The 72,089-nt window shown below is 33.0% G+C and overlaps 1 protein-coding gene and 1 pseudogene across 1 annotated transcript; one reads left to right on the top strand and one right to left on the bottom strand.

Moving 5' to 3' along the window:
* The first annotated feature begins 29,767 nt into the window (after positions 1 to 29,767).
* On the top strand, positions 29,768 to 44,384 carry LOC120146499 (protein ATAF2-like). Its single transcript, XM_039160034.1, has 5 exons — positions 29,768 to 29,787; positions 33,306 to 33,313; positions 43,178 to 43,338; positions 43,428 to 43,705; positions 43,979 to 44,384. Exons 3-5 carry the CDS (start codon positions 43,179 to 43,181, stop codon positions 44,366 to 44,368), a joined length of 828 nt encoding a protein of 275 aa, XP_039015965.1. The 5' UTR covers positions 29,768 to 29,787; positions 33,306 to 33,313; position 43,178; the 3' UTR covers positions 44,369 to 44,384.
* A 985-nt stretch (positions 44,385 to 45,369) lies between these two features.
* Positions 45,370 to 49,449, bottom strand: LOC120146501 (annotated as a pseudogene).
* Positions 49,450 to 72,089: the final 22,640 nt, after the last annotated feature.

Raw genomic sequence — 72,089 nt, 5'->3', positions numbered from 1 at the left:
CACCTATTAAAGAGTTAAAGCTACTGAATCCAGTCATTTTGCTTAGGGCCAATTTTCTAACAAAAATACTTAAAGAGTTACCTATCTTAAGAGTTAAAGCTATATAAATCCAATCATTTTGCTTAGGCATGCAATTCTAACAAAAATACTTAAAGAGTTACACCTATCTTAAAGAGTTAAAGCTATATGAATCCATCATTTGCTTAGGCAGCCAATTATTCTAACAAAATACTTAAAGGTTACACCTATCTTAAAGAGTTAAAGCTATCTGAATCCATTTTGCTTAGGCATCAATTATTCTAACAAAAAATAAAGAGTTACACCTATCTTAAGAGTTAAGCTATCTGAATCCATTATTTTGCTTAGGCATGCAAATTATTCTAACAAAAATATTAAAGAGTTACATATTATGAGTTAAAGCTATCTGAATCCAGTCATTTTGCTTAGGCATGCCAATTATTTAACAAAAAATCTTAAAGAGTTACTCCTATCTTAAAGTTAAAGCTATCTGAATCCAATCATTTTGCTAGGCATGCCAATTATTCTAACAAAAAAACTTAAAGAGTTAAAGCTATTGAATCCAATCATTTTGCTTAGGCATGCAATTTTCTAACAAAAATACTTAAAGAGTTACACCTATCTTAAAGAGTTAAAGCTCTGAATCCAGTCATTTGCTTAGGCATGCCAATTATTCTAACAAAATATAAAGAGTTACACCTATCTTAAAGAGTTAAAGCTATCTGAATCCATCATTTGCTTAGGCATGCCAATTATTCTAAAAAAAACTTAAAGAGTTACACCTATTTAAGAGTTAAAGCTATCTGAATCAGTCATTTTGCTTAGGCATGCCAATTTTCTAACAAAAATACTTAAGTTACCTATCTTAAGAGTTAAAGCTATATGAATCCAATCATTTTGCTTAGGCATGCCAATTATTCTAAAAATACTTAAAGAGTTACACCTATCTTAAAGAGTTAAGCTATGAATCATCATTTTGCTTAGGCATGCCAATTATTCTAACAAAAATACTTAAAGAGTTACACCTATCTTAAAGAGTTAAAGCTATGAATCCAGTCATTTTGCTTAGGCCAATTTTTCTAACAAAAATACTTAAAGAGTTACACCTATTTAAAGAGTTAAATCTGAATCATTTGCTTAGGCATGCCAATTATTCTAACAAAAATACTTAAGAGTTACACCTATCTTAAAGAGTTAAAGCTATCTGAATCCAATCATTTTGCTTAGGCATGCCAATTATTCTAAAAAAATAAATAGTTACACCTATTTAAAGATAAAGCTATGAATCCAGTCATTTTGCTTAGGCATGCCATTTTCTAACAAAAATACTTAAAGAGTTAAAGCTATAAATAATTTGCTTAGGCATGCCAATTATTCTAACAAAAATACTTAAAGAGTTACACCTATCTTAAGAGTTAAAGCTATCTGAATCCAGTCATTTTGCTTGGCATGCCAATTATTCTAAAAAATCTTAAAGAGTTACACCTATTTAAAGAGTTAAAGCTATCTGAATCCAGTCATTTTTTTAGGCATGCCAATTTTCTACAAAAAACTTAAAGAGTACCTATCTTAAGAGTTAAGCTATATGAATCCAATCATTTTGCTTAGGCATGCCAATTATTCTAACAAAAATACTTAAAGAGTTACACTATCTTAAGAGTTAAAGCTATCTGAATCCACCATTTTCTTAGGCATGCCAATTATTCTAAAAAATACTTACAGAGTTACACCTATCTTAAATAGTTAAAGCTAATGAATCCAGTCATTTTGCTTAGGCATGCCAATTTTTCTAACAAAAATACTTAAAGAGTTACACCTATCTTAAGAGTTAAAGCTATATGAATCCATCATTTGCTTAGGCATGCCAATTATTCTAACAAAAATACTTAAAGAGTTACACCTATCTTAAAGAGTTAAAGCTATCTGAATCCAGTCATTTTGCTTAGCATGCCAATTTTCTAACAAAAATACTTAAAGAGTTACACTATCTTAAAGAGTTAAAGCTATATGAATCCAATTTTTAGGCATGCCAATTATTCTAACAAAAATACTTAAAGAGTTACACCTATCTTAAAGTTAAAGCTATCTGAATCCATCATTTTGCTTAGGCACCAATTATTCTAACAAAATACTTAAAGAGTTACCTATCTAAGAGTTAAAGCTATCTGAATCCAGTCATTTTGCTTAGGCATGCCAAATCTAACAAAAATACTTAAAGAGTTACACCTATCTTAAAGTTAAAGCTAATGAATCTCATTTTCTTAGGCTTGCCAATTATTCTAACAAAAATACTTAAAGAGTTACACCTATTTAAAGTTAAAGCTATGAATCCCATTTGTCTTAGGCATGCAATTATTCTAACAAAAATACTTAAAGAGTTACACCTATCTTAAAGAGTTAAAGCTATATGAATCCATCATTTTGTTAGGCATGCCAATTCTAACAAAAATACTTAAAGAGTTACACCTATCTTAAGAGTTAAAGCTATATGAATCCAATCATTTTGCTTAGGCATGCCAATTATTCTAACAAAAATACTTAAAGAGTTACACCTATCTTAAAGAGTTAAAGCTATCTGAATCCAGTAATTTTGCTTAGGCATGCAAATTATTCTAACAAAAATACTTAAAGAGTTACACCTATCTTAAAGAGTTAATGCTATCTGAATCCATTAATTTTGTTTAGGCATGCAAATTATTCTAACAAAAATAGTTAAAGAGTTACACCTATCTTAATGAGTTAAAGCTATCTGAATCCAGTCATTTTGCTTAGGCATGCAAATTATTCTAACAAAAAATCCTTAAAGAGTTACTCCTATCTTAAAGCGTTAAAGCTATCTGAATCCAGTCATTTTACTGAGGCATGACAATTATTCTAACAAAAAAAACTTAAAGAGTTAAAGCTATTTGAATCCAATCATTTTGCTTGGGCATGTCAATTTTTCTAACAAAAATACTTAAAGAGTTACACCTATCTTAAAGAGTTAAAGCTGTCTAAATCCTGTTAATTTGCTTAGGCATGCAATTATTCTAACAAAAATACTTAAAGAGTTACATTTATCTTAAAGAGTTAAAGCTATCTGAATCCAATCATATTGCTTAGGCATGCCAATTATTCTAACAAAAAAAACTTAAAGAGTTACACCTATATTTAAGAGTTAAAGCTATCTGAATATAGTCATTTTGCTTAGGCATGCCATTTTTTCTAACAAAAATACTTCAAGATTTACACCTATCTTAATGAGTTAATGCTATATGAATCTAATCATTTTGCTTAGGCATGCCAATTATTCTAAATAAATAGTTAAAGAGTTAAACCTATCTGAGTTAATATATGAATCTAATCATTTTGCTTAGGCATGCCAATTATTCTAACAAAAATACTTAAATTGTTACACCTATCTTAAAGATTTAAAGCTATCTGAATCCAACCATTTTGCTTAGGCATGCCAATTACTCTAACAAAAATACTTACAGAGTTACATTTATCTTATATAGTTAAAGCTATCTAAATCCAGCCATTTTGCTTAGGCATGCCAATTATTCTAATAAAAAATCTAAATGAGTTACACCTATCTTAAAGAGTTAAAGTTATCTGAATCTAGCCATTTTTCTTAGGCAAGCAAATTATTCTAACAAAAATACTTAAAGAGTTACACCTATCTTAAAGAGTTAAATCTATCTGAATCCAGTCATTTTGCTTTGGCATGCCAATTATTCTAACAAAAAATACTTAAGGAGATACTCCTATCTTAAAGCGTTAAAGCTATCTGAATCCAATCATTTTGCTTAGGCATGACAATTATTCTAAAAAAATAAAGAGTTACACCTATATTTAAGAGTTAAAGCTATCTGAATCCAATCATTTTGATTAGGCATGCCAGTTTTTCTAACAAAAATACTTAAAGAGTTACACCTATCTTAAAGAGTTAAAGCTATCTAAATCCAGTCAATTTGCTTAGGCATGCCAATTATTCTAACAAAAATACTTAAAGAGTTACACCTATCTTAAAGAGTTAAAGCTATCTGAATCCAGTCATTTTGCTTTGGCATGCCAATTATTCTAAAAAAAAACTTAAAGAGTTACACCTGTATTTAAGAGTTAAAGCTATCTGAATCCAGTCATTTTGCTTAGGCATGCCAATTTTTCTAACAAAAATAATTAAAGAGTTACCTATCTTAATGAGTTAAGCTATATGAATCCAATCATTTTGCTTAGCATGCCAATTATTCTAACAAAAATAGTTAAAGAGTTACACCTATCTTAAGAGTTAATGCTATGAATCAATCATTTTTTAGGCATGCCAAGTATTCTAACAAAAATACTTAAAGAGTTACACCTATCTTGAAGAGTTAAAGCTATCTGAATCCAACCATTTTCCTTAGGCATGCCAATTATTCTAACAAAAATACTTACAGAGTTACACTTATCTTAAATAGTTAAAGCTAACTGAATCCAGTCATTTTGCTTAGGCATGCCAATTTTCTAACAAAAATACTTAAAGAGTTACACCTATCTTAATGAGTTAAAGATATATGAATCCAATCATTTTGCTAAGGCATGCCAATTATTCTAACAAAAAATACTTAAAGAGTTACACCTATCTTAAATGAGTTAAAGCTATATGAATCCTATGATTTTGCTTAGGCATGCCAATTATTCTAACAAAAATACTTAAAGAGTTACACTTATCTTAAACTGTTAAATCTATCTGAATCCAATCATTTTGCTTAGGCATACCAATTATTCTAACAAAAATACTTAAAGAGTTGTGCCTATCTTAAAGAGTTAAAGCTATCTGAATCTAGTTATTTTTCTTAGGCATGCCAATTATTCTAACAAAAATACTTACAGAGTTACACCTATCTTAAATAGTTAAAGCTAACTGAATTCAGTCATTTTACTTAGGCTTGCCAATTTTTCTAACAAAAATACTTAAAGAGTTACACCTATTTTAATGAGTTAAAGCTATATGAGTCCTGTCATTTGTCTTACACATGTCAATTATTCTAACAAAAATACTTAAAGTGTTACACCTATTTTAAAGAGTTAAATCTATATAAATCCAATTATTTTTCTTAGGCATGCCAATCTAACAAAAATACTTAAAGAGTTACACCTATCTTAATGAGTTAAAGTTATATGAATCCAATCATTTTGCTTAGGCATTCAAATTATTCTAACAAAATATACTTAAAGTGTCACACCTATCTTAAAGAGTTAAAGCTATCTGAATCCAGTAATTTTGCTTAGGCATGCAAATTATTCTAACAAAAATACTTAAAGAGTTACACCTATCTTAAAGAGTTAATGCTATCTGAATCCATTAATTTTGCTTAGGCATGCAAATTATTCTAACAAAAATAGTTAAAGAGTTACACCTATCTTAATGAGTTAAAGCTATCTGAATCCAGTCAATTTGCTTAGGCATGCAAATTATTCTAACAAAAAATCCTTAAAGAGTTACTCCTATCTTAAAGTGTTAAAGCTATCTGAATCTAGTCATTTTACTGAGGCATGACAATTATTCTAACAAAAAAACTTAAAGAGTTAAAGCTATTTGAATCCAATCATATTGCTTGGGCATGTCAATTTTTCTAACAAAAATACTTAAAGAGTTACACCTATCTTAAAGAGTTAAAGCTGTCTAAATCCTGTTAATTTGCTTAGGCATGCCAATTATTCTAACAAAAATACTTAAAGAGTTACATCTATCTTAAATAGTTAAAGCTATCTGAATCCAATCATATTGCTTAGGCATGCCAATTATTCTAACAAAAAAAACTTAAAGAGTTACACCTATATTTAAGAGTTAAAGCTATCTGAATCTAGTCATTTTGCTTAGGCATGCCAATTTTTCTAACAAAAATACTTCAAGATTTACACTTATCTTAATGAGTTAATGCTATATGAATCTAATCATTTTGCTTAGGCATGCCAATTTTCTAAATAAATAGTTAAAGAGTTACACCTATCTTAACGAGTTAATGTTATATGAATCTAATCATTTTGCTTAGGCATGCCAATTATTCTAACAAAAATACTTAAATTGTTACACCTATCTTAAAGATTTAAAGCTATCTGAATCCAACCATTTTGCTTAGGCATGCCAATTATTCTAACAAAAATACTTAGAGAGTTACACCTATCTTATATAGTTAAAGCTATCTAAATCCAGCCATTTTGCTTAGGCATGCCAATTATTCTAAAAAAACTAAAGGAGTTACACCTATCTTAAAGAGTTAAAGCTATCTGAATCTAGTCATTTTTCTTAGGCAAGCAAATTATTCTAACAAAAATACTTAAAGAGTTACACCTATCTTAAAGAGTTAAATCTATCTGAATCCAGTCATTTTGCTTTGGCATGCCAATTATTCTAACAAAAAATACTTAAGGAGTTACTCATATCTTAAAGCGTTAAAGCTATATGAATCCAATCATTTTGCTTAGGCATGACAATTATTCTAAAAAAACATAAAGAGTTACACCTATATTTAAGAGTTAAAGCTATCTGAATCCAGTCATTTTGCTTAGGCATGCCAGTTTTTCTAACAAAATACTTAAAGAGTTACACCTATCTTAAAGAGTTAAAGCTATCTAAATCCAATCAATTTGCTTAGGCATGCCAATTATTCTAACAAAAATACTTAAAGAGTTACACCTATCTTAAAGTGTTAAAGCTATCTGAATCCAGTCATTTTGCTTTGGCATGCCAATTATTCTAAAAAAAAACTGAAAGAGTTACACCTATATTTAAGAGTTAAAGCTATCTGAATCCAGTCATTTTGCTTAGGCATGCCAATTTTTCTAACAAAAATAATTAAAGAGTTACACCTATCTTAATGAGTTAATGCTATATGAATCCAATCATTTTGCTTAGGCATGCCAATTATTCTAACAAAAATAGTTAAAGAGTTACACCTATCTTAACGAGTTATTGCTATATGAATCCAATCATTTTTCTTAGGCATGCCAAGTATTCTAACAAAAATACTTAAAGAGTTACACCTATCTTGAAGAGTTAAAGCTATCTGAATCCAACCATTTTTCTTAGGCATGCCAATTATTCTAACAAAAATACTTACAGAGTTACACTTATCTTAAATAGTTAAAGCTAACTGAATCCAGTCATTTTGCTTAGGCATGCCAATTTTTCTAACAAAAATACTTAAAGAGTTACACCTATCTTAATGAGTTAAAGATATATGAATCCAATCATTTTGCTAAGGCATGCCAATTATTCTAACAAAAAATACTTAAAGAGTTACACCTATCTTAAAGAGTTAAAGCTATCTGAATCCAGTCATTTTGCTTAAGAATGCCAATTTTTCTAACAAAAATACTTAAAGAGTTACACCTATCTTAAAAGAGTTAAAGCTATATGAATCCAATGATTTTGCTTAGGCATGCCAATTATTCTAACAAAAATACTTAAAGAGTTACACCTATCTTAAACTGTTAAATCTATCTAAATCCAATCATTTTGCATAGGCATACCAATTATTCTAACAAAAATACTTAAAGAGTTGTGCCTATCTTAAAGAGTTAAAGCTATCTGAATCTAGTTATTTTTCTTAGGCATGCCAATTATTCTAACAAAAATACTTACAAAGTTACACCTATCCTAAATAGTTAAAGCTAACTGAATTCAGTCATTTTACTTAGGCTTGCCAATTTTTCTAACAAAAATACTTAAAGAGTTACACCTATTTTAATGAGTTAAAGCTATATGAGTCCTGTCATTTGTCTTAGGCATGTCAATTATTCTAACAAAAATACTTAAAGAGTTACACCTATCTTAAAGAGTTAAAGCTATCCGAATCCAGTAATTTTGCTTAGGCATGCCAATTATTCTAACAAAAATACTTAAAGAGTTACATCTATCTTAAAGAGTTAAAGCTATATGAATCTAGTCATTTTGATTAGGCATGCCAATTATTCTAACAAAAATACTTAAAGAGTTACTCCTATCTTAAAGAGTTAAAGCTATCTGAATCTAGTCATTTTTCTTAGGCCTGACAATTATTCTAACAAAAAAACTTAAGGAGTTACACATATCTTAACGAGTTAATGCTATATGAATCTAATCATTTTGCTTAGGCATGCCAATTATTCTAACAAAAATACTTAAAGAGTTACACCTATCTTAAAGATTTAAAGCTATCTGAATCCAACCATTTTGCTTAGGCATGCCAATTATTCTAACAAAAATACTTACAAAGTTACTCCTATCTTAAAGCGTTAAAGCTATCTGAATCCAATCATTTTGCTTAGGCATGACAATTATTCTAAAAAAAACATAAAGACACCTATATTTAAGAGTTAAAGCTATCTGAATCCAATCATTTTGCTTAGGCATGCCAGTTTTTCTAACAAAAATACTTAAAGAGTTACACCTATCTTAAAGAGTTAAAGCTATCTAAATCCAGTCAATTTGCTTAGGCATGCCAATTATTCAAACAAAAAAACTTAAAGAGTTACACCTATCTTAAAGAGTTAAAGCTATCTGAATCCAGTCATTTTGCTTAGGCAAGCAAATTATTCTAACAAAAATACTTAAAGAGTTACACCTATCTTAAAGAGTTAAAGCTATCTGAATCCAGTCATTTTGCTTAGGCATGCCAATTATTCTAACAAAAAATACTTTAAGAGTTACTCCTATCTTAAAGCGTAAAGCTATCTGAATTCATTCATTTTGCTTAGGGATGACAATTATTCTAACAAAAAAACATAAAGAGTTACACCTATATATAAGAGTTAAAGATACCTGAATCCAGTCATTTTGCTTAGGCATGCCAGTTTTTCTAACAAAAATACTTAAAGAGTTACACCTATCTTAAAGAGTTAAAGCTATCTAAATTCAGTCAATTTGCTTAGGCATGCCAATTATTCTAACAAAAATACTTAAAGAGTTACACCTATCTTAAAGAGTTAAAGCTATCTGAATCCATCATTTTCTTAGGCATGCCAATTATTCTAACAAAAAAAACTTAAGGAGTTACACCTATATTTAAGAGTTAAAGCTATCTGAATCCAGTCATTTTGCTTAGGCATGCCAATTTTTCTAACAAAAATAGTTAAAGAGTTACACCTATCTTAATGAGTTAATGCTATATGAATCCAATCATTTTGCTTAGGCATGACAATTATTCTAACAAAAATAGTTAAAGAGTTACACCTATCTTAACGAGTTAATGCTATATGAATCTAATCATTTTGCTTAGGCATGCCAAGTATTCTAACAAAAATACTTAAAGAGTTACACCTAAAAGAGTTAAAGCTATCTGAATCGAACCATTTTTCTTAGGCATGCCAATTATTCTAACAAAAATACTTACAGTGTTACACTTATCTTAAATAGTTAAAGCTAACTGAATCCAGTCATTTTGCTTAGGCATGCCAATTATTCTAAAAAATACTTAAAGAGTTAAAGCTATCTGAATCCATTCATTTTTCATAAGCATGCCAATTTTTCTAAAAAAATACTTAAAGAGTTACACCTATCTTAATGAGTTACAGCTATATGAATCCAATGATTTTGCTTAGGCATGCCAATTATTCTAACAAAAATACTTAAAGAGTTACACCTATCTTAAAGAGTTAAATCTATCTGAATCCAATCATTTTGCTTAGGCATACCAATTATTCTAACAAAAATACTTAAAGAGTTGTGCCTATCTTAAAGAGCTAAAGCCCTCTGAATCTAGTTATTTTTCTTAGGCATGCCAATTATTCTAACAAAAATACTTACAGAGGTACACCTATCTTAAATAGTTAAAACTAACTGAATTCAGTCATTTTTCTTAGCATGCCAATTTTTCTAACAAAAATACTTAAAGAGTTACACCTATCTTAAATAGTTAAAGCTATATGAATCCAGTCATTTGTCTTAGGCATGTCAATTATTCTAAAAAAATACTTAAAGAGTTACACCTATCTTAAAGAGTTAAAGCTATCCGAATCAGTAATTTTGCTTAGGCATGCCAATTATTCTAACAAAAATACTTAAAGAGTTACACCTATCTTAAAGAGTTAAAGCTATATGAATCCAGTCATTTTGCTTAGGCATGCCAATTATTCTAACAAAAATACTTAAAGAGTTACTCCTATCTTAAAGAGTTAAAGCTATCTGAATCCAGTCATTTTTCTTAGGCCTGACAATTATTCTAACAAAAAAAACTTAAGGAGTTACACCTATCTTTAAGAGTTAAAGCTATCTGAATCCAGTCATTTTGCTTAGGCATGCCAGTTTTTCTAATGAAAATACTTAAAGAGTTACACCTATCTTAAAGAGTTAAACCTATCTAAATCTAGTCATTTTGCTTAGGCGTACCAATTATTCTAACAAAAATACTTAAAGAGTTACACCTATCTTAAAGAGTTAAAGTTATATGAATATAGTCATTTTGCTTAGGCATGCCAATTATTCTAACAAAAAAACTTAAAGAGTTACACCTATATTTAAGAGTTAAAGCTATCTGAATCCAGTCATTTTGCTTAGGCATGCCAATTATTCTAACAAAAAAACTTAAAGAGTTACACCTATCTTGTTCTAACAGGTTAGATTTATAGGCAAGATTATTGAAGTTTTTACTTTGACTACTTTGTCCTCTATTCCTCTAGATTTTATCAGGGAAATAATTAGTCGAACATGTTCATGTTTTGTCATCAACAAGATCGTATTGCAATGCAACACTCTTGCTCTTGGTGTTAATTTACATGTTAATGTGTATGTACATAACAAGTCTAATTTACAGGCCTTCACCCATTATCTTAAGTAACATGTCATGGTGATTAAATACACAAGTTCCATCCTTCCACTTACCAATTTAATTATAGAAGATACCACATGGAAAAAAATAAAAACAAATGGTTTTGAGATTGAGAGCCAATGTGATTACAAAATATTATTGTTCATAATTTTTTTAAGCATTGACAACGCATACACATCCTGCAAATGCAACCATGGATGGAGCTAAGATCTAACATTAGAATAGGCTATCTTTTTTACAATGAAAGAACAAGGTTCAACGGAGTATCTAAATATAAAAATTGGAAGATACAAAGGTCTTATTTAAACTAAAAATAAATAAAACGCTATTACATCAAAGAATTTGGAAGGGGCAACATCTCCACCAAACTCCTTAATAGCTCATCCCTAGATACAGCTGCTTGAATTTAAAACATTAAGAGAGAACAATATTTTTTAACCATTAAAATTACTAAATAAATTAATAATAAAAAATTCTCCGAGTTCAAAAAAAAATATAAAAAGTTATAAATATTCAATATTTAGTTTCCTTAAATCGTAGTGATAGTTTTTGTTCGCGAATAAACCACCTTTATGAATATTCAATATTTATTTTCATAAGTTGTGCAACTTAGGGAGATAAATTAAAGATCAATTTGGTAGGCTTTTGAAAAATGATTTTTAAAAGTGTGGTAAAAAAATAATTATTAAAAATGTTATTTAAAAGTATATTTAAAATTTAACTATATGAGATTGTTGTTAAAAAATTAGTTTGGAAAGATAAAATATCCATTATAGACATTATATTATAAACTAAAAATATAGAATTAAAATTATATTTACAATTATTAATACAATGATGCATAAAATATATCAACTTAAATTATTATAATAAAATATATATTTTAAATAAATTCAAATGAAATTATTATTATTATTATTATTATTATATAATAAATATATCAATTTAAATTATAATAAAATATAAAAATATGAATATAAATATATTTTATAATAACTCACTATTAATTTTTTAATATATAAATTACTGAATTTTATTTATTTTTAAGTAATTAAAATAAATTATTAATTAATAAAATATTTTTAAGGATATTAATACTAAATTATTAAAATAAAATATAAATATATAATTGAGTAGAGTTCATGCATTAGTAAGGACAAAATTATAATTTACTCTCAAACACAAAGTTGAGAATGAAAAAAATTACAAATCCTAGGTTTTATGGTTAGTTTGAAATCTCCATTTAAACCGTAACTTTATTTTTTATTCGTTTTATATTAATTTTATGGTTAAAATGGTTTATTAACTAAAAGTATTAATGGAACCTAAATAAAACAAATTAAGAAGCTTCCTATAAAATAAACGACACCACCTCCTATTATTGTTTTCCTATGGGCTCCAACAATGATGTTTTCCGGTAAAATTAATGTTTTTCTCTGTACCATGGGGGCATTTACAACCCTGCTTGACTCCCATGCTTATATTATATTTGACGAAACAACCTCTCACATTCTATTATAGTCTAAAATAAAAAAATTATATCTTTATATGATTACATAATGATAACTCAGTTTATTTATATTATTAAAAACTATTAACTTTTAAATCATAAATACTTAAAAAATTTATTAACGCTATTTTTTTTCAAATTTTTCATATCAATGAAAATTTTTATTAATGTTATTTTTCTCTTTAAAACTCAATGGAAGATAAAAATTAAGTGTAATTAGCATATTTCTTTTCTCTTTCATATTTCACAATTCCTCTAAAAATTATTACTCTCCCTTTTTAATATCTTATATTTCTCACAAACACAAAGTCACAATTGTTTATCATCAATTTTTTTTAATTTTTATATATTTTCAAATTCTAGATAAGATTGTTCTTTTATTTTAAAATAATATGTTATGTATTGAAAAATATGTTGGAAAGTATTGATGTTGCTACTATCATGAATGATTTTGTATCAAAAAATGTTCGAAGCTATTTTTTTTATAAATATTTACATGCTTAAATATATTTTTATCATTTTTATATTATAATGAATAACTATATATTTAATTTAATAAAAAATTAAAAAAATATTTTATATTACATATATTTTTTTAATTTTTTTAATTAGGAGCCAATTTTTCTAATTTCGTTCCGTCAAAAACTAGTAAGGGCAGGTCCTGTGACAAACTAAACTTGTAAATAATAGTTATTTAAATCAGTGTAAGTTATTTTTGGGTAAACTATACAGATAGTCTCGTTTGTTTTCGGTTTAATCAACTCTGGTCATCGATTCAAAAATTAATTAAATAAAATCTCTTATATTATCAGTCTATTCGGTTTAAATTACTCAGTCGTTAATTCATGGTAACCCCTTAACAGAAGTAGTGGCGGATGCAAAGTATACTTAGGGTGAGCACATGTCTATCATGGAATCCGAATTTCTCAACGTTAATTATCTATTTTACTATGGGTGCCCACCTTGAAATTTTTTTATGCCCACCCCATACAAAAAATTTCAAGAATTAATATGTATGTGTTTACCCTAAAAATATTTCTAAATCTATCACTAAAGAAGAGTGTTACGTTGTAATTAAAAAAATTACGTGTCTTCTATTCATAAACTCATTGATTATTTCTTTTTCTTTCATTATTATTCTTCTCTTGTTTCTCGTTCTAAAGATTCTTGCTTTGCCTTCTTTAAGCAAATTATAGTTTCAATTTTTTTTGCTTGATGCTAGTTCCAAGAGTGTTTTTTAGTTCTATTTTGTGTTTATAAGTGTAAAAGACTAATGCGTCCGGGTTTCTCACACTATCGGTTCTGAGGTTGAGGAGAAAGATTCAGCCCTTCAACTGATATTTCTCTATCTGGGTATTGTTTCTTCGGGAGAATAGTTTGCTCAAGTTCCATTAAAGGCGTAGAGAAGCATGTTTCCCCTAGAATCCCCAAGTAAAATTTGTTAGAAGTATAATAATCCGAAATGATAAAGTAAAAAAGAAAAAAAATCTTACTAAATAATAAAATGTTCAACTTGTTGAAAACAAAGAAAATGGAGAAGGAATGTTGAATATAGGTACATTGAGTAACAATTATAATTGTACACATGTCAAAAGCTGATTGCTCTAGGTGGCTAGGTTGGTGTGAAGCTATTAGGATTGTTAGACGGTTAAATAGTTGCTTAAGCAAGCTACATGGTTTTTTACGGTGATATATATAGAGCGCATTTGCTTCATTGTAAAGGCATCTTGTTTTGTCAACTTGAATAAAGAAATTCTTTAGCTTTCTTTCTTACTTATTTCTCAATATGGTATCATTCGCTAAAGGTTCTGGCTCCTAGTTTCCGTTTGCGGTGATGGTTCTTGACAGTCTGACTCTCTCCTCACCCTTTGGAGGTAGTTCAGTGGTGTGAGTCATGTTCACTAACAAGAAGGTGAACGTTGTCTTGGATGAGATGAATCTCTTGCTTTAGAAGCAACATGTGTTGCTCACTGTTCCCAGTCATTGCCTGGAGTGGTTGTTGAATGGTTCGATGCCAGCACCACTGGAAACCATTGTTGATCAAAATGGTGAGGTTATTTTTAATGAGGTGTTTGAGGATTTTGTGGCACCATCAGTCCTCAGTTGTTACCTCAATTTGTTAGAGCTGAGATGGCGACTGCAGTTTGGAGTAAGATGATTCAATTCTTTTCCAATTGTTCGACCACGGAGGTGATGAATCTGTTGTATAAGCTTTAATCTTTTAAAAAAAGGAGATGATAGCATGCATGTCTATCGCACTCGTCTTAAGGAAGTGTGCGATGTACTTGAGTCATGTGGCAGTCCAATTCCTCCAATTGAATAGATTGTGGTGTGTTAAAAGGTTTACCTCGAGAATATCAGTCGTTTATGGTCTTTATAACCACCATGCGTAAACTCTCACTTTTGATGATGTTAACAATATGCTGATTGATGCTGAAACTCAGTTGGTTGGCTTTGATTTTCCAGCAGACAATCTTCCGATGAGTGCTCATGTTGCACATGCAACAAATCGTCATATCTCTGATTCCATATATGCTAAGGATTTTAATTGCAAGTCGTATTCTGTTTCTTTAGGTGATCGATCTAGTGGTCGTAGTAGAGGTCGTCCACGAGTGTAGTGTTAGCTTTGTGGCAAGGTTGGTCATCTGATTCAACAGTGTTGCTATCGATTTTATTGTGACTTTCTTGGTGATGGTAGTGACACTCCACGTTATAAATCTAGTCTTGGCAATGCTAATTCGATTGAAAATGTTCAGTATGCCGGTTGTGCTAATGCTAGTGAAGAAACCTCCATTGAGTCTCCTCAAGTTAACATACTATCTACCTCTCACGCACACTGGGTGGTTGATTCCGGTGCCACACATAATGTGAATCCTGATGTTACCAATATTTCTCATCCTTCTGATTATAGGGGACCAAGTAACCTTTTAATTAGTAATGGTGTTCCTCTTGATGTAAAAACTGTTGGTAATACTTTCTTGTTTACTCGCTCACAAGCATTAATGTTGAATGATATTTTGTATGTGCCTAAGATAACTAAGAATCTACTCTCGGTGTCCAAGGTTGCTAGGGATAATAATGTCTTTTTTGAGTTTTGAGCTGATGAATGTTGTGTTCGTGATGAAGTTACTGGTCACGTTCTTCTTTGAGGCAAGCAGCGTGGTGACATTTACTCCTTTGCGTTGGATGACGACTCGATCTTCTGTGACCCTATTAGTGTTAATGTAGCTACTGCTTCTGATTTATGTGAGTTGTGGCATAGGCACTTGGGTCATCATTCATTTAATACTTTGAATATTGTTTGTAATCATTTGCATGTACATATTTCAAATGATTCTAATAAAATTTGTGTTGCTAGCTGTGTTGGGAAAAGTTGCCCTTTGATTCCTCTCAAATTGTACACTGAACCTTTCCAACTTGTTTTCTCTGATTTGTAGGGTCTAGCACCTACTCCTTCTAATGGGTTTAGGTATTATGTTTCCTTTATTGAAGCCTGCACTCATCATACTTGGTTGTACTTATTGTAGGACAAGTCTCAATTTGTGATTGCATTTAAGTTATTTAAGAGAATGGTTGCCAATAAATTTGCCTTACCCATTAAAGCCATTCAAAGTGACTGGGGTGGTTAATATAGACTATTGAGTAGTCTTCTGCCAAGGAGGGAATTATTCATCGTGTAACGTGTCTACACACGTCTGAATAAAAAGGGGTTGTAGAATGAAAACATCGCCACTTGATTGAGCTAGCTCTCATTTTGTTAGCTCAGGCTTCTCTACCCTTGAAGTTCTGGTCTTATGCAGTAATCACTGTTGTGTATCTTATCAATAGACTTCCTACATGAGTGTTACATGGTGTCTCTCTGATTGAAAAATTATTTCATAAGCAACCTGATTATAAGTTCATGAAAGTGTTTCATTGTCAATGTTTTCCTTATTTGCGATTGTTTCACTAGCACAAGCTTATGTTTCGATCCCAGGAGTGTACATTCTTAGGCTACAATCCTCAACACAAAGGATTTCAGTGTTTTGCTCCTGATGGGCAGTTCTATATATCTCGTCATGTGAAGTTTGATGAAATGGTATTTCCTTTTGCAACTTCATCCTCACAGTCCTCAAGTTCTACATCTGGCCAAAAGTGTATTGCGTTAGATGTGGTCATGCATTCACAAAGTTTACGTGTGCCTAGAGATTCTTCATGTGTGCATGATTATCATATGGTCTCATATGTTGATGCTAGTCCTCCTGATGTTCATATTGTTCCTTCTGATTTAGTTTTATGATCTGGTGAAGACACATCTTTTGTTCATTCTCAAGCATCTGTACATGTATATGTTGTTTCTACATCTGATATGGGGTCTTGTAATGAGTCTTGGGTACTTGAACAACTGATTTCTACTCCACTTTCCATTTCACAGTCATCTACTATGGCCAATGTTCACATTATGTGAACTCGTAGTAAGGCTTGTATTTTTAAGCCTAAAGTATTTCTTAGTAGTCTGAATGAGTTGGTACCTGACACTGTGTATGAGGTTTTTCGATATGATAAGTGGACTGCAGCTGTTCATGATGAGCTTGATGCTCTCCAGAAGAATGGCCAGAGGGGATGACTGTTGTAGGGTGTAAGTGGCTTTTCAAGCTTAAGAAGAATACATATGGCACTGTGCAAATGTATAAAGCTCGCCTAGTTGCTAAAGGCTATTCTTAGGTACCCGATCAAGATTTCCAAGAAAATTATAGTCCTTTGTTCGGTTTCCACAATCAATGTTGTGTTATCATTGGATCTCTCGAAGAAGTGGGCACTTTGACAGGTTGATGTGAATAACGCTTTTCTCAATGACGGGTTGTATGAAGATGTTTTTATGCAGCAGCCACCCGGATTTAAAGTATATACTTCTGATGGCACTCCACTAGTTTGTAAGCTTCAGAAAGCTCTTTATGACCTGAGACAAGTGCCACACAATTGGCATGCTTGGCTTCGTGCCAGTTTACTTGCGTTAGGGTTTTGAGAATCCAAAGCAGATTGCTCTCTTTTTGTTGCTACTCAGGCTGGTATTCGTACATTTATTATTGTGTATGTTGATGATATCATCTTGATAGGAGAGTCTTTGAGTCATATTGAGTATGTCATTTGTGAACTCAACAAGCAGTTCTCTCTTAAGGGTCATGGTGACTTGTCATATTTCTTGGACATCATGGTTAAACGTTGTGCAGACTCTCTTGTGTTGAGTCAGAAGAAGTTGTGTTGGATTTGCTAGCAAAAATGAAAATGGTTCAGGTCACACCAACTACCTCTCCTATGGTTGTGTCTACTAAGTTGTCTAAGGATGCAGCAATCCTTTAGTTGATGCACATAACTTTGATAGCATTGTTGGTTCACTACTGTATGTGTGTCATACTCGACATGATATAACTCTCAGTGTGAGCAAGGTTGCTCAATACATGCAAGCCCCTCGTGAGTCTCATCTTATGGAAGTTGAGAGAATTTTTCGATACTTAGCTGGCACGTTGAATTATGGATTGGCCTTCACTTCTGCTGGTTCTGACCTTCAAGTTACTGCATTTGTTGATGCAAACTAGGGTGGTGATATGGATGATAGACGATCGATGTCTGGTCATTGTGTTTTTATTGGAAATTGTTTAGTGTTCTGTTATCAAGTAAATTGAAGATTGTTTCACGATCAACAATGGAAGCTGAGTATAAAAGTCTTGCTGATGTTGTTGCAAAAGTAATGTGGATCAGTGCTTTGCTTGCAAATCTGGGTGAAGTTCAAGTCACACCGCCTACTAACTGGTGTGACAACTCTGGTGCTATAACAATGAGCGCCAATCCAGTCTATCATACACAATCCAAGCATGTTGATCTTGATGTGTATTTCGTTCGCGAGAAAGTTGCTACTAAACAATTGCAGGTTCGATATGTGCCAGCGTTTCATCATATTGAAGATGGTTTTACTAAACCCTTGGCCTGAGGTGCTTTTGAGATTTTTATCGAACGAGTGAATGTTCAACTTGTTGAAAACAAAGAAAAAGCATATGGAATGTTGAATATAGCTGCATTATAGCTGCATTGAGTGATAGTTATAATTGTAAACATGTCAAAAGTTGATTGCTATAGGTGGTTAGGCTAGTGTGAAGTTGTTAGGATTGTTAGACGGTTAAGTAACTGCTTAAGCAAGATACATGGTTTTTTACAGTGCTATATATAGAGCACATTTGCTTCATTGTAAAGGCATCTTGTTTTGTCAATTTGAATAAAGATTTTTTTAGCTTTCTTTCTTACTTATTTCTCAATACAAAACAATAGTATAGAAATAAATACACCTTTTGATGGAGCAACTCACTTGAAACGAGTTGAGGTCTGCAGCTACACAGTTTCCTTAAGACATATTTTCGGTCACTCTTATGGTGTTTGAGATCATTGGTCGTCTGTCTTCCAGGAAACAACAACTAGATAATCAGCTACAGTCGCACTTCTACAGAGATCACGAACTATTCTCTTACCTTCATCTATCACAAAAAACTAGAGAAAATAATTCTTTTGAATTATTTTTGAGTTGTTTAAATTGTGTTTAACCTAGTAGGTTTACACGGTATTTATAAAGATTTCACATTGCAAACAATTGAAAATTTTTGACATAATGTAGCATTAATGAAAATCAAGCAACCAAGCAATTTTCAAAATTATTGTTTTGATTAAAGGAACCTTTTAACATTTATCCTTTTAATTCCCAAACAAATTTTTAAAAAATATTCTCTATTTGAGGAAAATATTTCACATTTAGGTTAAAATATTCGCAAGCCCACAAAGAGTCTGATCGGTTCAGATATTCACGTTACTCACATCGTGCACGTCTGCACATGTACGAACCAACAATTGATTCCACATTTTCCTCAATTATCAATTTTGTACCAGTTGTTGGGTTAAATTGCATATGTTTGTTCAAAAATAAATAAATCATTGATTTCTTATTGGGGATTTCACGGTTTGCTTGTTGTAGTTACTGTAAAGTTGTAGGCTGAAGTATTATTGATGAAAGGAGTTAGCTTCAAAGGAAAGCTTGAAAATGGCAGATTTTTATCCTAATGATCTCGATGACAAAACAGTACGATCAATCTATGAGTTTTCAACGTGGGTTTTTAGTTTTTTAATTTTTAATTATCAACTTAGACTTCTATTAATGGATTAACCAGAGTTAACGGTCAAAGGATTAAAATTGAAATGATTGATAACATAAGGAATAAAAAAACTTAATTTTTGAACTGGTGACTAAATTTGATCAAACCGAAAATAAATGAAACTATTCGTAAAATTTACCATTATTTTTTTATTTTAATGTGTCAATTATTTATTTATACTGATGTAAGTTATTATACCATAAAATAAAAAATGGTAACATATTAGTCCTATAAAAATAATAATTATAATTAACTCAACAACTAGTTTATCATACTTAATATTGTATCAATTTCAACTCTCATATAATATTTTTTCATTCAAAATATAATTATATAAACAATTAAACAAAACCAACTAAAATCAAAGATAAAAAAATTATAATTATGTAGAGAAGAAATTAATGACAAACCAAATCGAGTTTAACGAGCATTATTTTTTTAGACAAGAACGAGCATAAAAATAATATAAATACTAAGAAATACAAAAAAATTTGAATGATTTTTAAAGCCATTTGAATGATTTTTTGAACTAAGTGGTGAAATACAGAATTATTCTACAAAATTTTATGTCAATTGGTACCAAAATCTCATGCTAAAGATGTTTGTGTATTGAGATTTAGTGATTAGGGTTTATGTAGGGTTTGATGATTTTGAAGAATTGATTAAAGATTTTTATGTTTTTAAGGTTGAAGATTAATTCTAAGGCATTTTTGATGATTGAAATTATTTATTTATGCTTGTATGAGGTTCAACCATACCTAGGTTTTATGGGGATAATTGGTTTATGATTTAATTTGATGTTATGATGATTAGAAATTCATGAATTTGATCATAGAAGGTTGAATTCAAGCTTGAAATTGAACAAAAAGTTCACCTAGACAACATGAAGTATTCGGCCATAGGGAAAATGTTGGGAGAAAATTATTGAAAATTTTCCTATAGTGTAGAATGAATATTATAAGTGTTCCATGTGATTTGGAGGTTGATTTGAATCAATTTGGAAGCTTGAATTAGAAAAAGGACTAGTTTGCAAGTTATGAGAATTGTGAGACTTAAATCTATTAATGTTCAATTTGAGGTACTTAATGTTGATTTTTAATAAGTATATGCTGGAAATTTTAAGTTTGAAAGTTAGTTGGACTCAAATCACAATTTGGTTAGATTGTGATGGTGGAATTCGAAAGGTCCCAAAACTTTGGGGACTTGTTTATGATTTTTCAAAAGTGTTGGTATGTTTTGAACAGGGAATTTCAATCCTGGAAATATTATTGGAATGCTGATTTTTAAGTTTAATCGTTGAGTTGGGAGAAAATTACAAATTTATAAAGTTAGGTGTTAGAAAATCAAAAGTTTAGGAAAGTTTGGGTTGAAATTGTAATGTTTTGAATGTTGAAGTATTGATTTGGATATTATATTAAAGTGTTAGAATTTTAGTAATTAATGTGCAATGATCATAATGGTGAATGACCATTTTGAATTAAATGGAAAGGTTGAGGTGAATTATAAAGAGAATTCACAATTTGTGACTTATTTGTGTAATTAGCAAAAGACGAAGGGTTAAGGATGAAAATAAATATTCATGGATTTGGATGCGTATTTAGAGAACTTGGAAATTATAATAGAGATATGATTTAGTTTGATATTGATTTAATTTCGATTTTTATTTTATAGATTTTTATAATGTTAAAATCAACTTATGTTAGTACGATACTAATATGTAGTTCGAACACTTTGTGTTATTATTTGGTATTGTCAGACCACGATAAACCTACCGATCCGAACGATCTGAAAGGAGAGGACAAAGCATGTGATTAGGATTATTGTATACAAGTTTTGTAGTGAGGCAAAGGTGAATGCAGTTTATTTATTTAATTATTCTGATCGAGGACGACTTGCTATAAGTCAACCTCATGTGATTTTATTTTAAAAGTTATAGTTCATGTTTTAATTATGGAATTATTTCCATAATATTTTACTAATTTTTATGAAATGATTTCGGGTATGAACTATCCATGTTATATTTTGTGACTGTGATTTGAAAATAATTCTAGTTTTGACATGATACTTATTAATTGATTATGAATCGAAATAAAATATCATTGTATGTTATAAAAGCCCATTGTATGTTGTATTGAGAATCGTATGTACTATTGGCATGCCATGAGGTGTAGTGGATATGATTCTGATTGGTACATTGATATATTATGCATAGCACCGTTGGTGCGGATGATATGATTGCGCACACTCATGTGACTCAAGTACCTTGCATTCTCTTGAATTTACTTTGGGCTGTAAAAAGAAAATATAAAAGTTCTGAAATTTTTCTGAATGTAAAGGAATATTAATTAATTATTCTGTTTAACATTTGAACGTGATGATTTTTGACAAAATCATGAGATAATTATTTTCAGGTTTTTGATGAAGAGAAAAGCATGAGATATTCAGTTTGAATGTTTTATGATTTCATTTGAATTATTTTAATATATTTATGATATTTTATATATTTTGTCTCACCTATAAGTATTATTGTCTCACTAAGTTATATTTAGCGCGTGATGATTTCCATGTGTAGGTTCTGATAGGGATATGAACGTGCAGTGAGGGGCCTCTCGAGTATCTTTTGGAGATCGTATTCGATGTTACATTTTGACTAGTAGTGACATGTGTATTTATGTTATCAATCTAGTTATCAATTTTATTTAAATGGTCTGTAATAGTAAACTATGACTATTTTATTTAGAGTAGCCTAGTTTTATCGATATTTTGCACGAGTAGAATATATAATATATATATATATATATATATTATATATATATATATATATATATATATATATATATATATATATACACACACACACGTTTTTAAATGGATTGGTAACTCAAGCAGTTCTAAATAGTATATGAAATGCATTTAAAGTTTTTTAATCATTATTTGAAAATAGGTACTTTTTCTATAATAAAATATTAATCAATAATTTTATTTCTAAGAAGAAAAAAGTTTTAAAGTTGAATTAAGATTGTTTTTTTTAAATAAAAATTTAAGCATTTATGTTCAGTAAAAGTTAGTAAAGTTGATGTGATATCTTTAGCTCGTATTTCGAGACGTATATTAGCTATATGCATTATATTTATTGATATCAGAGCTGTAGGTTTAGCCGATTCTTGGCTTAAACCAAGCCTATGTTATGTTAGAGATAGGTATATGCCACTAGGATGTCAAAATTATTGATCTGGTATAGTTTGATGATTTTATGTATGATGTTTCTCCTTACTAACGTAATGATATGTGATTGTATTTTAGATGTCGGGTTTAGAGGGTACGAGATGAGCTACCCGACATGAGGTTCCTGATGGAACTGACAGTGGGAGTAGTAATGAGGTTGACACATACCTTAGTAGCAAGGAGCGTAGACACATCAGAGAGTGTCGGCTCTAGACTAAGGGGCATTTTTGTAGGCTTTAGAGACTATCCTGGCTCGATATCAGCCAACAACAGTGCCTCCATGTCATCCACCTGCACCTTTTCCTCCAACTCCAACAATATTAATTCTAAAGGAATTAAAAAGTTTAGGAGTTGTAGGATTTAAATGTGAATCAAGTGAAGGCCCAATAGTAACAGATATGTGGTTGAATGACGTGAAAAAAGACTTAAGGGTGTAGTTTCACTGTTATGGGGCTAGGCTCATATATGGTGGATGAATGTGTTCCTTTATATCATATTTCCTGGCAGTTTTTCTTAGAGGCTTTTAATAAGAAATATATTGAAACACCCCCAACCCGTATCTGACCCGGATCCGAGTTCGAGGTGTCATATTGACTTCTCAAATCGTTTACTTTTACAAAACATCTAAAAATGCAATTTGTTATTTACAATAAAACTGAATAATTTCTATTATATAAAACATATGATTTTACAAAACCTATCAGAGCATACTTGAACCAAATCTTTATTCACATGCCAACTAACATCAGTATTATAAAATACATATGATTCAATTGTTTTCTGATCTGATTCTTGGAAAGGAGGAGTTGACCTATCTCGCATGTCTTCAATCCCTTCTTATATTCTCGGAACCTACGTGTGAAACACTCACATGCTAAGTCAATGACTTAGTGAGGCATAAAAACATATCATTGAAACTCTAAATACTTAACAATGCATGAATATATCATATTATAACATCACATAGAATCACCCATATATATATATATAACCTTTCATATAATCAAATATATATACACACCACTCATCATTTCCATCATTAACCTTATTTCACTATCAATATTATTATCATATATATCTTTTAATCATATCCCCTTGAACTTAACATTTTTAACCAACATATGACTCATTTAACCAAACACTACACACATCATCATAGAAATCATGTAATACAATTCATAACACAAAAACATATACGTCATATAATAAGTTTATTGTTATCTCTTTGTTAGCCCATGTACATATGTGAGAACTAAAGATATGTGAGTACATAGAGGTTGTGCACTAATGATATCACCACAACTTATATAATTCCTACTAGGGGTACTTATAATTTGTCCCGAATGACCACTATGTCTCGAAGGACCACATATCATAAATGTCCCGAAGGACCACTCCTTAAGAACCATATACATATTTCAATAGACCAAATAAATGTACCGAAGTACCACATATATTTTCCAAATGATTACATATATGTCCCGAAGGACCACGTAGAACCCTCGACTCTTGGCATGCCAACTATACCCCTAGCTCTCATAACACATAACATGGGCATTATTATTTATGTTATCACACATTCACATAGGCACATAATCTCATAGTTCTTTCATATAGCTCATTATCATATTTTCATATAATCACATAGTCACTTAGACACATAGTTCACTTACACGTAGATCATTTTCATATAATCACATGTCACATATATCACATAGCTTATATCTCTTGATCGTTTAATCACATAGAATATCACGTAGCTCATATTTTCATATAGTTCATATCCTTTCTCATACAATCACATGATGTAATTATATCATTTAACATAATTTTCCATACCAACATGCATTCACACAACTCATTTAACATAAATAATCTATCATGTAACTCATACAATAACATATGACACATACACTCATATTCATAAGCTCTAATATGGAAAATAGACTTATCACAAGTCTTATTTCCATCACACCTCATATTTTAACTAGTATACACTCACCTGGCCTCCGTAGTCAATGTCGATCTCTTATCTCTTTCTCGAGGACTATTACTTGGTCGGTTTGTTCGGACTTTGCTCTCGATCGATATCTACACAATACACAATCCAATAAATATCGGGATTCAAATTACTTGAAAAGATTCTTATCGACGCAACTAAATAAAGCACTAACTTCCACTTCTCAGCTTAAGTAGTATCGGTACTACCAACACAGTACCGATACTTCAATACTAGGGTACTGATACCCTACCCTGGTATCAATACCAAAATTAGTTTTGATGTTCCATGGTATCATACCCTCCACATTGGTATCGATACTCCTTCCTTATGGTATCGATACTGTTCATACAGGTACCGATACCCCAAGTGTAATTTCCTCATAATTTGCCTTGTAACCAATACCGATATTACCAACCCATAATCCATTCCTTAAACCCGAAAATCATCCATTACCCAGCCAAATTCCTTATTTTACTCTTCTTTCATGCCTTTAAACTTAATCACACATATACACAAATTAACTTATTTCACTTTAACTCATCATAACATCCCATATGTAACTATTATACTTGAGTTCAATAATAAAGTTAATAAATCAACATGTTCTAAATTCATTTCTAACACTCCGAATTTCTTAGTTAGATCCTTGACAAGTCAAATTTCACTTTAAAACTTATTTACTAACTCTATCTCAATAATTCCCTTAAAAACTCTTTACCTTTAATCTTACATAACTTAATCCTCTTTGAGTTTTAAGCAATCTTAAGCTTTCCTTAAGCTTTTCTATCACTCTAAGAATCAAAAGCAATTTTGAAACGAAAGAATTAACCAACTTGAGACCAACTTACCTTAGCTATGGTCACTCACGGCTGGAGAAGAAGAAGAAGAAGAGGATTTTTCTGGAGAAAATCTCCCATTTTCCTACATATTTCACGTGTTATATATCCCATAAAAGAAAGATAAAAAATCTTTCTTGTGAAAAGACCAATTTACCCTTTACTTTATTTAATATTTACTAACAATCCTCCACAAATTATTTCCAAATAAGTCCCTAAACTTTTCAATCTTGTGAAATCATATCTTAAAGTTTTAAAACTTCTATTTTGATCACTAGCCCTGATTTTGGGATGTTAAAAATCTCCCCTCCTTTAAGAAAATTTTTCCTCGAATTTTCACTGCACATATCGATAGAAACATTATCTATATATATCTTTATATTTTCTTATATTGCTTTACTACTTTAATTTTTCGCCGTTACTCTTAATAACTTGTCTTTAATTTCCAAAGAACCCAATCCATTTCTATCTTTTCTCTCCTTCGATTGTATACTTACTTTTAACCTTTGAAAATCCATATCATGTTGATTTCCTTCATTAATCTCTAATTGACTTGCAATAATAACCAAACTTTTATTCCATCATCACCTGACTACCTCTTAAACTTCCTTAATGCATATAAATCATTCTTTATTTCTCTGACTACGTCTACTTGACCAAGAAACATAGCCTTAAATCTTCATCATAGATGATTAAAACATACACTATGTAGAATCAAACAATCTTTCATATCACCTGACGTACCTTTCTTACTTCTAGTCAACTTATGATCTATACGTCACATAATCTTTATCATATCTGATCCTTTAAACTTCATCCTTTTCATTTCTTTATTCATTTATCCTTTCATGATCAAGATCTTCTTATAACATAACTAAACCATATCCTTTCTTTCCTACTCTCACACTCTTGTAATTAGATTTCCCTCAAACATATGAATCCTTATCTCCTTTACTACCTTATATTTCCATACTCATAATACACCACCATATCCAAATCCACATCATACTTGGTTAGGTTACCCTGACATCATCTTCTAATCCTTTAACTCTAATACACTTACTATCACATAATTTGGTTAGCCATCAACAATACTTCTAATCTAGAGCGTAAACTTTCATCGAATCATTCATATACATTTTTTTTCCAGTCGGAATTAATCCACCAATAATTTACTTAACTTATCAAACCCACATTCTTACTCATACACAATACATTTTCCTTAATTCAACTCAACATTCCAACTTCTTTTATCTTACAAACTGATCACTGATGTATCCATTCTTAAACTCTTCTGAACCACATCTACATCATTTTCATTCAAATTAGCTGACTACTCTTCACTCAACTTATCAAACTACACTCTCATTCATACACATTACGATTCTCCTGTTTCAAACTCCTAAACTATGTCTTCATATTACTGATAAACTTATCACTGAGATACTTATTATTGAATTTTTCCAAACTAGTAACCACATCACTGAATCTTCTATTATTCTCATGATAACATATGTTCACTATACATCAACTTATCCGCATAATAACAAACTACTTATCTAACTTCCTCACTTTAAAACAGTGGAGACCCCTTTAACATTATCCTAACATATTTTCAACTTTCTGAAATCAACCCTTGATCCTACAAGACACTTCCTGAGGTGTCCGCTCTTCATCCTGCCTGGCCAGGGCAGGTGAATTGCTACCACCATAAGGTTTATCACTTATCAATTCACTTCGACAATTCTTATAATCAAATTTCTACTACCTTATACTAATTTGATTCTATTAGCAAGACAACATACTCCTTACACTATCAGATCAGAAATTTTCAATTTGTGTTGGCACATACAAATTTCAAAACTCATTTAACTTCGGTTTAAGACTAGAATTGGCTATACCTTAGCTCTGATACCATTAAATGTAACACCCCCAACCCATATCTAGCCCGGATCTGAGTTCGAGGTGTCACATTGTCTTCTCAAATCGTTTACTTTTATAAAACATCTAAAAATACAATTTGTCATTTATAATAAAATAGAATAATTTCTATTATATAAAACATATGGTTTTACAAAACCTATCAGAGCATACTTGAACCAAATCTTTATTCACATGCTGACTAACATCAGTATTACAAAATACATATGATTCAATTACTTTCTGATCTGATTCTTGGAAAGGAGGAGTTGACCTGTCTCGCCTGTCTTCAATCCCTTCTCATCTTCTCGGAACCTATGTGTGAAACACACACACGCTAATTCGATGACTTAGTGAGGCATAAAAACATATCATTGAAACTCTAAATACTTGACAATGCAAGAATATATCATACTATAACATCACATAGAATCACCAATATTATATATAAATAACCTTTCATATAATCAAATATATATATACACACCACCCATCATTTCCATCATTAACCTTATTTCACTATCAATATTATTATCATTTATATCTTTTAATCATATCCCCTTGAACTTAACATTTTTAACCAACATATGACTCATTTAACCAAACACTACACACATCATCATAGAAATCATGTAATACAATTCATAACACACATATAATATGTTTATTGTTATCTCTTTGTTAGCCTATGTACACATGTGAGAACTAAAGATATACGAGTACATAGAGGTTGTGCACTAATGTTGTCACCACAGGTCGTATAATTCCCACTATGGGCACTTAAAATTTGTCCCGAATGACCAATATGTCCCGAAGGACCACATATCATATATGTCCCGAAGGACCACTCCTTAAGAACCATATACATATTCCAATGGACCAAATAAATGTACCGAAGTACCACATATATGTTCCAAAGGATTACATATATGTCCCAAAGGACCACGTAGAACCCTCGACCCTTGGCATGCCAACTATACCCCTAGCTCTCATAACACATAACATGGACATTATTATTTATGTTATCACACATTCACATAGGCACATAATCTCATAGTTCTTTAATATAGCTCATTATCACATTTTCATATAATCATATAGTCACGTAGACACATTGTTCACTTACATGTAGATCATTTTCATATAATCACATATCACATAGCTTATACTCTTGATTGTTTAATCATATACTTCTTATCACGTAGCTAATATTTTCATATAGTTCACATCCTTTCTCACACAATCACATGATGTAATTATATCATTTAACATAATTTTCCATACCAACATGCATCCATATAACTCATTTAACATACATAATCTATCATGTAACTCGTACAATAAATATGACACATACACTCATATTCATAATCTTTAATATGGAAAATAGACTTATCACAAGTCTTATTTCCATCACACTTCACATAATAACTAGTATACACTCACCTGGCGTCACTAGTCAATGTCGATCCCTTATCCCTTCCTCGAGGACTATTACTTGGTCGGTTTGTCTGGACTTTACTCTCGATTGTTATCTACACAATACACAATCTAATAAATATCGGGATTCGAATTACTTGAAAAGATTCTTATTGACGCAACTAAATAAAGCACTAATTTCCACTTCTCAGCTTAAGTAGTATCGGTACTACCAGCATAATACCAATACTTCAATACTAGGGTACCAATACACTATCCCGGTATCGATACCAAAATTAGCTTCGATGTTTCATGGTATTGATACCCTCCATATTGGTATCGATATTGTTCATACAGGTACCGATACCCCATCCATAAGTTCCTCATAATTTGCCTTGTAGTATCGGTACTCCTTCAACCAGTACCGATACTACCAACCGAGAATCCATTCCTTAAAGTCGAAAATCATCCATTACCAACAAATTCCTTATTTTACTCTTCTTTCATGCCTTTAAACTTAACCACACATACAGAAATTAACTTATTTCACTTCAACACATCATAACATCCCATATGTAACTATTATACTTGAGTTCAATAATCAAGCTAATAAATCAACATGTTTTAAATTTGTTTCTAATACTCTGAATTTCTTAGTTTTATCATTGACAAGTCAAATTTCACTTTAAAACTTATTTACTAACTCTATCTCAATAATTCCCTTAAAATCTCTTTACCTTCAATATTACATAACTTAATCCTCTTTGAGTTTTAAGCAATCTTAAGCTTTCCTTAAGCTTTTCTATCACTCCAAGAATCAAAACCAACTTTAAAACGAAAGAATTAACCAACTTAAGACCAACTTACCTTAGCTATGGTCACTCACTGCTGGAGAAGAAGAAGAAGAGTTTTCTGGAGAAAATCTTCCCTTTTCCTACCCATTCCACGTGTTATATATCTCGTAAAAGAAAGATAAAATTCTTTCTTATGAAAAGACCAATTTACCCTTTACTTTATTTAATATTTACTAACAATCCTTCACAAATTATTTCCAAATAAGTCCCTAAACTTTTCAATCTTTTGAAATCATACCTCAAAGTTTCAAAACTTCTATTTTGATCACTAACCCTGATTTTGGGATATTACATATATCAGGGAGGAGTTTATTACACAGATGAAGCATGATTTCTTTAATATGATTCAGGGTAGTAAATATGTGTATGAGTACGAGGTCGAGTTTAATAATCTTGCTCGATATGCCTAAGAGATGGTTCCACCTAAAGAGATATATACCAGAAGTTTATCGAGGCATTCGCCCCAGTCTGAGAGAACTTTTGTTGACTGCGAATTTAACCACTTTTCAGGAAGTGGTAAATAAAGCAAATAACTTATAGATGGACATAAAATGAAAATTTTATGATTAAGTGGAGACGACAGTCGAAGAGAGCATGAGCATCATCTTTATCTCTGTGTAAAAGAGGTTGAGGTACTGGTTATCAATATCATAATAAATCAGAAAGTGGTACTTCTAGTCGTAAAGGAATTGAAGGAAAAGATTAAAGTTGATAGACTCAGACGACTACCTCAAGAGTTGGTAGATCAACTCCATCATAGGGTCAAATGTTACCATGTTCGCATTGCGGTAAACTCGCCCTGGAGTTTGTAGAATTATTTCTTGAGCATGTTTTCGTTGCAGAAACATTGGTTACTTTGTCAGATATTGTCTGTAAACAAGAGAAAAATCAGTGCAGACAGAGAGGTTTGTAGTAGGGTCTCAGAGAGGTGGTTGAGGTAGAGGTAGAGGGATGGGGTATTCTGAGACAAACACCTAGTCTAATGTATATATCCAGCCAAAATTTACCACATCAAGACTTCAGAAGATCACGATAACCCTGAGATTATAACAGGTATTTCCATCTTTATGATGAGCCTGTATTTGTTTTGATAGATCCGAGTTTTTCACATTCCTATGTTAGCTTGAAATTAGTCAAAAAAATATTCCATTAGAACCTATTAATAGTGACTTGGTAATTATAAATCCGTTGGGTCATAGTGCTTGAGTAAAACATATTAACAGAAATTGCCCGATAAAGATTCAAGGGGTTGTGTTCCCGATGAATCTTATGGAATTACCATTTGATGAGTTTGAGATTATAATGGGTATGAATTGGTTATCTCCGTATTATGATTGGGTTGATTGTCGTATGAAGCGTTTATTTTTTAAAAAATGATGTGGGTAATGAAATAATAGTAATTTGCGAAAAAACGAAATCAATACCCAACGTAATACCAACAATGACAATAATGAAAATGATGACAAAAGGCTGCACAAATTTCTTGGCAAATGTGATTGATACCCGAGCATCTGAAGTTTGACTGGAGGATATTCCAATCGTTTGAGAATTTCTAGATGTTTTTCCTGATGAATTACCCGGATTACCTCCTAATCATGATGAGCTTGTATTTGTTTTGATAGATTCGGGTTCTTCACATTCCTATGTTAGCTTGAAATTAGTTAAAAAAGAAATATTCCATTAGAACCTATTGATAGTGACTTGATAACTATAAATTCGTTGGGTCATAGTGCTTGAGTAAAATAGATTAACAGAAATTGCCCGATAAAGATTCAAGTGGTTGTGTTCCCAATGAATCTTATGGAATTGCCATTTGATGAGTTTGAGATTATATTAGGCATGAATTGGTTATCTCCGTATTATGATTGGGTTGATTGTCGTATGAAGCGGTTATTTTTTAAAAAATGATGTGGGTAATGAAATAATAGTAATTTGCGAAAAAACGAAATCAATACCCAACATAATACCAACAATGACAACAATGAAAATGATGATAAAAGGTTGTACAAATTTCTTGGCAATTGTGATTGATACCCGTGCATCTTAAGTTTGACTGGAGGATATTCCAATCGTTTGGGAATTTCTAGATGTTTTTCCTGATGAATTACCCGGATTACCTCCTAATCATGAGTAGAGTCTAAGATTGATGTTTGTATGGGTACTGTTTCTATCTCAATGGCTCTATATAAGATGGATCCAACAAAACTCATAGAGCTTAAGGCACAATTACAGGAGCTACTTGATCGTGGGTTCATCAAACCGAGTGTATCCCCGTGGGATGCACTGATATTGTTTGTTAGAAACAAATATGGATCAATGTGATTATGTATAGATTATCGTCAGTCGAATAAAGTGAAAGTGAAGAACAAGTATCCTTTACCAAGGATCGATGATTTGTTTGATCAGGTCAAGGTTTCTTCAGAATTTTCAAAAATTGATCTTCAGTTTGGATATCATCAATTGAAGATTAAAGAATAAGATATTTCGAAGACGTCTTTTACAACCCAATATGATCCTATGAGTTTGTAGTGATGCCATTTGGATTAACTAATGCTCCAATAGCATTTATGGGCTTAATGAATCTGGTGTTTTAGCCATATTTGGATCAAATTATGGTCGTGTTCATTGATGATATTCTGGTTTATTCTAAGACCAAAGAGAATCACAATGCACATCTTTACACTATGGAGAAAAATTTGTATGCCAAATTATCGAAATGCGAGTTCTGGCTGCCAGAAGTTACTTTTCTTGGCCACGTGATTTCAGCAGAAGGAATCAAAGTAGATCCAAAGAAACTACAAGCAATAGTGTAGTGGAAAACTCTAAAGAATATTTCTGAAGTTCGTAGTTTCTTAGGATTAGTTGGCTATTATCGAATATTCGTGAAGAATTTTTCGATGATTGGCTCTCTGCTTACTAAGCTGCTCAGGAAAAACGTACCATTTATTTGGACTGATAAGTGCAAAAAAACTTTGAAAGGCTTAAAAATATTTTAACAAAGGCATCAGTTATGGTTTATCCAGAGTCAGGTTAAGACTATATAATTTACAGTGATGCATCTTATAAGGGGTTGAGATGTGTTCTGATGCAAGAAGGTAAAATGGTAGCTTATGCCTCGAGACAATTAAAGACACATAAACAAAATTATCCGATTTATGATTTAGAAATAGTAGCGATGGTGTTTTCTCTGAAGATTTGGTGGAATTACCTATATGGTGAACGATGTTATATTTATACATATCATAAAATTTTGAAGTATTTTCTCACTCAAAAAGATTTAAATCTAAGGCAAAAGAGATGGATCGAGCTTCTAAAGGACTATGATGTGATTATTGATTATCACCCTGGGAAGGCTAATGTGGTAACTGATGCACTTAGCTGAAAGATATTCTCCGCCTTGAGACCTATAGATGCTAAATTAGCAATGAAAAAAAGATGGTGCACTTGTGACTGAATTGAGATTGAAGCCTTCCCTATTAGATCAAATCAAAGATCTTCAAAGTAAAGATAAAAAGTGTTTAGAAAGAATCGAACAAGTGAAGAAAGGTGAAACGAAAGACTTTAAAGTTAAGTATGAGGAATGTTTATATTATCGGGGACGAGTTTGCATACCCGTTAATGAAGAATTAAAGAAATATTATTTTTGAAGCTCATTATAGTCATTTAACTATTCATCCCGGAGGAAATAAAATGTATCAAGATTTAAAGAACCAATATTAGTGGTCAGGTATGAAAATAGCTATAACTGAGTTTGTAGCTAAATGTTTGACCTGACAGTAGGTAAAAGTAGAGCATCAGGTGCCATCAGGTTTATTACAACCTATTTTCATTCCTAAGTGGAAATGAGAAATTTTGTGACATGTTTACCTTTGACAACCAATAAGAAAGACTCGATCTGGGTGATTGTTTATAGATTGACTAAGACATCACACTTTATTCCAGTCCGAGAGGATTACTGGATAGATAAGTATGTTGAATTATTTATCAGAGAGATAGTACGACTTCATGGTGTACCTTTCTCGATAGTTTCTGACAAAGATCCCAGATTTACTTAGAGATTTTGGAAGTCTTTGCATGAAGCATTGTGAACTCAACTGAACTTCGGTACAACTTAGCATCCTCACACGGATGATCAATTTGAATGAACCATTCAGATACTTGAAGACATGTTAAGGGTGTATGTTATTGATTTCAAAGGATCATGAGAAAAGTATTTACCTTTAGCAGAGTTTTCTTATAATAACAGTTATCAGTCGTGTAACACCCTAATCTAGTTATACCCGAAGATCCATAGATTACAATGTTACACGGGATTACCAAAATAGTGATCCAAAATTTTCTTTTAAAACTGCTTGTAATTCTCTAAACTTTATACATTCATAATGTAATAATAAACCATAATAATAAACTAGGTTTACAAATAATAGGGAGCTCCAAAAATACATTCGCAAAATAATACAAAATATTAAGTTTCAAAAGAGTTATGACTGAATACTTAACAAGGTCCATAACAGTACATGCCCTCTAAAGATGACTCAAGATGTATGCTGAGAGGTCTTTGGAAATCTACTATACTGTACTGGAATATCTGATGATGATAGCTCCCCATAATCTGCCCCTAAGGACCTGTTCACAGAAACACATTTTCGAATGTTGAGCTTATGAGTTTAGTTCTCACTTAAAATTGTACTATACTATATACATTCACTATATGAAATGACTAGTGGCACAGTTATGAGTATACAACTAATGAACTACTAATCTGTGGCTGGCATCATGGTGCGACTAAAGGATTCTGCATCTCGAAGCTCACGCGCCCTTCTAACACTACTGAATCACCATCAGGTACTTTTGGGTGAGATCCAGAATTCTGCATCGAAATGTACACCCGCGACTTACTCCGTCAAGTCTTGTGGCATCTGCGCCCAGTCGACTGATATAGTGTCGTGGCACTGACTTGGATCCAATGACTGATATATTTCCGCTAAAAGAAACTTGGGTGTCCTGATTGTTTCCCGAGCGTCAACCAAGGCTAGTTTTATGTAAACCTACCTATTTATGTTTCTATTGTTTTGATATTAATTATTGTTCTCGCTTGAAGTATTATTTGAGGATATACTGAAGTATTGGGGTACTTTGAGTCTAATTCCCTTAAAAACTGGCCTTTTTTGTCCAAAACAGACTAAAAGTATCGATATTATCCCAAGAGTATCGATACTCCTGAAAAGTTTTGATACTTTATATAAGTATCGATACTTTTAAACATTCTGTTATGCATAGTTTTGAAACTTTCTAGGAGTTTCGAAACTATGACCCAAAATATCGTTACCCTTGGAAGAGTATCGATACTCTTGCCCAAAACTCATGAGTTTGCCCGAGAAGAAGAACAAGTTTTGATACTATCTCTCAAGTATCAAAACTCAACCTGCAGAGAGCATAAAATAAGTGCAAAACTCCTATTCTACTATCCCAAAGACCTTAGTGAGGTCGCCAAACATTATTAATGTTTTATAAAGATATAAAGGAGCAACAATAGGGCTTTAGACATGTTTATAACTCTAAAACATAAAATCTACTACATTTCATCCAAAAGACTTATATATGGTATAGTTGAGACAAGATTGAGTTACCTTTGATGCTATATTGCTGGAAACATCAAAGGCTCAACCCAAAGTAAGCTTTTCATTCCCCTTAGCTTTGGAGCCTTCTCTAACCTCTCGCACTAAACAAAACCAAATGAAAGAGTTACTAACTATTGGTAAAGATTAAGGAGGGTTTTAAAACACTTCATAAGGCTGGAAATATCTGTGAAATGGGTTTGAACCATCTAGTTTCTAAAACCCTTCGAAACTTATTTTTTTCAACTATGGTGAAATGGGTGTCTTGAGAGCGTGATATAAAGATCATGATTCTTACCTTTAGGTTGTTGAACTAGGGTTATAAGACTACCAAGTTTCTACCTTTTCTTGGTTCTTGGAGAGGAAGAAAGTGCTATGAAGATGAAGATTTGAAGAGGAAGATGAGACAAAGGAATGTTGAGAAAAAGAGGGTGTATCAGATGTGATATCGCCAAGCAATTAAGGATTTCAACCTTAATTTTGAACAATGGTAAAATTACATCTTTGGTCCTTTAATTCTGACTACAGATTAAAAATATCATTTTTATTTCACTATTGGGCTCAACTCAAGACCATATCATCTTCAATTTAGGTCAAGGTTTACTATAAGATAAGAAATTAAACCAAGGCATATCTCGGGTTAGCCCAATACTTCTAACCTGAGATTAGGGGTGTTACAACTCTCTTATCCTAAATAAAAAAATTTCCTCAAAATTTACCTTCGTAAAAGAGGTGAGGATACTGAAGCTTCATGTCCTCCTCTATTTCCCACGTCGCTTCCTCAATACCATGGTTCCTCCATAGAACTTTTACCAAAAGAATTCTCTTGTTCCTTAACTCCTTCACTTCACTCGCCAAGATTCTAACTGGTTCTTCTGAATAAGTCATATTTGAGCTGACTTCAATCTGCTCTAAGGTTATGAAGTGCGAAGGGTCAGAGCTGTATTTTGTAAGCATATATACATGTAACACATTGTGAATGTGCTCCAACTCTGGTGGTAAAGCTAGTCTTAAGCCACTGGTCCAATTCTCTTAAGCACCTCGTAAAGTCCTATGAAACGAAGAGTCAACTTGCCCTTGTGCCCAAAGTGGAGTACCTTCTTCCAATGGAAAACCTTGAGGAATATCTTGTCCCCAACTACAAACTCGATATCCTTATGCTTTAAATCTACGTAAGACTATGTGTGTATGAAGCTTCCTTGAGTCAGTTCTGAATTAATCGAACCTTTTCCTCGGTCTCTCTAATTAAGTCTGGGCCTAATATCTTACCCTCACTAAGCTCATTCCAACAAAGCAGAGTCCTACACTTCTGCCCACGCAAGGTCTCATACGGAGCCATCTAAATTCTCGACTAAAAACTATTATTGTAGGAAAAATCTGCTAACGTCAAGTGGTCTTCTAAACTACCCTTTAGATCGATGATAGTTTACCTGAATATGTCTTCGAGAATTTGGATAACTCGTTCTGACTGGCCATCTATATGAAGATGAAAACTTGTACTGAAGTGTAGTCGGGTGCCTAGGGACACATAAAGATCTTCCTAGAAGTGAGAAGTGAAACAAGGATCCCTATCTGAAATGATAAAAGTCGGTACACCGTGCAACCTCACTATCTCACTGATATACAACTGAGCTAACCTCTCTAAGGTATAGTCCATCCTAATTGGGAGAAAATACGCTGATTTGGTGAAATGGTCTATTATGACCCAAACTGCGTCATGTCTCTTTCTGGTCATTGGTAACCCGGTCAAAAAGTCCATGGTCACCCCGTCTTATTTCCACTGAGGTATCTGAATGGGCTGAAGCAAAATGAGGGAACATGTTGTTCCACCTTAACCTGCTGACACACTAGATATTTAGAGACAAACTTTGATACTTTCCTTTTCATGGCCGACCAATAGAATAATTTGTGAAGCTCGTGGTATATCTTGTTACTGCAGAGGTATATGAAGAGTGGACTGTATCGTGCTTCATGGAGAACCTTCTGCACAACTGAGAATCTACGAGTACGTATAACCGACCTCTAAAGTATAGCAAACCTTTATTTTGAAGCTCACGACCTGAGGCCTCAAACTGGAAAACCTGAACAATCTGACTTCTCAAACGGTCATTTGAACTCTGTAGCCTCTTGACTTCACCTACCAACTCTGGCTCGACTCATAACTTGGCTAGCAAACCAACATCATTGGATAAACTTAAACGTGCTATGAGGGCTTGCAACTCAATCATTGATTTTTAACTCAAGGCATCTGCCACTACATTTGCCTTTCCTGGATGATAATATATCATGCGGTCGTAGTCCTTAAGCAACTCCTTCTGAGTGAGAAGATACTTGAGGCTCTTGTGATCGGTAAAGATATGTCACTTCTCACTAAAAAGATGGTGCCGCCAAATCTTGAAAGTGAACATTACTATTTCTTGTTCAAGGTCATGAGTAGGGTAATTATGATCATAAGGCTTAACCTGACGGGATGCATCAAGACGTATCTAAGCCCATTCAAAGAAGCATCGCTAAAAACTATGAAGCCCTTACCCGACTCTGGTTGGGTCAACATAGGGCTTGGGTCAAGTTGACCTTTAACTACTCGAAGCTCTCATGTCACCTTTCATCCCACACAAAGGGAACTCCCTTCTGAAGCAATTTGGTTAACGAGGTTGTTATCATCAAAAAACCTTGAACAAATCGACGATAGTACCAGTTAACCCAAGAAAACTGCGTACCTTTGACACATTCTTAAGAGGCTCTCACTCAACTATAGCCCAAATTTCCTGAGGGTCGACTCTGATGTCGTTGGCTAAAATGACATGACACAAGAATGCCACTTCCAATAGCCAAAACTTGCACTTCTTGAATTTGGCATACAATTGTGTGTCTCTAAAGGTATAGACAATAACACGAACATGTTGGTTATTCTCATCCTTTGATCGGGAGTACACTAGGATGTCGCCTATAAACACCACCATGAACTGGTCCAAGAATAGGTGGAAAATTTAATTCATTAGGTTTATGAATGTTGTCAGGGCATTGATGAATTCAAACGACATCACTAAGAACTTATAATGACCATACCTCATTATGAAATTTGTCTTTTCCACATCCTCATCCTTGACTTTCAACTGATAGTAGCATGATCATAGATCAATCTTTGAGAAGAAACATGCCCTTCTAAACTAGTCGAAGATGTTGTCTATCCTGGGGAGTAGGTAACGGTTCTTGATGGTCAACTTATTTAACTTCTTGTAGTCGATGAACAACCTCATCGACCCATCTTTCTTTTTGACAGAAAAGACCGGTGCTACCCAAGGAGAGATATCCATCCGAATGAAACCCTTCCCTAGTAACTCCTAAATATGAGTTTTTAACTCCTTAAGTTCAGTCGGTTTCGTACGATAAGGAGTAATGGACACCGATATTGAACCTGAAATTACTTCAATTCTGAACACTAAAACAGGCTCGGGTGGTAAACCCGACAACTCCTCTGAGAACATATCGGGAAAGTGTCACACTGTTCGAATATCCCCGAGTATAGGTGCTAAAATTCAAGTGTCGACCACGTGAGCCAAGAAGGCCTCACACCCACAGTCGATCATCCTTTGGGCTTTTAAAATTGAATATATCCTCGTCTGGCAGGATCTCTCACTAGTCATCACTAACTTAGTTCCATCAACTGTTATAAGCTTAAGTCGTATAGCTTTGCACCTCAAACTAGCATCGTGCTCGGTCAACTAGTCTATCCCTAAGATCATGTCGAACTCCCTAAAAGGTAACCCCATCAAGTTCGCTGGGAAAGTTTGAACCTAAATCCTCACTCGGCATCATATGAAAATTTTATCCACCGAGACGTCTAAACCTAGAGAGATAGAAAATCGAACACCTATCTCTAGGTTCTATGTCGGGATTTCTATTTTATGAACTAATTCAGAGCATATGTAGGAATAGGTGGAACATGGGTCTATTAATGCGGTAACTGGTAAAAAAAGACCATAAAAGTACTTGATATAACATATGTCACATCACAATATTTCTTGGCTCGCACTGCATACTGTCAGAAGGCCACTCTCAGCTCGGCCCTAGCCTCTGATCTAGCTGGCCCTCAGTCTCTCTACACTGATGGTATCGATCGCTGAGTCGCCAATGATGTTGCGCCTTAGCTCTTGGGAAAACTCTGGCGAAATGGCCCAAGGAGTCATAACTATAACAACCTCCATATCCAATCGACATATCCTTGGGTGCCTTTTTCCACACCTAGAACATAGGGTAAAGGTGAACCCTCCAGTAGGCTCACTAGCAATACTCCCACAAGTAAAGTTCAATGGCCTCCTCCTCGAGTCAGACCTACCTCCACGACCCGAACTCTACCCAGTCTTTGGGGACTACAATATTGGGGTCCTCGAAGAACACTGACTCTCTTGGCCGGATTCTGAGATGGCCTTGCCGACTCAGCTGCTCTTCTGACTTGTCATGCAGCCTCACTAGACTGTCTATTCTTCCTATCTAGGGCTATCTCAACTGCTTTCTCCTAGTGGGACAGCTGAGAAAGACTCTGTGAGGATCTGCTGTAATATGGGTTAAAATGTCACCCTGAATTTTCTCTTTGAACCAATAACAACGATGTTCATCAGTCGGGATCAGATTTATGACATATTTGCTATGCCAGAGAAACTCTCGCTCGTATTCTACCGCTAAGCAATCAACCTGAGTAAAGTGTAGAAACTTCTCCATCAGTTCATCGTTATGGATCTGTCTGATGTACTTCTCTCTGAATTGGGTGAGGAATTGCTCTCAAGTAGGCCTCTCTGGCTTTATCGCCAACTCTACAGTATTCCACCGCTCTATCGTGTCATCCTTGAGTAGGGAGGTGACACACTCTAAGTTATCCGCTGGGGTGAAAAGTAATTGTTTCAGGGTATGGATCGTCTCTCTAAGACATTGATATACTATGATAGGATCATCATCCTCAGAATCGAAGAACTCGGTGGTCGTATATTGGCGGAGTCGCTTTACTGGGGACTTTTGGGGAATCAATAATGGGGAATCGGTATTGGAGACTTCTATCAATTCCTTGGAGAAGTTGAAGATTCATTGATGATTGCATCCCTAAGATGATTGTTTCATTGAAGTATGGATGCCTTGTGAACAGTGAAAGTCCTCTAGGTAGTATGAGTCGAATATCGAACTTATCTTCTTGGTTGAATGGAAATGGATAGAGCTTCTTCAAGAATCATTTCAAGGTAGTTAAACCGTTGATAGACTCACTTTGATACCAATTATTAGATTTAAAGAGGCTCTAGTGATCAACAAAAAAGTGCCAAAAGGGTGTGAATTGGTCTTTTGAAAAAAATTTGGGTATAATGGAGAAAAGATAGAAAAACTTGCACAATGATTTATAATTGTTCGACTTATCAGCCAAGTATGTATCCACTACCTTAACTCCACGCTAAGGATTTTTAACAAATTCACTAATTTGTTCCTTTTTTTTCTTGACTTAATAGTAACCTTTATAAAAATCATATCTTTTCAAAGGCTAAGATAGAATCATTCCCCTTTTTACAAAAGGATAATGAAGTAAACAAGAAAACCTCACAAATGTAGGTATTTACAAACTTAAACTCAAAAACACTTATATAGAATAGAAAAAAATAGAAAATAAAGAGAGAAAGAGCTTTTCTTTTGATTTTTATTCTTTGGATAGGTATTATAACATTCTCAAGTGTTTTTGTGTTGTTTTTATAATTTGGGATGAGTTTGTACCTATTTCTAACCGGAGGGGATATTTTGAAGCCATTGGGGAATAAATTTATGCAAAACAAAACAACCCAAAACATGGAGTATCGATACTCGGGTTTGGAGTATCGGTACTTCCTTTATAATATTTAAATAAACTAGTTGTTGGTGACCGTTGGGCTTGACCAATATCGATACTAGGGTTTTACAGTATCAATACTACTGTGTAAAATAGTATTGATACTCCTAGATTATCTGTACTAATTTTTCTTGCTGGAATTTGAATAACTTGAAAAACAGCTAGTAGTATTGGTACTAACAATAGAGTATCGATATTTCTATTACCTATGGTATCGATACCTTAAGAACAATATCAATATTTTTCATGCAGTGTCGATACTATAATAACAATATCAATATTACTTGATCAAAAAAAAGTTTTTGTTCAAATTCTTGTTTAATGAACTCTGAATTATTTTTGAAAACTTTGAACAAATTCAATCAAGTTCAAAAATATTTTGTCACTAAAGTGTTATATTAAAATACATGGTTCAACATTTTCAAATACTCAAATGACTTATCTGAATTTTAGAAATAGAAGAGGGATTTAGGTTTCAAAATAGCATTAGTGAAAAGAGATTTTTCAAATAAAGTGGGTAGCGCAAGTATGGAAAAAAATTACTTTTGGGGTAAATTTATATAATAGAAACAAAAAATATTTTATTGTTTTTTTACTTTAATTTAATTAAAACTTGTATTATTAAAAAATAAATTAATTTAGACGATATGCCAACTTATTATTAATTAAAGAGGGTTTTAACGAAGTAACATATAAACTATAAATTAATTTAGACGATATGCCAACTTATTATTAATTAAAGAGATTTTTTAACGAAGTAGCAGATAAACTAAAAATTGTTACAAAATAATAATTTATATAAGAGATTTCTTAATAGATCGAGTGAATAAAAATGTTTATATTATTTTATTTTATATAAATTTTAATATCGATATTTATCTCAAAAGTATAATATATTTTTCTTTAAAATTTATTGTTTGAAGATTATTTTTTATTCAAAGTCAAAATATTTAAATAAAAAACTTTTGCATTTGGCGAAGCGCCAGCAAAATTTCTAGAGTGTATATATATTTATATTGCATCGAGATGTATTCAGGTTATGAAAGGCTGGGGAAGGTATTATTTATTGAACAACCCACACGGTTACACTTTTGACCATTGTTTCAGACATGATATTAGTAAAAAAAATTAAATTATAATATCAAATATAATATATGAGTGAATTAAGTATAAATAAGTTTAATTAAATGAATGGTTAGATTTTCTAAGTAATGTTTAATATTAAAATTTGAATATCATAAATATAATGAATTGGTTTTATATTAATAAACTAATAAATTAAATATCAATAATCATATTAAAAATATAAAAATAAAAATCATAATTAAATACCTTTTATATTTAACAGTATATAATGAACAAACTGGAAAACTGATGAATTAAATTCCAAGTTAATTAATAACTTGGGGCTTTGAGTGGTGGGTCAAAGTAGGTCGACTGACAGTGCCAGGTAAGAAAAAAAATTACTTTTATTTAGAGATGAGTATATAAGAATTGGTGACATTAAATTTAATAAAAAGATTAATTTTTTCGAATCTAAGTCAAATTTTATCCACCCATACTCACATATTCAGTCACGTCAAACGACGGTCAACGAAGCTGAAGAGTATAGGAAAGGTGGTTTCCTGGCCATTCCAGTCCCCATGGTATGTGACGAAAGCCATGACACAAACCTAAAGCCCTCATTGGTCCACACCCCACTCTAAAGTTAAAGGGCTGCGTCACCTACAAAACGACAACCTTATGCTGCACAGCCGACACCCACACGTGTTTTCCCCCTATAAAACCTCTGCTCTCACTCATTCTCTGCGTTTCAATTCAACCCAACGCAACTAAATACCAGATACTACAAGCACCAAAGAAGAATTCATATCCCTTTAAAGAAAACCCAGCTAGGAAGAAAAGGTTCATCGCTCCTTTTGAAGAGAAGCTCAAGAAAAAGAAGCTAAGTTAAAGAAGAGAGAGCATGAAGGGAGAATTAGAGTTGCCACCGGGTTTCAGATTCCACCCTACTGATGATGAGTTGGTGAACCATTATTTGTGTCGGAAATGTGCATCTCTGCCTATTTCCGTCCCTATCATTGCCGAGATCGATCTTTACAAGTTTGATCCTTGGCAGCTTCCAGGTTAGTCATTATGCTTCGGTTTCTCTGGCCTGGGTTTAGATTTCCAGGAAACTGATTAATTAATTAACTTCATATATGTCTGGTTTTAGATATGGCGTTGTACGGTGAAAAAGAGTGGTATTTCTTCTCTCCAAGAGACCGAAAATACCCCAACGGATGTCGGCCGAACAGGGCGGCCGGAAGTGGGTATTGGAAGGCGACCGGAGCCGATAAACCCATCGGAAAGCCCAAGACACTCGGTATAAAAAAGGCACTCGTTTTCTACTCCGGCAAAGCTCCAACCGGCGTCAAAACCAACTGGATCATGCACGAATATCGGTTGGCCAATGTTGATAGGTCCGCCGGCAAGAACAACAACAACTTGAGGGTAAGTCCACATTTTATTATTTGTTATTATTTTTCCATAGTTGCCAACTTTGATAGTTCACAGTAATTATAATATTAAATTATAATTACAACACAACGTAACCATTGCATCCTAATAAAAAAAATTAAGATTATCATCACGTTATAATGTAAAATATAAATATAATTATTTTTAAACTAAATTATACGGTAACATTTATATATGTAACACCGTAATTATAATTTGCTACTGCAACAGTGTCAGCTTCTAAAAGGTATTTTATTTTTATTACAGCTTGATGATTGGGTGTTATGCCGAATTTACAACAAGAAAGGGAGTATAGAGAAGCATTTTCCGAGAGAAGAAAAATCGTTGAGTTGCTCTTACCCAGAGATGGAAGACGAGAAACCGGACATTCGAAACATGGGACCACCACCTTGGGCGATGTCCATGAAGAATGATGTCATTGTACAAATGGATGGTTCGGTGTCGAGTTCCTCGGAGCACTTGCCGTCGCCGGGAATCACGTGGGAGAAGGAGGGTGAGAGTCAAACCAAGTGGAATGGGCTTGATTTTGAGTTGGATTTCATAGACGACGGACCATTTGCGGATCAAGTTGAGTACCAGATGGGGCAGCTGTCACCATTACGGGACATGTTCATGTATCTACCCGAGTCATTTTAATTAACGTAGACTCAAATTCTATTAGAAATAATTATAGATGGAATGGTAGATTTTATATATATAAAATTTATTCAATTTTTTAAAATTGTAACTTTCATTAATTATTTAATTATTATATGAAGTGTATAAAATAAAAATATTTATCCGGTTAACAAATCATGGTCTTATTTTATTTTAAAAATAGTCAAAATTTTATTATTGTTATTAGTATATATACAAAAATAATTAAAAAATAATCTACGGTGCATTCAATTTTATCCTTGATTAGTTTTTGAAAAATAATTAGTCTTAAAAATATGATTTTTAAAATACAACATTATACATATATTATTAAGAATGGATAGGCATATATATGATGAGTTTATATTAAGCCTTGCGATTTAGAATAAAAAATCACAGTTTTAAACTACATTGGCATAGCTCTAACTAACATCCTGAAATGTCATACGCACATTTAGCGACAGATACATTTTTATATAAGTAATAACCACATATTAAAACCTAATTGTGATCTCTCAAAACAAAAATACCCATAGTCAAAATAAACATAATTGAGTACTTTATGTATCTATTTTGACAAAAAAATATAACTTTGAGTACCTATTTTGATAAAAAAAATACTTTAGATATTTTAATGAAAAAAATGATAATACTTTAAACACTTGTGATATAGGCCTTTTTCTTTAAACAGTGAACCAGTTGGAGGAATTATCGGACCCATTAGACCAATTAAACCAGAAACTGATGGCTCAGTTCTTAAAACGTTGGCTAAAGGAGAAGCTTTTGTCTCTAAAGTCCAATAACGTCGTTCACTTTAATATTATTAAAAATAAATAAAACACAAATAATAGTAATTATATTACAAAAAATGAATACGTAAAAGTAAAACAAAAAATGAATGGAAACAATAATAAACATATCGAAATAGTCATCAATTTTAAATACTCATAAAGTAAGCTTATTAGCATTCATCACTTTTATTTTATTGGTATTTACTTGTATCACCCAGCGAATGTGTGTGCATTGACTCGGTCTTTAAACCATCCGAGTAAAGCAAGAGTAATTTTAAATATGTTGCCACTAAGGCTTTGATTTGCTTTTGTTTGCTTTTGTTTTTCCGGCGTGTAAGGCGGGTACCTAGTCGGAGATTCCCCGGAAAAACTTCTGTATAAAACCGCCTTCTTATGGCTAAAAGTATCAAAAGAGAATTTCCCATCGTATGTGCCCATTCCACTCTCCCCGACTCCTCCGACAGGTAGACTCGGAACCGTGACCTGCAACGATTGCCATGAACAAGGAATCGGATTTAACTAGTTGAAATATATTTGTTGTAACCAAATGATGCACTTTGATGTCCATTGACATTTGAGTCGATGCAGAAACACTAACATCATGCAGTAATCATCAAGCCACTTCAGCCGACAAAAAGCCAATAATCGGATAGTGTGTGCTGTTGGTTTTCCTATTACTTCACTAAGGAAGATCTGATGCGAACGCCAATCATTAAACTTGAGAATGAATTCATCATGGATCCATATCTCATGCTTGACAGGATAATAGATGATAGTGAGAAGATGCACATATGGGTTTTGCATATGAAATTCAACTGATCGAGAGCCGAAATACTTGTAGAATGGTTTCATTAATAGCCATTCCTCCAGCATATACATTTTGCACAAACTCCCTTTTGATCTGTTCATCATCACTGAAGAGATATGAGGCAAGAGGTTTCGGCTTTTGGTTTATCATGGCAAAGCTATCTTCCAACCTTTCAACCTGTAACAGCAAGGACAAAAAGTCGGTTGAAAAAAACGAAACGAAAAGAAATTCTATCTTGCATGGAACATGCATTCGATGTCAAAAATGCTTAACAACTTGCCTCGGAAATCACATTAAATTGAGAAAACAAAGACTAAAGAAACAGAAACTCAGTCATTATTGGAAGTAATGGTTCGAATATTTCTTCTTGCATTATCAACGAGTCCTCAGGAACGTCCAACAATATCGTTGGAGCTATTTGTCTGCATTATAAAGGTGATTATTACACGGTCATTACGCAGTAGATTGGTAAACATAATAACGAGGTGGCAATTATCAAACTCACAATTGGCTCTCATCCCTCTGGCCTCCGAAAACGATTTTGTCAGAGACCTTATCCTCATCCAAGAGATTTACTAGACGCGAGAAGTGGAACAAGTTTATAATGCGGGATCGTTCCTTTGACTCCATTGGATCTTTTCCAAATTTCTCCTCCACTGCACTCACTAGAGCTTCTATCCGTAGATTCAATTATGTTTCAAGACCATGACCTTAACGTGAATTTTACTCCTTTGGCAAAGTCTTACAAACTTGGTGCAAATTCTTTTGTTGTTATGATGTAATCAACACCGATACAAACTTGTCCGTTGTTGCATACCCACTTGCCAGCTACAATCCTCTTTGACGTACCCTTAAAATCGACAAAATCAGACCGATTGAACAAAATGAATATGAATTATTAACTCGAGGTAAACAAGAGCTAATCTCACTTGTAATTGGACTCAACAACAGCTGGGCACTTTCCACCAAGTTCAAGAGTTACTGGTGTAAGGTTCTTAGCTGCTGCGGCCATCACAATGTGCCCAACTCTTGCTCCATCTGAAATATAAAGGTATCTGTACTTTTAAGATTTTATTGCTACGAATTCATTTAACTATGAAAAATTACAAACTTGTATTCGACAGTTAATGCGATATAAACAGTAGTAGACTATGTCTAAGTAAGACTAAAAATATTTAATGAAGGCATCTAAGTTAGAGATATTAAGAAATATGAAGAATATAGGTTAAACCTGTAAAAAAGATCTTATCCCACTTCTGTTCTAATAATGCCGAGGTCTCAGCAACAGCACCCTCGACAATATTGGTCCATGTATTCCCCTAGTAACCTCGAAAGCAGCAATGATGTGGCTGGAGCAATTTCTGATGGTTTGAGGACCACAGCGTTACCAGCAGCAATAGCTCCGATTACCGGCTCAAGAGACAATGCTGGAATGAACCAGCAGACATTTCAGTTCGCAGAATATAAGAGATGATAGTAATGAAACCATAGATGTAAATAGCATTCGCGTCGTATTTATCGCGATTACGGACATAACGAATGTCATTAAGATTATTGCAGTTGCCTTGTTCGTGAATTATTTTAAATTTGCACAACTTGCACTAAAATATAATAATTATAATTATAAGAAATTATTTTTATTAACTTTTTGAATGTTTTCTAAGTGAAAATAATATATCTATTGTTTAACTAAATAGAATATTTTAAAACCCAGTAATAGATAAGATAATTAATTAATAATAACATTGTGCTTAAATTATTATTTAAATGACTGAAATTAAAATTAAATTAAATTAAATTTAAAATTTATATTTCAAACTAAGAATTAAATTATAAATTCTAAAAAGTAGTAGGGTGACAAATTAATATATTCCTTAAAAATTAAAAATCAGAAATAAAAATGTGTGTGGATTATGTTTTAAGCCAAATAAACCCTAAAATATTTTAATTCTAAACTCCTCCCCCAGCAACTCCATCCCTCTGTTCTTTCCTTTCTCTCTGTTTCTTCATGCTTTCTTCTCCAATAACTAAAAAACTCAAAAATCATTACCTGTTCAAGCCTAAAAGAGAGACTCAAGTTAAAAGAAGCTTTCTTTCTCCGATTCTAATGATTTCCAGTATGACGAAGATTTCATTCTCCGATTCCAGTGATTCCACTCTAACAAGACTAACAAAACAGGTGAAGTGTTTCATTCTTCCTTTTTTACTTTTCTATTTTTTTTTTTTTTTGAATCTCAACATTTATGTATCAAAAACAGAAATTCGAAAATAAAGGGGAAAACGAGGCTTGGCGACGATGAATTCAAAAAAAAAAAATCTTAAGTTTTTTTCACAGTAACGGTGAAATAACGCTAATCTCCTATCCTTTTTTTCATTTTTTTGTTTCGATTCACCCTTTTTTTTGTTCGAATCCCCCTCTCTTTTTTATCTTTTGAACCCGTTTTAATGGACTGCTTTGGTGTAACAGAAAATAACGTGAATAGTGGGCTGTTATCGTCACGGTCAGCCATTACCCGTTAACTTATGACTGCTATTAGTGTGATTTCGTGTTCACACCGCTATTTCGAACAATATCAATTTCGGACGGTGACGCGACTGTGAAATAGCGGCTACTATAACGTTAGTCGACCGCTATTTGAAACCCTGAATGAAACAAAGAAGCCATTTATCATATTTTATTGCTATAAAAATCTATCGAAACAATGTCTTTGTTTTAGAACAATTCCATACGCCAAGGCTTAGTAGCACCTTAGATTGTAAATTTTCCTAAATAAGGCAGTAAAATCTATCATGAAGACAAACAATGTGGAACAAGTACAGCGCATATCACGTCGCAGTGTCATTACAGGTATCTATTTAAAACATACATATCGAAAACCCACATGGCTAAAGCTAAGCCTGCTTACATCGACTTGTAGAATCAGTGACAAAAGAAAGAGGAAGTTTCTAAGGCAATGGTACAACTTTAGAAAACAATCAAAAGGACATACCCCGTACGCTTTCATGCATATATCTACATACAGGCATAAACAAATCAGATATATTCATACAAGCATGTTCCTTATCATCTCAGTTCAATAAAATCGATGTGATAAAAGAAGAATGGATTAAGGAAACATTACTATGCTTCAAAATTCAATAATATTAACACACAAAATAAAAAAGATTATATAACAGTTCAAATATCAAGTGGCAAACAAGATATGATGTGACTATATTTTATTTATTTAAACTGAGTGAAAAGGAGTGAGTGTGCAGAAGACATGTAAAACTAAATTGATGTAAATTACCAAAAGAAAGAAGAATGATTAATTAGGGAATATACTAAGCATTAAATAAAAATAATAATATATTAAGTTAAAACAGAAAGAAAAAAAAAACTTACAGAAAGGGTAGTTCCAGGTAGATATGACCAAGACAACTCCAAGATGTTCTGACACAATTCCTGCTGACGATGGATAAGTTATCATCAATATCTGCATCATACATGATATAAAGTCTATGTGATGCCCAAGTCAATTGTTCCAACATAAATGCATGGCATACAATTTTAACATCCTTTAGGTTGATATTCCAGCAAGATCAATCTATAGTAGTTTCTTCTGTTCTTGTATTAAGGGTTCCTGTTGTTTCTAATCGTTCGAGTTGCAACAATTTTTTAACCCAAATTCCACATTTCCATTTCAAACATATATAATGATATTTTCTCTATCAGAAGTCTAACCTTAATTGGTTGACTTTACATGAAGTTAGTGTTAGAGTATGTCCAAAGACCAATCATATGATGATTGTAATAATACATTTATTTACCGATTTTATTGAATAAAGGCATTGCCGCTATTATTTTCAGTTATATATATGTATTTAACATAAACTGGAAGATAATAAAGTCCATATAATGACATAATTGTTATTATTAAAATATCCCTAGTCAAGTATTATTATGGGTATGAACAATAATAATACTCTTAAGATTAACATGTTATTGATTGATGACAACAAGTTGTCATTGACAAAGAGATGTAAAAATTGATACATGATTATATTGTTAGAGAACAATGTATTGGATTGACATATGTCTTGGATTATTATGTGACAGTCATAACATTGCTCATGGTGATGACTATATGTATGATCCTCAGACTTGAGATCAATATTATCCCAACATATATTGTTGTATGTTTTGATGCAGTTAAACAAGCTCCGTAACTAGTTGCTCTATAAAGACTGTTATTGAATATATCTCAATATATGTAGTGGGTGTGTATGATTAAGATAGGATTTATCATTCCTACATAATAGGAAATATATCACAGGCCACTTGATTGAGTAAGATTAGAATTAGAAACGCATGGTCATGCTCGAATAAGTTGATATGAGATATCACAAACTATTTGTTAATTAAAGTCTACTCTAGATATCAATAAACAATAGATGAGTTATACAAGTGTGAATATTCCAAGACTTGTGCTTATTCTAGATATAAAGGACAAAAGGATGTAATACATAAAAGAGTTAATCACCAAGATTATATGTCGAATCATATTTTCTTGTAACTTAGGTGACAATGATATATTGCTAGATGTCATTGTATGTAATATTAGAATTGTTCTAATAATTACTGCTAACGTTACAAGAACCTACAGGGTCACACCCTAAGATTGAAATGAGCAAAGATGTACAATTTGTTGTACGTTACTAAAATATATCTGGAGTTAATATATGTATGTTTGATATACATATGTTTTAATAATCCCGAATATTTAATTCCAATTAATTAAATAAAGATTTAATTAATTTGAAATATTAAAATCCCTAATATGATTAGGGTAACTTGGATATAAAAGGAGGTGTAAGGTCTAGCATCCGTTTTTAACACACATAATCTTCAGTCGTTTTCTAAAAAAAACAGTTTTGGGAAAAACAAATATTGCTCTGATTTCGTGGAGGCTTACGATTCGAACCGATCGACACCACCATTAGTCGTTGTTATCCTTGTTTTTTTTCAAGGAACCCGCTGTAAGTATTCGCATCATTTCCTCCTAATTTTAGTTTATCGTACTTGGATCGCTGGTGAGACCGTCGAATTTTGTTTTCACTACACCATGGGGTGAGACGACGGTCCCAACAGTAGTATCAAAGCCACTTGTATGATCCAAATTCGGGTTAAATTCTTGTTTGATGTGATATATATGATATGCATGTTCTAGTTTTTATCGTTTTTGGCAAATATGCAAGATATCATTGTTCTATTCGATAACCGCAACGATTAATATATTAATTTGTTAATCTGTTTTTACAATATATGTGTTACTGCAAGGATTTTACGAAATCCATATGTCAATTGTTGACATGATGATCCATAGGTGTGCGATAGTAGATCACGTTTGGCAGTGGAACAATGGTTGTTCCGATGCAGAAAACCTTCAGGATTGAAAATCCTAAAAACACGATTCTGTTGATAAGTGTTATCAAATCGTGAGGATTTTCTATAGAAACAGAAGTACTATTTTTTTAAAAAAATCCCACCGTTCTGCCCCTAGACCCTTCATAAGCAGTACAAATTGTAGTCCCATATTAATATTTTTAACAAAGGCGTAACAACGTGTATATATATGATATGTTTGTTTTGCACGATGTTTGACATGCATGGTTATAGCCCTTGTTCAATTTGCAATGGTTGAATTTGAAATACGTACCGCGAGTCGTGCCTTTCTATATCTCAGTTGCATTTCTCTTCTCATCTTAGTCCCTCGTATGTAAAACGAGTTTCTTTTAAAATTGTAATCCTATGAAGATTCACAAGGAGCAGAACAATGGTTTGAACTAAAGGCGAGAAGATACCTAGTGAGTAGTCTTAGGTTTTAAGTTTTTTTTTGTTCTCACATTAGCTTGAAATGGGCCACCTTAGTCATTATTTTTGGGCTATAACCATTGCATCTTATTTATTGCTATATTTTTTATGTAGGCAATGCATCAAATGATAAAATAAGAATGAATATTGATAAGATCAATAAGTGCCTAATATGAACAATGAGGATATAAAAACCATTAGAGTTGTTAAAGATGCATTGACTGTGATAAAAAGAAAGATGAATGTAGGGAATATCTATAAACTGCTAGGGAGTACAGTTGTAGGTGGAGTTTATTCTGTTGAGTCATATGATGATAATACGAAACTATGACATATGCCTCTTGCTTATCTTAATGAACGTGAAATGGCTGAATTGCATAATAGAAATCTAATGCATGGTGTTAAAAGTTGCAAGCTCGATTTTTGCAAGTTTTGTGTTCTTGGTAAACATACCAGAGTTAGTTTTAAGACAGGAAATCACAAAACTAAAGGGATTCTTTATTATGTGCATTCTGATGTATGGGAGCCTACCAGAAAAACATCATTAGATGGATCTATGTACTATGTTACATTTATTATCGATTTTTCTAGGAAAGTTTGGGTGTACTTTATGAAACATAAATCTGAAGTTTTTGCCAAGTTCAAGTTGTGGGCAGCTGAGGTGGAGAACCAAACTGGTAGAAAGATCAAGTATTTGAGGACTAATAATGGAACAAAGTACACAGATTCACAATTTCAGAAATTCTATGAGGAGCATGGGATTCAGAGGCAATTTACAGTGCACAAGTCACCATAAAAAATGGTGTTGCAAAACGGATGAACATGTCATTGAATGAAAGGGAAAGATGTTTGAGACTAAATGCAGGGCTTCCTAAAAGCTTCTGGGAAAATGCTATGAGCATGGCATGCTACCTCATTGACATATCACCGAGAGCATCACTGGGTGGCAAGGCTGCAAAAGAGGTATGTGAAATATCGTCAATACCGGGTTAGTGACCAAATTATGAAATTTCAAAATTTGGTGATAAAAGTAGAATAGTTCAATGATTTATTTGGAAATATTTCCTGAAAGTTGTTAGTAATTATCAAAGGAATTAAAGGGAAAAATAGTCATTTGACCAATAAATGAATTAAAAATGATATGTTTGGGGATATATACGGGGGAAATGGATAAGAAGAAGGAAGGAAATATCCAGAGAATTCTCCCTTCTTCTTTTCTTATTCTTCCTCAACGAGTGCCCAAGAGCAAAAGTGAGTTTTCTATTTAGTTGATTATTTGTTGTTTTTAAGGTTAGTTTATGATCATTAGATGATAACTAAGCTTAAGGAAAGCTTAAGTTATCTTATAATCAAAAGATGAAGAAATTATGAAATATTAAAGTGAAGGAGTTTCTAAATGAATTTCTGGAAAAGAGTTGATAAGTTGAAATTGAAGTTAAATTTGACTTGTCATCAGCCTAATTAAGATATATGAAATGTTAGAATTGGATATAAAACATGTTGAAAATTGGGTATGATTCTTGAAGTTCATAAAGAGGGGAAGATTTTGAGGTTTAAGATGAGATAAATAGATATAAATTGATTTAAGTATGTATATTTGAGTTAATATTATGGAAGTAAATGAAACATGAAGTATTGAAGCTGAAAATAGTGAATTTTTTTTATTTGAATAGTGATTTATGGGCAAAAATTTGTAGATTTCAATAGGGGTATCGATACCCTATACAGGGTACCAATACACTCTTAAACGAAAATAACAGATTACCATAGGGGCATCGATATCCTAGATAGGGTATTGATACCTCAGTTAGGGGTGTATCGATACTATATAGAGGGTACTGATACCTAAGTTAAACAAGAAATGAAAGTAATATTTCCTTTAGTTTAAGAAAGGAAAAATTAGAGTATATCAATTGGAATATTGATATGGGTCTATGTATTGTTATATAAATATATAACGTAAGCTTGTTCCGGAACAATCAAAGAATTAGGATCGAATCAAAGCAAGGCTAAGGTGAGTGCAAATTTAATTGTACTTATGTTATCGAACATATATTGGCTTGCGATGAGCCAGTGACGGAGTTACTATGGTAAGAAGTGACTCCTAAAATGTTATTTGATTTGTGATTCTTATATGTGCATGAGTACATAAAAATGTTTATATGTTATTATATATGAAATTATAATATAAGATATGTGACGAGATATGTGTAATACATGAAAAAATGATATGAGTTGGGTAATAAACCATGTGAATTGATATAAATAATTAGGAGAATAAATGGAAAGGTGAGATAAAATAAGTAGTATTTACTTATAGGTAATAGGAGATTATATGAACAGATAGTATTAATAGGGAACATAAGACTACATGTCTATCTTTTAATGTAATAACAGTGATATATGTGATGTATGAGAAACATATGAGAACAAAAGATGACATGATTTGTATGATGTATGAATTCATGAGTAAATGCATGTGTGAATATGATTTGTATGCATTATATGTCATGTGAACATAAGAGGATAGAGCATAAATTATATAATATGAGATATATGAGAAAAGGTATATGTAATATGAGAATTGGCATGAACTACGTGAAAAGAAACTACATGATTATAGGTATATGTGAACGAAGCTATGAACTTATATAAATATGTGAAATGATAAATAATAATGCCTATGTTATATGATACGAGAGCTATATGTATAGTTGGCATGCCAAGAGTCGAGGGTTTCATAGGTCATTCGGGACAACTCATAGGTTCTTTGGGACATATTCACAGGTTCTTCGGGACAAAATTTCATATGCCACTCAGTGGGACTTATACGAGCTGTGGTGACAGCATAAGTGCACAACCTTAATGTACTTGAATACCTTAAGTTCTCAGTAATGTACATGGGCCTATAAAAGATATCAAAAGCCTTTGTATTATTATATGATATTATGTATGATTATTTATGAAATGATATATGTGTTATATGATATACAGAAATGATAAGTACAAAAGCATATGATAAATTGGTTAATTATAATGATAGAGATCATGATAATGATAGTATATGTGCATGTATGCATTTTGTTATATGAAATGTTCTATGATTCTATTATATGTTTATTATATCTCACTAAGTCAACGACTTAGCGTGTGATTGTTTCACACGTAGGTTTCGAGAAGAGGAAGATTGATAAAAGTTATGCAAGACAGGTCAGTTCCTCATTTCCAAATATCAGATCAGAAAAGAATTGAATAGTATGTATTTTGTAATACTGATGGTGGTTGGCATGTAAATAAAAGTTTGAATTCGATATGTTCTAATCGGTTTTGTAAAACCATATGATCGAGTTTTGTAATGTTTTAAATGTATATATGTAAATGGTAATCTTTATGGTGATGAAAGTTTAATTTTTATGAGTTTTATATAAGTGGACCAAAATTTACTGTAGTAAGGGTATCGGTACACTGTAGCAGGGTATCGATACCCCTGTAGCATTTTAGGAAATTTAGCATTCGGTACTGTTCATACCGTATAGTACTATTCATAAAATGTTTCTTTCTTTAAATTTGTTATAGCTAACATAATTCAACGGTATATTATTGTATTTTCTTAATATAAGTTCAAACGTTTTATTATTTTATAAGAATATTGTTTCAAAAAGTCAATGTGACATCTCAGACTTGTATCTGGGTCGGGTACGGGTTGAGGGTGTTACATTTAATGGTATCAAAGCTACGGTTTAGCCGATTCTAGGCTTAAAACGAAGTAAAAAGTGTTTTAAAAAGTATACATACAAACACAAAATGAAAAAAAATGATCTGATAGTGTAAGGAGTGTACTGTCTTGTAAATAGAGTTAAATTGTTATGTTATATTAGAGGTATGATCATGAGAGCTTCCAAAGTGAAGCACAAGGCGATATACTGAAGGTAATAGCAATTCACCTGCCCTGGCCAGGCAGGGAGAAGAGCGAACACCTCAGGGACTGCCTGTATAAGATTAGAGAATGTTTTCATGATGTTGAATGATATTCTAACGTGTTTCCAATTTTATGCTTCTTCAACTCATAGAATGAATGTATGGAAATGGTTAAAAGAGTTAAGAGCACCCGAGTTCAAGGGTGAATTTGAGGAAGATTCTGTTGTTACACATATTTGGGTTAAATTATATAAAGATAATGTTAGAAGGTTTTCATTTTTCCAAAGTGGAGAAGTTAAATTGAGTAGTTTCGTTACTACGTGGGTAAGCTAGAGTATGGTGGACAAATGTCACCATGAGAATGTTAAAAGATCAAGAGATGTGATTGTTGTTTGTATAAGAGTTCAAGAATAAGTACATCGATGATCAATTTATAAGGTAAATGAAGGTAGAATATACGAGCTTGAAGCAAAGGAATTACACGTGCATGTGTAAGAATATAAGTTTAATAAGTTACGCAGATTGGTTGCTGAGTTGATTACGATTAAGAATGATAAATGTGATTGGTTGTTTAGGGCTTGCGCCTTAAATTAAAAGAGTGTTACTGGTTTTGGATTTGTTCTCATTTCAAGAAATGGTTAATCGCGTTCAGAATGAAAAGATTGGAGAACAAAAATCTCAGATGATTAAGAGAATTAGTGCTTCATAGAGTTAAGCACCATCACAGAAAGGTAGAGAATTTGGTTTTCAATTTTAAACCATATATGAATTAGTTGTATTCTCCGCTAGAGAATCAAATCAGATGAGTGTCAGATAGACTCAAGCAGTAGGGTCTGATATAGGAAGATTAAACAATGAGTTAATTCATAATAAGTCAGGGTTAAAGACAACCTTTGTGAATTGGGTTAAAAGCTCCATTAGAAGTTATGTAAATTGAAGAAGAAAAAGCATTTTAAATGGATTAGATGAGTATTGAAATCTGGTAATTGTTGAAATAAGTGGAGAAAACACAAGTATAAGAATGATAAAGAATAAGGTTCTGTGCAAGTAAAGTTGACTATCAAAGTCAAGAAAATGTGATAAGGAGTGATAGTTAAGGATAAATATATGTGATATAAAAGAGCATGGGAGTATGAAGGACATGATATAGTTTAGTTATGTAAGGAAATGTTGATTATAAAAAGGATAAATGGATAACGAAATGAAAGATATAGTATTGTGTATAAGCAAAAGTGTGGATATGAATAGAGTTTGCATTCTGGATGGGAAAAGTTAGCATTGGCTAACAAGATTATGAGATGAAAAATGTATTGGAATTATAAAATTTTAAGATATTGTCAAGTTAAGATAATCGAATATGAAGTGGATATGGATATAGTTGTATATTTTGATCATATAAATGTGATATAGTGAAGAATGCGAGGATTCATATGTGGAGGAAAACTAAGAATTGATGAGAAGAGTGTAAGAATGGATACGTTCGTGATCAATTTATAAGACAAAGAAAGTTAGAATGTTGAGTTGAACAACGAAAATTACTTGGTGCATGAGAATGAATGTGGATTTGATAAGTTAAGTAAACTATTGTTAAAATAATTCTGATTGGAAAGAGTATATATGATTAATTGATTAGGGCATGTGCCCTAGATTGAACAATTGTTATTGACTAGCTGTAAGAGTAAAGGTGATAGAGTTATAAGATTGGAAGAAAAGATAAAGTGAGTTAATCAAGTATGATGTGAATCTGGATTTGGTTGTGTATTCTGATCATATAGAGCATGAATTATATGATATGAGATATATGAGAAAAGGTACATGTAATATGAGAATTGACATGAACTACGTGAAAAGAAACTACATGATTACATGTATATGTGAACGAAGCTATGAGCTTATATGAATATGTGAAATGATAAATAATAATGGCCATGTTATATGATACGAGAGCTATAGGTATAGTTGGCATGCCAAGAGTTGAGGGTTTCATAGGTCATTCGGGACAACTCATAGGTCCTTTGGGACATATTCATAGGTCCTTCGGGACAAAATTTCATATGCCACTCAATGGGACTTATACGAGCTGTGGTGACAGCATAAGTGCATAACCTCAATGTACTCGAATACCTTAAGTTCTCAATAATGAACATGGGCCTATAAAAGATATCAAAAGTCTTTGTATTATTATATGATATTATGTATGTTTATTTATGAAATGATATATGTGTTATATGATATACAAAAATGATAAGTACAAAAGCATATGATATATTGGTTAATGATAATGATAGAGATCATGATAATGATAGTATATGTGCATGTATGCATTTTGTTATATAAAATGTTCTATGATTCTATTATATGTTTATTATGCCTCACTAAGTCGACTTAGTGTGTACTTGTTTCACACGTAGGTTTCGAGAAGAGGAAGATTGATAAAAGTTATGCAAGACATGTCAGTTCCTCATTTCCAAATATCAGATCATAAAAGAATTGAATAGTATGTATTTTGTAATACTGATGGTGGTTGGTATGTAAATAAAAGTTTGAATTCGATATGTTCTAATCGGTTTTGTAAAATCATATGATCTAGTTTTGTAATGTTTTAAACGTATATATGTAAATGGTAATCTTTATGGTGATGAAAGTTTAATTTTTATGAGTTTTATATAAGTGGACCAAAATTTTATGTAGCAAGGGTATTGGTACACTGTAGTAGGGTATCGATACCCCTGTAGCATTCTGAAAAATTTTAGCTTTCGGTATTGTCCATGGCACTGTTCATTATTGTTAACAGTGCTGTTTATTATTGTTTGTGGTACTGTTCATTACTGTTCACGGTACTATTAATACCGTATAATACTATTCATAAAAATGTTTTTTTCCTTAAATTTGTTATAACTAACATAATTCAATGGTATATTATTGTATTTTCTTAATATAAGTTCAAACGTTTTATTATTTTGTAAGAATATTGTTTCAAAAAGTCAATGTGACATCTCGGACTCGTATCCGAGTAGGGTACGGGTTGAGGGTGTTACAGTATGAACAGGTAATGAAGTTGATTTTGGTCACTTATGAATTTTTGGTTGTCCTACTTATGTGCATGTAGCTGGTGATGAGAGATCAAAGCTTGATGCAAAGTCCAAAAAGTACATTTTCCTGGTGTACAAGAATGGTGTCAAAGGATACAAGTTTTGGGATCTGATTATAAAGAAATTGGTGATCAATATAGATGTGGTCTTTGATGATTAGTTCATGTTGTAGCAGAACCAATACAAGCAATAATGGATGTAGAACAATATCATTAACATCTGAGAGAGATGAAAGTTCTAATCCAACTTCTGGTGGTTCTAGTACAGTTGGTTTGTATGATTATAAACTAGCTAGAGACAGAGATACGTACAAATATAAAACCTCCAAAAAGATTGGTTTTTGAAGACATGGTCTCATTTGCACTTCACATTAGTAGTGATGATCCAACTACTTCCTAATGAAATATTACTAGACATGAGAAATGAAAATGGATGGCTACAATGGTTTAGGAGATGGAGTCTTTGTAGAAAAATCGTACATGGGAGCAAGTTCGTCTTCCTAATAGAAAGAAGGCTATTGGTTGCAAATGGGTGTATAAAAGGAAACCAGCAGTATCAGAAAAAACGAGGAAAAGTTTAAGGTTCGATTAGTATCAAAGGGTTTTTCACAAAATAAGGGAGTAGATTATGATGAAATGTTTTCTCCTGTGATTAGGCATACTTCAATCAGGGCAATACTTGCATTGATAGCTAGTTGGAATTTGCATTTAGAGTATATGGATTTCAAAACTGCGTTTTTGCATGGTGATTTAGAGGAGTATATTTATATGCAGCAGCCAGAAGGGTTCCACTCAACTTGGACATGAGCATTTGGTTTTGCAGGTTAAAGAAATCTTTATATGGGTTGAAACAGTACTCATATATGATTAAGATTGGCTACAAGCAATGTGAGTATGATTGTTGTGTTTATGTTAGGAGCCTTGATAATAGTTCTTTTTTTTCTGCTATTCTATGTTGATGATATGTTAATTGTATGATGTTGTTGGTTTGAAAACTTTATTGAGCCAGGAATTTGATATGAAAGACTTAGGTGCTGCAAAGAAAATTCTAGAATGGAGATTCACAGGGACATATGCTAATGGAAACTGTGGTTATCTCAGATAGGCTATGTTGAGAAAGTGTTAAACAGGTTTGGATGACCAATGAAAAGCCGATAAGCACTCCATTGGCAAATTATTTTAATATTTCTTTAGAACAATGCCCTAAGAAAGATAAAGAAGTTGTTGACATGGCAAAGGTTCCACATGCCAATGTTGTTTGTTGCTTGATGTATGCAATGGTATGTACTCGCCTTGATTTAGCTCATGTTGTTAGTCAAGTTTGTAAATACATGTCTAAACCAGGTATGCGATATTGGGAAGCAGTCAAGTGGATTTTCAGATATTTGAAGGAGACTGTAGAGAATGAAATTGTTTTTTGTTGTCAGCATGATAATCCTTTTGTTATAGGATATGTGGATTCAGACTTGCAGGTTACTTGGATGATAGAAGATCTACAACTGGGTATGTTTTTACTCTTGGTGGAGGGCCTACATGTTGGAAATCAATTGTTTAGTCTATTGTGGAATTATCTACAACTGAAGCGGAATACATGGTAGCAAAAGAATCTTTATGGCTTATTGCACTAGTAAAGGAATAGGGTGTTCAACAAGATGGAGTTCAGTTGCATTGTGACAACCAAAGTGTTATTCATTTGGCTAAGAATCTGGTGTATCATGCTAGAACTAAGCATATTGATGTGAGGTTTCACAAGATTAGAGACTTGATTGCATCTAGAGATATATTGTTACAGAAGATTCATACTAGTGAGAATACATCTGATTGTAACACCCTCAGGCTGATACGGGTGACCTGATCTGATCTGAGGTGTCACATTAGGGCCACCGGAGCGACCCACAATAAAATCTAAGAAAAATTAAAATCATTCATATATTACAAACAATTTACAAATAAAATACAAGTTCAAAAATCATTCATATATTACAATCAGAATTAAAATCATAGAAGTTTTAGACTCGATATATATATATATATATAAATTAAAATGTGACCTACAATCCCCCTAATTACACATTATACCATAATTTGTAAGCAAAGCCGAAGGAACTCCCAAAATTGAAGTTGATAGATGTACTGGATCGATTCTTTTAACCTGAAATGGTGAGTAAATAATGAGCTTTGGGAAGCTCAATAATACAAAACTACCATATGAATGCAATAGGTCATCAGGTATAAGTAAAGCATAAATTTTATTAACGTTACAGCATCATCAGATTCTAGCGGTAAATTTGGATTCCATTAGCTTAGTCTTCAGTTACAAATATGAATTTACAGTCTGAAGAAAGTATTCAAAGAGAAACAGATTCAGAAGATTGAATTGAAGAGTCTAGTGTGTTCCAACAAAACAGAGAAATATATACAAATCATTTAAAAACATTAGTAATTTAAAACATATTTTAAAACCACAGTAATACCCTCCAACCGAACAACAATATGTAGTTTCCAATAGAACTGCATCCATAAAGACTTACCCTAAGCACTCAACAAAGGAGCAACTCTAAGTGAGTACCTTGGGGCCTATATGCCTACCCAAGGATCTCCTTAGGTCTGTAATGATTTACTAGCTTGATCAGAGTTAAACCTCCATACTCCACACTCAAACCCATACAATATCCAATAGAAATCAGATTGAGCAGTAACATTAAAATCAAAATCATGATCCAATAGAATGTTGTAAAAATGACAGTGTAATTACTTAAATCACATGAATATCCTCCATCCGTACACCAAAATACAGTCTCCTACTAAGAGAGTTCCTTGGGGCTTTAAAGCCTACCCAAGGAATACCTTAGGTCTGTAAGGAATTACCAGATTGATCAGAGCTGAACCTCCATACTCCAGCTGTAACACCCCCAAGTATTCAACCCGAATACAAATTCGAGGTGTCATACTCACTTTTCAAAACCTTTACTCTTTAAAAATATGTTAAATATTTAAAACTCTAATTTTTTTTATTTCTGTGGTGAAACCCTCATACGAAAGGTAAATATTATAAACTTGTAATTTAGAATAATATATATATATATATTCATAAACTTCAAATAGTGTATTTACAAAACGAATCAGAGTATTACAATTTAAAACTTTATAATACATGCCAACAAAATCACAAAATAATAAATATACATTCAATTTGTTCTGATCTGATCCTTTTCGGGAGTATGTTGTCCTCTCCTAGCTTTAGCCCTCAGATTTCTTTGAACCTACGTGTGAAACAATCACACGCTAAGTCGTTGACTTAATGAGGCAAATACAAGTATAACAAAACATTGTAAAATATTTGCTGATTCATCTCATATGAAACATTTCATACTGAATTCAATTCACATTTCACGAAAAGAATGTATATGTTTACATATTGTTCAATTTATATCATTTTTTAATAGCCCAATGCATATTACTGAGAACTATATGTATCTGAGTACATTGAGGCTGTGCACTAATGCAGTCACCACTGCTCATATAATTTGCATTGAAGTGCCACGTAGAATTTTTCCCGAAGGACAACATAGAATTTATCCCGAAAGACCATGTAGAATTGTCCCGAATGACACCTAGATTTGTCCCGAAGGACCGCATAGAACCCTTAACTCTTGACATGCTAACTATACCTCTAATTCTCATACATATATCTTACGCTTTAACCATATAATTATTTCTCATTTCATTATTCAAAGTGTCTTATTCACATAGAGTACATTCACATAAGGCACCTTAATGTAGAACATTTTCGTTTAGCATATTTTAACAATAGAACAATTTCACATAAAATATAATCATATACATAAAAATCAAAACAATACTTTGAAAACACACTTGATACAAAACATAATAAAAATAATTGCATAAAATAAATAAACTATTTTTGATTAAAAAATTTGTGGTTAGCTTATCGCAAGCCATCCTCAAATTTAATATAAAACAAATGAGTTACACTCACCTTTGCCTTATGTAAGTTCAAAACGAAATCCCTTTTTCTTTTCATTCAATCTCGCACTATGTTGCTTCATTCGGTAAGCATACGATCCAAATCTACACATCAATGCATTCAATATAAAAAAAACCCTCAATAACAATTAACCAATTCACATTTGAATAAACGAAATAAACCACCCAATTTAAAATTTCAGGTTGAATAGTATCGATACCCCTCCTACAGTACCGATTTTTTCTTTTATGGTACCGATACCTACTTGGGTATCGATACCATTTCAGAATTTTAGAATTTCATTTCTACATATAGTATCGATACCTTACCTTTGGTATCGATACTGTTCATCTGATTCATACCATTTTTGTCAATTTAACCCTATAGTATCGGTACTGTTCTTCCAGTATCGATACCCGAACCCAGATTTTACCTCTTTCACTTTAAAATTTTCCCACACTTCACCTAAATCTTAAGTTTTTAGCTCCATGCTGACAACTGTCGTTTTGGATGTCAAATAATTCATTTTTCTTAATTAATCAATAAGGAAATGCGTAGTGTAGAGAAATAAGGGTCGAATCCTCAGGGACTTAGAAAATCACATATTTATATTTGAATGGTTCTAGCCATGCGTGAATAGAAAAAGGGGGTTTATAGTATGAGATTTAAATAGTAATAAAAATGATTAAATAAAATAATAAAATAAAAGTAAAAATAAGATGATAGAGATTGTGAATAAATACTGTAAAAATATCCTCAAGCCTTGTTTTGACTCAATTTCCTTTAGATCATCGAATAAGATTTTCCCTCCGAGATTCACGTCGGTTACTTTGTCTACAAGGGCTACCCCCGTGACTCTATCTTGTATACCGAATACCCATGGCAACCTTTGATTCCGGCTTTAGGAATTGATTCTATCAACATCAATTGTCGAAGATCAATTACCGTTTAAGTTCGTGGTGACCGACATGGATTGTTGCTTTAATAAACATCAATTCTGATCTCAATTCTCTCTTGGCGAAGCCATCTCGCCAAGTGTGTTCCCGGGAAGTCGAATTGCTTTCTATAAGCCGAATCTTCCTCCCACACATTTAATTGTAACAACCTCTTGACCAAAGTCGATCTTTGATTTTGAAAACTGTTTTGATTTTGAAAAATAAGTGCAGAGATTGAGAGAGATATTTCGAAGATATTAAGGGCATGTTTCAATTCTCCCGATGGAATTGAGTCATCGCGACAGTTCTCCGCTTATGAAAAGTTTAGCTAAGCATGACAAAAGTCATACTTGGCATTTGAAAAAAAGCTTGGAAAATAAAAGAAAAATGAAAAGAACTTGAAAAGTAAAAAGAGAACTTTTATAAAAACTAGAGAGAAAAGAATATTGCAATCCGAATGATGAGTTTAGGCTTACCCCAAGTGGGTATTTATAGCCTCTCAAAGCCTAAAGGATAAACAAAGAAAACAAATAAAATAATCCTAAAGATAATTGTTTTTTAATTTAAATTCAAACTTAAACTAGTCTCCTAATGCAACTCTGCTAGTCAATCTTCCAGAAGGCGTGTGGAGAAAGTCTTCTAGAAAATGTCGCTGACTGGACCTTCTAGAAACCACCACGTCAACCCGCGTCATGCCCAGAGTTGTGCCCATGTCTCCAGCCGTGACCAAATAATAAAAAAATGCAGAATGCGCCCGTTTTGTCACTAATTCTGGAAAGTAAGGACCTGCACGAAAATAAACATAACACGACCAATTTAGCAACAATAATTCCACAAAACTGAAGAAATAACGAGTAAATATTGATGATTCTGAACACTCATTAAATTCCCTCTCACTTATCTCATGTTTGTCCTCAAGTATGATTAATCAAATTAATCAAAAACACCATTTATCGTTCTTTGTCAAGTTTCACATTCAAAGAAAGCAAGATAGAGACCATAAGAAATATTCAAGTCAAGACATCGATCAATTGAATATCACTAACTGGAATAAGTCAAGTGCAATTGCAATATCCATTCATTTATCAATTTTAATGCTTATAACTCAACACCTTACCGGGATTCACTCAAATCACTTAATGTGTTTGGGGTAAAGAAACGCTCAATGTCAGAATTGACAAGATATTACCATAAGCCTGCAAGTAAATCAAATCTCCACTACTAATAAGAACAAGATGCATAAATCAAAGGGTCTTTTATTGGTTGTAACGGGGCTTAGGTAAAGGTGGGGAAAAGGCTAAATATTCAAGGTAATGAACTAAAAATAATAATTTCAACTCCATCAAAACATTAAGCACAACAAGATAAAAGACGACCTATCAAACAACAAACTTCTTTTCGAAATGCATTGATTTTTTTGTTACTCAATTCTTTTTCACGTCTTTCTTTTCTTCTTTCTTTCTTTTTTCTTTTTCCTTTTTCGAACATCATCCTTTTTTTTCGAACTGCTATTTTTTTTTCGATGGAACATACAATGGATAATTGTTCACTTGCCCTGAAAATGGTAAAAAAGAGTGATAAAATAAAAGGCTCAGGTTTGTAAACATGGTGAAAACAAAAAAATGGGAATAGGCTCAAAAGTGGTTAACTAAGGGAAAAATGTATGGGTAGGATATTTAGTGGGGAAACGGAATGGTTAGTCATAAGGTGCCCAAATCATCTTTAAACATCATGTTCATGTGTAATTTCGACAGTATTCAACATGCAGGTTCTAGAATATCAATGCCCAATTCGACACACTCAATCCAACAAAATGAGAGGAAAAATGATATGCTCGTAAAGGCTCAAATCTCACCAGATTGTTTTATGTATTGAGCTAATCACATTTTAACCAACAAAGGCATAGAATACCACAAAAGTACAAACTTATCATAATTCATGTTATTCGCTATCAAGAACATCCTAACCTAAATAATTATGTGTTCCCAAACAAGCATAGAATTCCAAACAATATTTAACAAGACAAAGACAATCAATGAAGTTTCTGACAAATCCAACCAACGCATACTAGTATCCAAACATAAAGATAAGCAAAACGGAAATTCAATTCTACAGTCTACTCCCCCTCACTTAAAGCGTTTTGCCTCAAAACGGAAAATTAAAGTGTAAAAGAAAGAATAAAGTACTCCCTGGTTTTAATGTCGACCACGACCTCTGCCACGGTGAAAGATGCTAGGATGGTGAAGTGGGCTGTCCGGTTTGATAATGTGAACTGGAAACAATATCAAGTGGTGTCGTCGATGGAAAACCATCATCTAATCTCCTGTAAAACCATAAACGGGATAGTAAATTAGTAATAGATTAATCAAAATAGAATCGAAATTTACCTCAGGAGTATTTTTGGATGCTGCCGAACTCATTGAACATGATGAGAAAGTCGACTGTTGCGGACGAGAGGAAGTAGTGACTATGGTTGGCGTGGACTAGAAGAACAGTGATGGGGAGCAGCGAAGAGGAACGACGAACAATACTCGGTCCAGGGCAGAGGAGTGGTAGCGTCGTCCGATTGATTCCTTGTACGTTCATCGTGGAGCGAGCATTGGTGTTATAGGGTCGGTTTCACGTGCGCACCATAGCGGATTAGGGAGGAATGAGTGGCATCAACACGTTGAAGCGAGTAGATTTGTTTCGTTGAAGCCACCGGCAGTGAGAAGGACAAGGAGCGATGAGTGGCATGCGTTTCGAGTGGTGGTCGATTTGGAGAAGATGAAGGGAAGAAGTTTGAATGGGGTTTAATTACGTGCTGTCGTGCGTGGGAGGGGAAAGAAGTTTGAATAGGAGTCAAAATGGGTTTTGTGTTTAATGATAAAGTGTTTTGAAAATAGAAAAAGGTAGATGAAAGGTAATAGGGTGGGGTCCACGACATAGTAAAATAAAAGAGAAAGAGAATGGATTGGGGTGGTGGGCAGCAGGAAGATAACGAAAAAGGGGAAGAGAAAAAATGGGGTTTGCTAACGTGCGCCGTTTAGTTAAACGGTGCACACGGCTGGAGACTTTTTTTCTGCTTAATTTGATCGTGTACTACTCAATGGACTCCGAAATTAACACAGTTCGAATTATAATTCCGTAATTTCTCACCGTTTAAGTTCGAATAAAAATATTCGGTTCATGCAAAATAAAGATAGAAATTAAATTAAACATGTTTGACGAAACAAAAACAAAAGGTAAAAATTAAATAAATAAAATAAAAATATAGCGGTGTCGAAAACAATGGGTTGCCTCCCATGAAGCGCTTTTGTTTAACGTCGTTAGCTCGACGACCTGATTCAGATTTTAGGTTCTTCCAAGTCGAGGTCTTCAATTAAGAAAACTTCACTATTCTCATAATACAATTTAAGCATGTGTCTATTTACTTTAAATCGAGTGTCCAAATTGTCTTCAATTTTGACTGTGCCATGAGTGAATATTTCAGTTACCGTATAAGGCCCGCTCCATTTTGATCGAAGTTTTCCTACAAAAAGTTTTAATTTTGAATTAAAAAGAATAACTTTTTGCCCAATAGAAAAAGATTTAGAAATAATTTTTCAATCATGAAATTCTTTTGTTTTGTCCTTATATATTTTGGCGTTGTCGTAAGCATCTCTCCGGATTTCCTCAAGCTCTTGTATATGTAATTTCTATGTTTCACCGACCGCTTCTAACTCCATATTGCATTGTTTTACGGCCCAATACACCTTGTGTTCTAGCTCGACGGGTAAATGACATGGTTTACCGAACACGAGGTGATATGGTGACATGCCGATAGGTCCTTTTTATGCGGTTCGATAAGCCCACAAAGCGTCAATTAACTTCAAGCTCCGATCCTTGCGATTTGGCTTAACTATTTTCTCAATAATCGTTTTTACTTCACGATTTGAAACTTCTACTTGTCCGTTCGTTTGTGGATGATAGGCCGTGGCAATCCTATTATTTACTCCATGCTTTTTCATAAGTACATCAATTACTCGGTTGATGAAGTGTGTGCCACGGTCGCATATTATCGCTCTTGGTGTACCAAACCTAGAAAAAAATACAATTATTTAGAAATTGAACAGTAGTTTTTGCATCGTTGTTTAGAGTGGCTTTAGCTTCTACCCACTTCGAAACATAATCAACCGCAAGGATAATATAACAATTGCCAAAAGAAGAAACAAATGGACCCATATAATCAAGTCCCCATACATAAAATATTTCGCATATATGTATAGGATTAAGGGGCATTTCCTTTCTTCGACTCAAATTACCTGCACGTTGACAATTATCACAAGATTTGCAAAAAAATAAGCATCATGGAAAATATGAGGCCAAAAGAATCTATATTCCAAAATTTTATGAGCGGTCCGCTTCGGTCCAAAGTGTCCACCACACGAATAAGTACGACAAAAATTTAAAATTGAGCTTACCTCGATTTCAGTAACACATCGTCTAATTACCTTGTCTGAACAATGCTTCTAAAGATACGGATCATCCCAAATGAAGAAACGAGATTCTCTTTTAATACGGTTTACTTCAGCTCTCATTAAATCAGATGGTAATGTACTTGTAGCTAAGTAATTGACTATATCTATGAACCAAGGTATTGACGTTTGCGCCATCATCAAGATTTCCTCTGGGAATTCTTCACGAATGGGAGGATCAACCGTAGTGATTGGAAGTCGGCTTAAGTGATCGGCCACTAAGTTCTCACATCCTTTCTTATCCTTGATTTCCAAATCAAATTCTTGGAGGACTAAGATCCAATGGATTAGTCATGGCTTCGCCTTCTTTTTTGCTGAGCAAGTACTTCAAGGCTGCGTGGTCAGAGAAAACAACAACTTTAGTGCCAAGAAGATATGATCTAAATTTATCTAATGCAAAAATAATAGCGAATAATTCTTTTTCGGTTGTTGAATAATTCCATTGTGCGGAATCCAAGGTACGGGATGCATAAACGATAATGTGAGGTTCTTTCCCGATCTTTTGTTCGAGCACAGCCCCAACACTTTCATCCGAAGCATCACACATGACTTCGAAGGGGAAATCCCAATTCGGCGGTTGGACTATGGGTGCCGAAACCAACTTTTCCTTTAGTACGTCGAATAGTTCTTGGCATTGTTGGTCGAAATTGAAGGCTTTATCATTCTGTAATAGCTCGCACAAGGGTTGCGCCACCTTAGAGAAATCCTTAATGAATCTACGGTAAAAACCTGCATGAACAAGGAAAGAGCGAATTTCCCTCACCGTAGTGGGGTAAGGAAGTGAACGTATTATGTCGGTTTTCTCTTTATCTACCGTAATTCCTTTAGATGAAACAATATTTCCTAGAATTAAACCTTTATCAACCATAAAGTGACACTTTTCATAATTCAAAATAAGGTTAAATTCTAGGCATCGACGCAACACATTTTTCAAGTTTAATAGACACTCATCGACTGAATTACAGTTAACAGTGAAGTTGTCCATGAAGACTTCAATACATTTCTCAATAAAATCAGAAAAAAATACTAATCATACATCTTTGGAATGTGGCAGGTGCATTGCAGAGTCCGAAAGGCATGCGTCGCGAAGGTGCCGAAAGGACATGTAAACATCATCTTTTCTTGATCTTCAGGTGCTACTGGAATCTGGAAGAAACCTAAAAATCTATCAAGACAAAAATAGTGAGATTTACCGGCTAATCGTTCTATCATTTGATATATGAACGGAAGAGGAAAATGGTATTTTCAGGTTAAAGAATTCAACTTCCTGTAATCGATGCAGACTCTCCATCCATTCTGAACTCGTGTTGGTACAACCTTATTATTCCTGGCGGCTTATGGTTTGAGCTAGTTGGCTTATCTGTTTGTCCATCTCTTGGAAGTATGCTTCAGTTCGAGTCTAGAATTTTTCCTGGGAAAGTGCTAACCTCTCAACAATCGATTCTATTGATGACTTCTTTGGTTGTTGCGGTAGTGGAGGTCTCGCTTGATAGCCTTGATTCGGTCTCGGGTTCTGAGCATAACTGAAGTTTGGATGATCTCTCCATCCTGGGTTATATGTATTACCGTAAGTATTATAAGCTCTTTGGGAGGTCCCGGAAATTTTTGATTGCGTTGACTTGAGCTGTTGTGTCGTCTTGAATCAGTGGACAACCGTCTGTTGGATGATCAGGTAATGCACATATTCCACATAATCAGTTTTGTCTTGTCTTTCCTATAACAAGAGAGTTTACGACTTCAGTTAACTTGTCTATTTTATTTTCTAAGGAAGATAAACTTATCTCATGAACCCTTCGAGAAGGTTCATTATTTGCGTGGAACTGTTGGGAATTTGCGGCCATCGTTCCTATCAAATCCCTAGCCTCAGTAGGAGTCATGTTCACCAAGGCTCTACAGCTGGCAGCATCGATCATCTTCATTTCCAGGGGAGATAATCCTTCATAAAAGTATTGAAGGAGTGTTTATTCAGTTAACCCATGTTGTGGGCAACTAGAACATAACTTCTTAAACCGCTCCCAGTAGTCATAAAGTGACTCTCCATCAAGATGCTTGATTCTAAGTATTCTCCATCGTAGTTCACTTACTTTCGCCGCAGGAAAAGACCTGTCAAGAAAAAGACGAGTCATTTGAGCCCATGTAGTAACATAATTAGGAGGAAGATAAAATAATCACTCCTTAGCAGAATCAGCTAAGGAAAAATGAAAAGCTCTAAGTTTTATTTGGTCCTCGGTTACTCCCTGTGGTCTCATGCTGGAGCAGACCATATGAAATTCATTGAGATGTTTGTGTGGATCCTCGTTTGGCAATCCGCGGAATGTAGGGAGGAGATGAATAAGGTCAATTTTCAACTGGTACGGAGTTTCGCCTTGGGAAAAATTAATGCTCAAAGGCACTTGTTCAATAGGTGCCGCAGCTAACTCTCGTATACTAAGATCGATCATCGGATTTATATTACCTGAATTCGATTATTCTTCTAGATTTGTTTGTTGTCTTCTTCTTTCCCGAAGTGTCTGTGCGTGGAGTCTCCTAGCTTTGGCTTCAATCTCTGGGTCGTACTCCACTAATGCTCCCGGATTAGACCTGGTCATAAATCAAAAGCAAACACAAATTAGTAACTTTAGCGAAATCCCCGGCAATGGCGCCAATTTGACAACTATCATTTTGGATGTCAAATAATTCCTTTTTCTCAATTAATCAATAAGGAAATGCGTGGTGTAGAGAAATAAGGGTTGAATCCTCAAGGACTTAGAAAATCACAAATTTATGTTTGAATTGTTCTAGCCAGGCGTGAATAGAAAAAGGGGTTTGTAGTATGAGATTTAAATAGTAATAAAAAATAATTAAATAAAATAAAAGAAATTAAAGTAAAAATAAGATGATAGAGATTGTGAATAAATACTGTAAAAATAGCCTCAATCCTTGCTTTGACTCAATTTCCTTTAGATCATCGAATAAGATTTTCACTCTAGGATTCACGTCGGTTACTTTGTCTACAAGGGTTATCCCCGTGACTCTATCTTGTATACCGAATACCCAAGGCAACCTTTGATTCCGGCTTCAGGAATTGATTCTATCAACATCAATTGTCGTAGATCAATTACCGTTTAAGTTCGTGGTGACCGACACGGATTGTTGCTTTAATAAACGTCAATTCTGATCTCAATTCTCTCTTGGCGAAACCATCTCGCCAAGTGTGTTCCCGGAAGTCGAATTGCTTTCTATAAGCCGAATCTTCCTCCCACACATTTAATCGCAACAACCTCTTGACCAAAGTCGATCTTTGATTTTGAAAACTGTTTTGATTTTGAAAATAAGCGCAGAGATTGAGACAGATATTTCAAAGATATTAAGGGCCTGTTTCAATTCTCCCAATGGAATTGAGTCATCGCGACAGCTCTCGACTTACGAAAAGTTTAGCTAAGCATGACAAAAGTCATACTTAGCATTTGAAAATAAAGCTTGGAAAATAAAAGAAAAATGAAAAGAACTTGAAAAGTAAAAAGAGAAAACTTTTATAAAAACTAGAGAGAAAAGAAAGTTGTAATTCGAATGATAAGTTTAGGCTTACCCCAAGTGGGTATTTACGGCCTCTCAAAGCCTAAAGGATAAACAAAGAAAACAAATAAAATAATCCTAAAGATAATTTTTTTAATTTAAATTCAAACTTAAACTAGTCTCCTAATGCAACTCTGCTCGTCAATCTTCCAGAAGGCGTGTGGAGAAAGTCTTCTAGAAACTATTACTGACTGGACCTTCTAGAAACCGCCACGTTAGCCCGCGTCGTGCCCATGTCTCCAGTTGTGACCAAATAATAAAAAAAATGCAGAATACGCATTTTGT

Source organism: Hibiscus syriacus, unplaced genomic scaffold (assembly GCF_006381635.1).
Source record: "Hibiscus syriacus cultivar Baekdansim isolate YM2019G1 unplaced genomic scaffold, ASM638163v2 tig00110928_pilon, whole genome shotgun sequence".
Lineage (NCBI taxonomy): Eukaryota > Viridiplantae > Streptophyta > Magnoliopsida > Malvales > Malvaceae > Hibiscus > Hibiscus syriacus.
The sequence above is the reverse complement of the archived record's forward strand: the minus strand, read 5'-3'. Positions and strand labels throughout refer to the sequence as shown.

Coding starts and splice junctions, on each gene's coding strand:
- LOC120146499 (XM_039160034.1), top strand. CDS start 43,179: ATGAAGGGAGAATTAGAGTTGCCACCGGGTTTCAGATTCCACCCTACT. Junction 43,339..43,427: donor TGATCCTTGGCAGCTTCCAG/GTTAGTCATTAT, acceptor GTCTGGTTTTAG/ATATGGCGTTGTACGGTGAA. Junction 43,706..43,978: donor AGAACAACAACAACTTGAGG/GTAAGTCCACAT, acceptor TTTTTATTACAG/CTTGATGATTGGGTGTTATG.